This window comes from Sapajus apella, unplaced genomic scaffold (genome assembly GCF_009761245.1).
Source record: "Sapajus apella isolate SASKATOON/1434 unplaced genomic scaffold, GSC_monkey_1.0 scaffold46, whole genome shotgun sequence".
In the NCBI taxonomy this organism is placed as follows: Eukaryota; Metazoa; Chordata; class Mammalia; order Primates; family Cebidae; genus Sapajus; species Sapajus apella.
In genome coordinates, this window is record NW_022436986.1 from 19,005,992 (window position 1) to 19,078,080 (window position 72,089).

Here is a 72,089-nt window from a genome sequence, read left to right on the forward strand (position 1 = left end):
TGGAGGAGCATAGAAACAAGATTTGCTTTGAGGAGGAATGGTGTTTTTTCTTCTTTTTAAAGATATTTACAGCAGGTTTTGCTTCTTAGAAGCAAAACACTTTCTAAATTTCTCCTTGGACTATTCACTATAAAATCACTGTTTAATCTTCCTGGAACATAACCTTCAATCTTAAAGAATGTAAAGCTTTGTGGCCAGGCATGGTGGCTCACACCTGTAATCCCAGCACTTTGGGAGGATGAGGCGGGTGGATCACGAGGTCAGGAGATTGAGACTATCCTGGCCAATATGGTGAAACCCTGTCTCTACTAAAAATACAAAGCATTAGCCTGACATGGTGGCACTCACCTGTCGTGCCAGCTACTTGGGAGGCTGAGGCAGGAGACTCACTTGAACCTGGGAGATGGAGGTTGCAGTGAGCTAAGATCACGCCACTGCACTCCAGCCTGGGTGATAGAGCAAGACTCCTTCTCAAAAAAAAAAAAAAAAAAAAAAAAGAATGTAAAGCTTTGTATTATTTATTTAATGAATCTACAGCATTGCTTCCCAATATTTTTCAGACTATTGGCATTCATAGAAAGTGATATTCACATGATGCACTGTGATGTACTAGAGATTTAGGGGCATCATATGGGACTTATTTTTCATTATATAATTATGATAAATATAAAATTCAAATATTAGAAAATATACTAAAAATTCAATTTGTAGAAAATTTCCAAAGACAATATAAGTTTTTTTTTTTCAAATGAAAAACTTCAGCTTTCTACTATCAGTTTTTGTGCTGGAAATACCCATGTGAAACTTATGATTAAGAGTTTTAAGTAAGAATCTCTTCAAATTCTTGGTAGCTCTCATCAGTAAAACTGCATCAGTAGGTGACCAAGTGGTTTAACCATTTTTCTTTACAACCATTAGAAATTTTCTAAAAGTTAAAATTACAGTTAATATCTCTTACTTTCTTTCATTGACAAATGTAATGTTGAAATTTTTTGGTAAATCCATTTCAAATCCAATGGAACTTCTTTATATTCCATATTTCAAAGCAATAATGAAGTTCTGCAGATGATATTAGCAAATCATCCACACATGGTTAGAAGAGTCATCTGGAGTTGCCTAGGCAACACTAAAAGGACTGCAGCTGCAAATGGCTAGCCTACATTTGAAGATGGATTTGTCTCCCTCCACTACCCTCTGCCCCAGTTGCAAATAAAAGCAGAGAGAATAGTTCACCAACCCTCTCTGTGCACATCATCCAGCTTCAGTGATTAACATTTGACAATCTGTTTTGTTTTTTTTTTTTTTTTTTTTGAGTTGGAGTCTCGCTCTGTGGCTCAGGCTGCAGTGAAGTGGTCTGATCTCAGCTCACTGCAACTTCTATCTCCTGGTTCAAGCGATTTTCCTGTCTCAGCATCCTTAGTAGTGGGGATTCAGGCACATGCCACCATGCCTGGCTAAAATGCTTTTTGCATTTTTAGTAGAGATGGGGTTTCACTATGTTGGCCAGACTCATCTCAAACTCCTGACCTCTAGTGATCTACTTGCCTCAGCCTCCACTGTGCTCAACCAAGACAATCTTAATATGTCTATTCTTGCCCCATGTTTAAAAATATTGACCAGAGTAGTATGAAGCAAGAACCAGACATTATGTCGTTTTATTCAGAAATACTTCAGTATGTAAAAACACCGCATCACTAGTACACCTGACAAAAGTCAACATAATTCCCTTAATTAGGTAATACTCAAATTTCTCTGTTGTTTCAAAAGAAGCATGTTGGTTGAATTATCTGAATCCAAAGTCCATCCATGTCATTTCATTGTTTAAGTCTCTTTTACTTCTTAAAAAAGTTCCCGGTGGCTCAAGCCTGTAATCCCAGCACTTTGGGAGGCCGAGGTGGGTGGATCATGAGGTCAAAAGATTGAGACCATCCTGGTCAACATGGTGAAACCCCGTCTCTACTAAAAAAAAAAAAAAAAAAAGTTCCCACCCTTCTATCCTATTTCTTTCATGGAGAACTGGGGCATTTGTGCAAATGACACTCCGAATTGCTGGGTGTTTCCTGTGCCTCCCACATTTCCTGAAATGGTTAGTTAGATCAAGAGGTTTCATTAGATTCAGGCTCAATTCTTTTTTAGGTGTAAAGCCCTCACAGCTGGTGCGGAGTGGTTTCAGCTGTCTCACATTAGGAGGCTAGCGTCTGTTGGTCCCACTTTGAGGGAAGTCAAGACTAATTAGTAGGTTTACAGGTGACAGTCTGTTCGACCCACTATAAAGTCACCATCAACTTTTCTCCTAATGGTTTTAGTATCCCCTGATGGTTGTTGCCTAGACACATTATTCACCAGGAGTTGCAAATGTCAATTTTTAAATCCTATTATTTCTTCTTCATTTATTTGCTGGGATGTCTCTGTAAATAGAAATTAACCTCATCAAATCTGAAATACAGATTGTACAGAAGGGCAGATCAATATTTAATTTTCCCCTTTATTTGTTGCTTCTCACAGTACTGAGTTGTCCTAGCACCCTCCCCTGGTGATCAGTGGGGTTTAAAAATTTCTTTTAACTATCATTGTAAGCTCATGTTTTGTGCTTAAATCCATTGTAGTCTATGACTTTTCTGTTGTGGACCATGAAGACACTGGTGCTTGAATTGTCTTAAGCCAGAGGGAACCCCCTCAAGTTGGTTTCTGAGCGCTTATCAGCAAGGTCTGAGTGGTCTTTGTGATCTGTCTTGATTTTCAGCACAACAACATGTCCCAGGATTACCTTGGATATGTCCTGCCCCAGAGATCAGCCATTTCATCAAAGATCCCCAGTTTCTTATAGTGAATTTATGTTCTTTTTGCAGTCTCCCCTCTATTATATTTGGATTATTAATAACAGCTATTTAAATTTCCTATACCTCCATTATTTGTTTTTCTGATACGTCATTTTCTGGGTTAAAAATTCCGATCATGTTATTTCTTGATGTGTTATCTACTGATTTAGACAAACTACCTTAAGACTTAGTGGCTTAAAACAATAAACATTCATTATCTCAGCTTCTATGGGCCAGAAATTTGGGAGCAGATTACCTGGTGGTTCTGGTTTGAGATCTCTCATGAGTTGGCACTCAAGGCTGCTGCAGTTATTGGGGTCTTGACTGGGGCTGGATGGTCTTCTTCCAAGGTGGCTCACTCATATGACCAATAAGTTGGTGCTAGCTGTTGGCAGGAAATGTCAGTTCCTTGCCACGTGGACCTCTCATAGGGCTGCTTTGAGTGTGCTGACATTGCAGGTGGCTTCCCCCAGACCAAGTTGTTCAAGAGTAGGGAACATGATGCCTGTAATCCCAGCACTTTGGGAGGCCGAGGCAAGAGGATCATGAGGTCAGGAGATTGAGACTGTCCTCGCCAACATGGTGAAACCCCATCTCTATTAAATTCAAAAATTAGCAGGGTGTGGTGGTGCGTGCCTGTAATTCCAGCTACTTGGGAGGCTGAGGCAGGAGAATTGCTTGAACCCAGGAGGCAGAGGTTGCAGTGAGCAGAGACCATGCCACTGCACTCCAGCCTGGGCAACAGAGCAAGACTCCATCTTAAATAAATAAATAAGTAGGGAATGTAGAAGGGCAGGTGACAGTTAGAGGGGGCCACAACACAGGTGTGACTATCATATTTTTTAAAAGGCAATGCCTTCAATAAATGATTCTGGAATGGTGGTCTGTAAGATAGATAAATTTAAACTGACCAGGCAGAGAGATTTTGATCAGGGAGTATATGATCACATCAATTCAAGTTGTATTATTTCTCTCTTAGGTCAGTTTCCCCAAGGAGCCAAACGCAGGTTCAGTTTGTAAGTTAGCCCTGTGTGGCATTAGAAAAGTTAAATTTTTACATGTGGTTTACATTTGTAATGGAAATTCGTTAATTAAGTTCATAAATAGGGCTAAATATTTGAAGGATTTAATCTGTTCTTTAAATGAAGAACCAGGGAGAGTGTTCTTATTCCACAAAAATCACTGGATTTGTAAAGAAAATAAGAGTTGCAGTTGGAGTTTAAATGATTACAAAAAACTAGATGTTTGTGATTTCCAATGTTAATATTTGGATGTCGGTGGAAACCAGTATTCACAAGCACGAATGCTTCCCTGAGACAAAGAGCCTCAATTGTACCCTTTTAAATTGGGCCCCTAAGTGAGTATCTTGATTCCCTAGTGATGGATAAGGATATCTCAAGCATAGAATTTAAGTTTTAAAATTTTTTGTAGAATAACATTGAGTCTGTTAGTCTTTGTAAATGATAGGGTCATATTTGAAAACATATGTACGCTCAAACATGTTTATGTAAATGTTTCTAAATACATGTCCCAAAATATACTACTATTTAAAGTTTTCCTCTTTTGAGTATCATTATGGACTCATTTTTTAAGACGATTTTAATTAAATTATTTAATTAAATATTTAATTTAAATTTAATTAAATTTTTAATTTAAAATGTCTTTTGACATTCAAATTGTTCCATCTTGGTCAATGTGAGCCCCTTCTACCTGGCCTCTCTATTCTTTCAGGCTACACTTTAGAACCTAAGAATGTATCTTCACTTTCTGATACATAGATGTTCCAGGCTCACAAATTTCACTTGCTCCAAGTCAAAGACACAGCTACTTTTCAAGGATCTATGCTTCCTTCTAGTGCAGGCTGTGTTAGAGACCAGCATCTGGGTCCTCAGGATGTGCCTCATGTACTTCAGAATTTTCTACAGGAGCTAAGGTATCTCAATAACACCCAGTAACCTAGTTTTTAAAATAGTTTTATATTGATGTTGTCAATGTAGTACTAATATAATTTTACATATTACCTGTGTTTAAGTCCTCATTTAAGCCATACTTTTCCATCAAAATTATATGATCCTTACAATCATTTTCTTAACTGAAAATTGTGATTTTGTTGCACATAATTGTTTTTTAATTGTCCACCACCAACAAAAAACTGTGAACAGTTGTACCATCTCTGAGGGCCCTTGGTATGGAAAAGACAAAGTTATAGTTGGAAAAGTTATTTTCATCGGGTTTTTGTTACACACAGTCAAGCCTAATTCTTACTTATTCAATAAGGTTAATGAATACGAAATCAATGTGAACAATTATTTCTGTCCTTATTCACCAGCTGTAGAGTGTATTCGTTTTAAAAAAGATAACCATGTATAATCAAAATGGAAAAGATAAATTATAAGAAATCTAATTAAAGATGTTTCAGATTTGTATGAATATCCTAGAGACTCACTTGTCAGCATGTCCACGTACCATATATGTTTATAAGGTTGTTTATTTAGCATTATTTAATATTAAAAGACTGAAAAGAACTTATATATCAGTCAACCCCAGAGTATCGATAAGTCAAAAAGTGGAGAATTAATTCAATGGAATATCACAGGGACGAGACTGATCCTGTTTTTCTGTAAGGGCTCGATAATAAATATTTTAGACTTAGCTTTGTCACAGCAAGTTAGCACTGCTCCTGTAGCCCCAAAGTGGCCATTGATAGTATGTGAACACATGGATTTGACTGTATCCCAATAAAATTCTTTACAAAAGTAGGCAGTGAGTGGGATTTGGTGCTGCTCGCTGATTTGCCGACCCCTGTTCCAGAGTGGTAAAAAAGAAAGAACTAGATTTCATGTATCGACATAGATGAATGATTCAAATGATTTGAATGGGGAAAAGCTGTTGCAGAAGGAAAAGTAGAATGGCACCATTGACATGAAGCATTAATTCATGCAAAATATGCTATGCATTTTTCAAGGGGTCACGTATACGTAGCAAAAGTCTTAATATATTCATTAGAGAAGGAAAAGGGAAATAGAAAACTGATTTTCAAGCTTATGGTGATTACAATTTAACCTTAGGTACATCAGTATCTTACACAGAGAAACAGAACCATTTTCCCTTGTACACTGGCTCCTAAAACGCTCCGAAATGAATCATCCCTCTAAACCCACAAATCAGAGGCTGCGGCTTCCCCTTCCACGCAGCTGAAGTCACTGGACCCACCTTTAGCCCGAAACAGCCTTGGTTCCAGCTGAGAGCTGGTTGAAGGAGAAAAGTATTTAAGTGGGTGAGCCCTGCCCTCCAGGGACTTCAAAAATGCTTGGTTTTTATACTTTAAGGAACCGAGAGAGTGGACTCCGGGCTTCAAAAGAGAAATCCAGGTGGGTAGCCTCTGTCCCCAGGTCTGGAAGAACAGCCCTGCTCTCTGTCTCTGTATCTACTAACTGTCAGTCATGGTGCTGGATTGAGGGGCATGTTGAAACCAACCTACAGGACAAACGAGGCCCAGAAACCAGTCTTGTTTAGCTCACATTAATTCAGCATCCGGTAAAATCAAGATAGTCTATGTACTTCCGTAGGTTTCTGGCTGCTTTTGGAGAAAATGTGAAGCTTTGGCAGTGCCCACCCCCAACACTTCCTAGTGGTTGGTGACAGGATGTGGCAGTCGCTTGTTTCATCTGATAGAGCTGTGGTGAGGAAGGTGTCTTTCCTCCTGTATTTTATCTTTTCTTTCCTCTGTCTACTTCTCAACTTAAAAATGGAACTAAACACACTTCTAACTGAAGACTCTTCTTTTCCCCTTAAGGTTTCCAGTTACAGCTGTCCTAAGTTGAAGCCAAAGTGTGCCCACTTGTTTTGGACTCTATGTTCACAAGAGCCTCTGTCTGGAATGCATGGCTTTCAACAAAGGATGTGGAAGAGGGATGTCTTTGATCACAAAAGAAAAGACCTGAGTTGGGAATGGATTGAAGGGATTGTAAGAGCTATGTGCTGGTGAGTGTTCCTGGGGACCCTGAGTGACTTCCTTCTGCTACACCCCCTCCCTGAGGTGTAGGGTTATCTTAGCAACCCCAGGTTCATATTCAGAGGGACCAGAGAACAAAGGTGACTTGTATATAGCTATGATGCTAGGCTAGGAAAGAGCCTCATGCACTTAGGCAATGGTGGCAGACTGGAAATGGTAGCAGGGCTTGTGAAGGCCAAGAGAAGCCCTGACAGTCTGCTCGCCATCCCCTGCTATACCCCAGGCTCATAAGAGACCATAAGAAAACTCATCATTGCTTTGGAATGGTGACTCTTCCCATGCGGATAACTGACAGGTGGCAATAGCCCGTTGTTGGAAGATGAATAGAGACTTGGAGACAGGAGCAGGAGATAGGGCTGAGAATTCTTCAGTGATGATGGGAGTGGATGCAGACTAACAGACAACAGCAGGGCTGCACACCTCCAAAGTGAGCATGAATGGGTGATGAGCAGAATAACTAAGCCCCCCCCCCCTTGGAGCTGAAATTATTCTCAGGGAGTAAAGAAAAGCAAGACAAAGGGAAGAAATAAAAAATCCTGAAGCTACTTAGAGACAAGAACAGTCCTAGACAGGAAGTGACAAGACTTGGCTTGAATCAGATTTTCTCTGGAAGTAAAAACTGGAGCTTTAGAGATAAGAGCAGAAAGCTAGTAATGTTCTTTCAAATCTAGTGTGGTATCACTTTAACTCAGTGTACCTGTATTGAGATCTCATGGAGAACTTGTTTTACAGCAATGTTACACCTTAAAATGCCCATCAAGCTCATCTGAGGATAGACTTATACTACCTCCTTGCAAGCTTTCTTGACCTTATGAACTGAACGATCCTGTTGGTGGGGTGGGGGCTGTCCTGTACAATGTAGGATGTTCAGAAGCATCCCTGGCTTCCACCTGCTAGATACCAGTAGCACCCACCTCCCAGTGGGAGCAACCAAAAACATCTTCACACATTGCCATATGTTCCCTTGCAGTATAAGATCTACCCTTCCCCAGTTGAAAGCTTTTATGCTAAGGCTATGTCCTCTCTTGTGTGTAGGGCCCTGGGGCATAAATCAAAATGCGTGGAGGTGATCTTCCAGGCATAGCTAGCAACTCCAGCTGCTTCCAATTCCTTTCCTTTCCAGAGGATTCCAGGGAAGCAGGAGTGTTGGCTGGGCAGAACCCAGATTTGCCCACCAAATGCAGAGGAGAATGGCTGAAGGGAACCAGCCAGTTCAGGTGACCAGCAGCTCTAAAAGACAGTAGGACTAAGGACATCTTGAGTTAGTGTAATATGAAATATGACCGCATGCTGTTAAACAGACACTTGATAAGCTTCACTGACCTTGGGGTATGGCATTTACACGCCTTGACAGTGAGGTTAGTCTTTGGTAGGAGAATTAAAGATGTTCCATGGTGGGTGGGTCTGTCATCTCATGAATGTGATTGAGCCTTAGAGTCACTCAAAACATATAGGTTTTGGGTTTTTTTTCCAGGAAAAATCATCTTGGAGTGACAACTGTACCTGGAATTTAAACCATTACGGTGGAATTTGTTATGGTAACAAAAGCCTATTGTTCTTCCGAACCTTAATCATCTTCAAACTCTACCACAACTTTGATCTTCTGAGAGCTCTTCAAGAAAAATGGATGAAGCTCAGGCTTGAGCCTGGGTCCTGATTAAAAGGTCAGATTATTTATTTATTTTTATGTAACCAAACCACTAAATCCACTTTTGCCAGCCCAAATCCTAGGCCCACAGTGCTGATTTCTTCTCTCACTAAACCAGCAGCTTTTCCTGAAAGACCCCAGACTTCAAAGGCCTCAAATCTGTTTTTGAGGAAATTAACACCTATGAGGACTAGGACTCTGAAGACCGAGGCAAAATCTTCATGTTGGTGGGATGGGAAATAACAGTCCTGTTGGAACAAGGTAGGTTCCTGGGTTCTTGCCATTGGAGGCTAGGAGGGGAAGACCTCCTAGGACAGGAGAACAGATATTCTTGTCTCCATTTGTTGTGTAAATTTGGTCCTACTCCCAGCATTGAGCAAGTCAGAATTAAGCCATCAGAAAATAATTACCTATGCAGGAAGGCAGTCCTGTTAGAACTGCATGACATTTGCTGGTGGTCAAATCGAGTTCTGGATTTTAGGCACCCAGACTGAGGATCTGTGCCCGAAAACACAGCAAGGTTTGGGACGGGGAGCACAAGGAGAAGGAGGGCAGCGTCCCTTAATTGCAGGGACAATTCATCTTACCAGAATTAGATCATCACTGAAAACTAGGTTGTCTTCCTGAATATTCTTGGAAGTCTATCTTGATAAGTGTCAAATCAGACATACTAGCAGCTTCTTTGAATGATCGGGGATCGGGGTTCCCTAAGATTCAAGTCCCTCAGTTGTGCCAGAGCTAACCTGATTAAGGCTGCTCTCCCCTGCCATGATACTTGCATAAGGGAGGCTGGGGGTTGAGGGAAACTGATTCAGACACAAAGCTCATGCTGCCTACCAGGCAGTAAGTCAGTCTTTTGTCTCCGTCCAGGGGTTTCCTGTCTTAGCATATGTAATACTGCGGCAGGCTAACTTGTTGGCTTGAAAGTAGGGTAAAATCTTGACTCTAGATGGTTCTTAAGTTTGATGATGAGAATAGAACAAAACTTGGATTTCTGCAAGAGAAAGGACAAAGATCCTTCACAGGCTGGGTCGGGGGAGATGAGAAGCAAGTCCCTCAGGACCCTGTCTGGTAGGGAACGCTGCTGCCCGATAAGTCTTCACTGTCCTGTTAATGAGCCTAAGCAGTGGGAGGTACGATTGAAGCCAGTAGCCCCAATGGTGCTTTTAGTCATTCACTTTCTTCCTAATGGGGAGAAAGAAGGTCAAGGGAGTCACCAAAGCTGACAGAGGGTGTTGGGTGAACCAAAAGTTAGGTTGAGCCATGAGCAGCTGTTTAGAAACTGACAGTAATGGGCTTAGCTTACTGGTGTAAACTGCAATGCCTTGTTGCAGTCCTTGGGCATTGGAAATGGAACTCGCCTGACTTTTGTCAACTGGAGCCTCTGGCAAAGGGAGTCAGCCTCCCACGTGGAGGTGCCATTGGTGTCTTGGAGTTGTGGCCCTTCTGACGGGGATACCCAGATAGACCCCTTTTGGAAAGAAGCTCTTGGCTTGCTTCTGAGTTCGCACTGAAATGTAATACCTCATCTCTGGAGGCCTTGTGACTTAGCCCTGAAATTATCATTTGGGGATGGGTCAACTTGCACTCAAAGACTAACAAAGTAGAAAGCACCCCAAAAGCCTTGCTTAAAAATAGCCTGACATAGCCAAGAATGAAATGGTCTTTACCCAGTGGCATCTTGGCTTTATGTGGAAAAGTAGCTCTAAGTCCTATGGAGAAACTGCATCCTACCTACTCTGCTACTGGGAGGAAAAGCCACTGGCCCAAGATGTCCTCCTTTGCCCTTGCCTGAGCCTGCCTCAGTGAGAGTCTGGCTAAGTTGAAACCTCAGTGTCCACTGGGCGGAGGCAACTCCTCAGCCTCAGAGCCAGCCCTAAGAGTGAATATGGTTGCCCCACTCAGAGCAGAACTCAAACTCATGGGCTGTTAATGGCCTATCTGTGTGCCAATTCATGTTCTAAGTGGAAGAACATATCAAAAAGGCCTCTCAAACTGGAAACTATTGGGAATACTCCCTCATATACCCATGGCACAGGCTGGCTCTGAAACTAACTAGAATCAAACTGCAGATTGAACTGAACTGTGTTTGGATGCAGAGGCTACTGTTGCACACCAGACTTCTGACTCCTGCCACAAGCTGATGTCATATCACAAAAGGTGCTTCCCTTTCCCTGCCTGCAAGAGTGACTTTATAAGCTCTGCCCCTGCCCTAAGACTGTCTGCTGTTTCTCCATAAATTCCTCCTTAGGTTACTGATGAGCTTATTTTTCCTATGCCAAAAGGGAGGGCCTTGGGGACTCAAACTTGTTAAATCTCAGAGTGTTCTTATCCCTTTCACCTGATCTACAGAAGATTTGGTGTGAACAGGAAAAGCCTGGATAATAACTGAAGTTATAGCTCCTGGAATGGGACATCAATTTATGGAGGTGACAGGGAAGCAACAAGCCATGTTGTCCAGGCTGGTCTTGAACTCCTGGACTCAAGCGAACTGCCCACCTCAACCTCCCAAAGTGCTGGAATTACAGTGTGTGCCTCCACGCCTAGCATTATTAGTATTTCTTTTGAGACTGGGTCTTGCCATGTTGTCCAACCTGGTCTCAAACACCTATCCTCAATTAATCTGCCAATCTCAGCCTCCCAAATAGCGGGATTACAGGCATGAACCATCATACCTAACATATGGTTTTTAAATGCAATTTCAACATACATGTGGTAGGAAATCATGCCCTTGGTATTCAATAACACATTAAAATTTATAGAAAACACATTATCAGGATGTGCAAATAGGGAAAAGCACAAGTTTGCCAATAAATTGGGTTCTTATTCGAAACAATGCTTAGGTATTCCTTGTGCTAGGAACATTAGCTCCATCTTCCGGGCAACGTTCCAACTCTCCTCAGGCTACCCTCTGAAATATTTAACGATTTTAAAACTTGACATTCTAGCAATGGTTGCCGTGACCCTGACACTTTCAAGGCACAGTTTATGAAGTAATATACTTGCACCCAAGATGTTGTTTGGAGCTAATGTTAAGGGACCCACCAGATTGCTATGTTTTGAGGGACAGTACAGAATATAATGCAGCTTGGCAGGATGCATACGGCCCTGCGCAGGGGAAAGTATTTCAAATTAACAACATGGAGAAACACTGTTTCTTTAAAAAAAAAAAAAAAAAAAAAGCCAGGCATGGTGGTGCATGCTCCTAGTTCTAGCTACTCTGGAGACTGAGGTAGAAAGGTGGCTTGAACCCAGGGACTTGAGGCTGTGGTGAGCTATTATCATACTGCTGCACTCCAGCCTAGGCAACAGAGAAACCCCATCCCTTCTGTACCCCAGAAAGTGCCTACACCCCAACCCCCAGAAGCCTACTTTAATCCAGTTCAATGTGTATGGACATGAAATAGCTAACACCTTTTCAAAAGTTTCTTGTACTTCACTTTGTAGCTTAGAGTCACTTTGTAACTTATAGCTAGTACATTAAACAGAAATGTAGATGTTTAAGAGTGAAACAGTAGCTCCTAGACCTAAACATTGTAGCACTTCTAAATTACCAAGGGAAAGAGATCAGCCACTCTAAGGAACAAAGTAAAGGCAGCAAAAGTAAATAGGAAATACAAGTAGCTAAATGGAAGCCACAGGACTTTTGCCTATTACCAAGTGGGTTCTCAGCATGGATTGAATAGCACAACTGTTTTTAGATTAAGGAAAGGCTATGATTAAAAAACAGGTGGGGTGATGTTACTGAACAAATGGGAATTTAAGGAAGGTTGAGGCTATCAAAGCAGGAGCAGGACTAACTGGGATTTTATATACTGCAATCGTGCCAAATTAGAAATATGTCAAACTGTAAAAGCAAAAAACCTCCCAAAAAATAAACGAAACTTGATAAGAACAATCTCAGTGGCACTGTTGACAATGCCTCTTAAAAATAACTGCACTGTCTAGTAAGCAAAACAGTTTTTGAATAAAACAGCTATGCAAAGAACATACTTTCTGTGGAACATATAGGATATATATTTGGCCACTTAAAATTTTTTCCAGGGTCTTTTCTGATCAATAAACCTAGGAATGAAGTAAATATGACTTCTTAGTTTGAATTGACAAATTATGAGATTAAATACCTAGATTCTATAAGAAATCAAGATCAACCATAACAATGAAAAGGGAACATTTTATATCAAAAGTAATGGGACACAATTTAAGCTGAAATTTGAGGGCATGTATTTTCACATTTTTAAGACTGAAAAATAAGCTGGATGCCAATTTCAATAGTTTGGTAAGAATAAAGAGGAAGAGATACTTATAAGTAATATTTATTGAACATATACAAATGCCAGCCCCAGTTTTACATGCAGTAGTTCTTCCAATGACCAAACAAATTAGGCGCTCTCATCCCGTTTTACAGAGAAAACAGAAGCACAAGAGGATCAGGCATTGCTCTAGATCACACAGCCTGACACTGACAAGGCTGTGATTCCCATGTAGGCAGTTTGGCTCCAAGCCCATGACCTTGACCACCATGCTAGACTTTTTCTTTCATGTTGAAGTTTAAAAAGACCTGGGTTTTTGGAAACTGAAGTATATAAATCCTGGTAAAGTTGATTGAGATAGCAAGAGAGTGAAAATATGAGAACAACAAACGCAAGCCAATAACATAATTAGAAGAGATTACAACATATATAAGAACATTGGGTATAACTCTGTGGCAATTTGAAACCTAAAGAATTTTGCTTTCCTAGCAAAACGTAAGTGACCAAGATTGACTTCATGTGCTTGGCAGGATAGGCTGTGTTATATTATAGTAATAACCTTGAAATTTCAGTGGCGTAACACCACAAAGGTTTCTTTCACACATTAAACTGGACAAATAGGAATTTAATTGTCCTACATGTTCCTCACAGTCTAGCTGAGGACCCTGGGCTTTAGAACATTGTTTTCTGGGACCAGGCAGGTGGATTGGCCAGTGTGAGCTGGTGATGTGGCAGAGAGTAAAATGGATAAATTGCATACTGGCTTTCAAAACTCTTGCTGAGGAGTGACATCTATCACTTCTGCCTACATGCTACTAGCCAGAGAAGTTACTCAGTGTCTCACAACTTCAAGGGGATGGCATGGGGAGAGCAATTCTCTGTGGAACCAGAAATAAAACATATGCCACAGAATGTTGTCCCAGTAGAATGTTTCTAATTTTTATTTTGTTTATTTTGAGACAAAGTTTTGCTCTTGTATTTTTAGTAGAGACGGGGGTTTCACCATTTTGGCTAGGCTGGTCTCGAATGCCTGAGCTCAGGTGATCCACCCCCCTCAGCCTCCCAAAGTGCTACGATTACAGGTGTGAGTCACCACATCTGACCTAATTTTTAATACCCACCTCTTTATAGAATATTTGTATCTCAATATTTTTGGATAGTTTGGAAAAAATTGCTTACATTAAAAAACTTAATGCAGTACTTTAAACAATCCATGGGGAAAGTTCGTGTTACAGTCCATGTAAAGGCAGAACTTCAGAATCCTCCACAAAAGTCATGTGTGTCTCTGATGTGCTAAGAAAAGCATCACAGGCTTACTGAATGTGAAGCAACTGTATTCATTTTTGGTGATGAAGAAATAATGTTTTAAGCTTTTTATGTCCTAACATTACAGTTTGCTATTTTCATACAGACACTTAATGTGTTTTACTTAGATTTTAGGAAACTGTTGGGAAGTTTTGGGTTCTCTGTAACACATTACAATTTATCCATTTTAAAATACTAGGTGCAAGCCAGGCATGGTGGCTCAAGTCTGTATTCCCAGCTACTTGGGAAGCTGAGGCAGGAGGATCATTTGAGCTCAGGAATTTGAGGCCAGCCCGGGCTAAAAATAAAAATACCAAATGTTGAAAAACTGGAACTCTTCTACCCTGCTGATGGAGATGTAAAATGGTACAACTCTAGAAAAGTTTGTCAGCTTCTTAAAATGTTAAATACCTACTATATGTCCCAGCCATTCCACTCCCAGAGAAAAACAAGAAAAATGTACATGAACATTCATCTACCTTTATTTGTAATAGTCAAGAAGGGGAAATAATCCAAATGTCCATCAGTGGGTGAATGGATAACCAATTTGTGAGATATCCGTACAATGACATTACTCAGAAATGAAAAGGAAGAATGGACTATTCACACACACGACTTCAGTGAGTCACAGAAGAATTACGCTAAGTGAAAGTAGTCAGACTCCCCCTGCCCAAAGGAAAAGAGTACACACTGATGATGTGTTGATAGAAATCTCTAGCAAATGCAAACCATAGTGACGAAGGGTTTGTGTGGCACTGCGGGAGGGCAAGATCACAAAGGGACAAGAGAAATGAGAGAAACAGATATTCTCAGTGTTGACCATGGTGATAGTTTCAGGGGTCCATCCATATCAAAACTGTTCTGTTGTGAAGCAGCAACTGGCTATGTTTGGAAGGTAGAGCGAATGACATGCCACACTGCATTGACTCGCAGGCCTTGGAGATGCTGTGAGGCCCTGGGCTGTTACCAGGCATGTCCCCTTATTTCCTAAAGGCATTGAGGTCGGCCCCTACTGAAGCTGAGTGCAAGTGAAGGCTCCAAAATAATTCCAAGGTCCAGATTCTGGAGATACCTTGGTGGGCCTTAGGTAACATAATGGGGTGGTCCCCTCACTTGTGACTCATTTGATTATGCCCCATCACTAAGCCTATAGATGATGACCTCACTCTTGACCCTTCCCCCTTCTTGTACCTGGGTCCTCACTGATCTTTGCTTATAGATTGTGTGCCACCCCCTCCCCCAGCTCAAGTCCAGCTGCTCTTCACCAGTTCTTCAGTGTCCTGTCTCTTTACTTCTTGGATCCTGCACCTCAGCACAGCCTAAGGGACACCCCACGACCCTGTGGTGCCCTACAGCCCTACACAAGAGAAATAAGAAATGGGAAAAAGTCAGTTACCAAAGATGATGACCTGACAGTTTCACAGATACATTCTCTGTAATTTGATTCAGAATCTCTAAAATAGCTCATCCCAAAGCCATTTGAATTATTTTCTGATGGAAAGCTCTCATATATTTTATGAATTTAGCATTACCTTAACATAAAAATGTATATGAATTATGCAGAAAATATACCATGGTGAGTCTCAAAATTATGAAACTAGATCTAAAAATTATAATTTAATTATTAGCAAACTGAAGAAATGTATTAAAGAAATAATAGCAAACTCATTAAATAGTGCCTACTGTGTGTCAGGCACTATTCCAAGTGCTTTGCAATATTAACTAATCTTCACAACAATCCATTAATCAGGTATTAATTTTTCCCATTTTACAGATGTGAAAGAAATAGATGGATCTTTATTATACTCCTTTCTTTAGAGCTGAGTTGAAAAAGTACAGTGAAGGTGCATGGAGAGCAGCAACTCAATGGTGGGGGGATATCTCTTCTTGGCTTTAATGAATGTGAAGATGCAGGCATAGCTGTCAGTTTGGGGAAGAGGTCTAGCAATATGCATATCACACAAGATGGCAACTAAGGTGGTTATCCCTTGTTTTTGTTGAGGGATATCTCATATCCTTATCTGCTGTGAGAGTGAGTGAGTTGATTGGGGAACTGATTTGAGGAATGGAAACCAGAAGCATGTAGGTAAAGACTCCCCACATGCTCAGTCCTTTTCTTCTGAAACTTGCAAATCTACTCCTTCATTTCTATCTGTGTATTTAGAGATCTCTGGTACCCTTAACCCCTGCTACCACCCTGACTGGACTCAGAAGACTGAGTCATATTCCAGAAACACCCATTTCCCTTGATCTGGCCACTTATGTGACTACCATTTCAGTATCATCTTGAATCCCAACTTTTATCAAGACCTCCTGGGAGGCAGGACAGGATGAAGAGTGAGGTATGTAGCATTGTGGCCAGGGTTACAGAAGGTGGAGAAGGTGGGTCATGGCCCCTAGTTTTTCTCTCGGAGGTTGATTGCTAGGCCTGCTCTTCTTGTATGTGTGAGGGATAAGTAGGCCTCTGTTCCAAGAGCCCAGGGTTTTATGAAGCCATCTTCTTAAAGTTCTCTCCATCCCACTAGCAGGCAAAATCCAAAAGGGCCCACATTCTTCAGTGTGAACTGAAACACCCTCCTGAAGATATTAGGACAAGAGAAAGGAGAAAGAGAATGAGTTTCTACTCCTGCCTATGCAGGTCTTGGAAGCCCACTTTTTTTTTTTTTTTTTTTTTTTTTTTTTTTTTTTAACGATAGAGTCTCTCTCTGTTGCCCAGGCTGGAGTGCAGTGGCACGGCCATAGCTCACTGCAATCTCTGCCTCCTGGGTTCAAGAGATCCTCCTGCCTCAGCCTCCCAAGTAGTGTGTACTACAGGCACACATCACACTCGGCTAATTTTTGTATTTTTAGTAGAGAAGGGGTTTTACCATGTTGGCCAGGCTGGTCTTGAACTCCTGACCTCAAGTGATCTGCCCATCTCCGCCTCCCAAAGTGCTGGGATTACAGGCGTGAGCCACCATACCTGACCAGAAGCCCACTTATTAAAGCAACACACACCGAGTGCCCGTGTCACACTTGGTATTGTTTCTGGTGCTGATACCACAGTGAACAAATACAACTCATGGCTTTGTTGCACTTTGTTCTAGAGAGAGTGGGTACAGGCAACAAAGAAGTATGAGAGCCAGTCAAGGAGGCTGGGGAAAGAATGCTCCTTTATTCTGTTAGGCTATTCTCTGTGAGGGGACACTCAGGAGCCAGAAGGTTGTGAGGAAGTGCATCATGTAGACATCTGGGGGATGAGTATTTCAGACAAAGGAAACTGCAAGGACAAGAAGTTGTAGAATTGTTCTTGGGTTTTTGAGGAAAACTGTGTGCAGGGCTAATTGAGGTTTAACAGGAACATGGGGAAATCGAAGGTAGCTGGGTTAGGTTGTGGGAATCCTGGCAGCTGGGTAATGGCTCTTGGCGCTGCTGACCAGGTCAGACGTGCAGAGCTAGGCTCTTCAATCAACCCGGCTCTCCACTTCTCTCTTCACTAAGTGGTTAGCCAGTAATTGTCTCTTGTTCTAATAACCAAGAACAGGGCCATCATAAACTTTTTTAAACCAGTGGTACAATATCCCTGAAATACTCATTTTCAGGAACAACAGCTAGTATTATGATGGGCCTGTTTCCAGGGATAGTTTCAATGAAAGTTCTGTCTTGGGATAAAAGAGTGGAATGGCAAGGCCCTCTATGCCAACAATAGAAATTTGGAGTCTTCGTTGTTGTCCTTGAATACCTGAAATAACCTCAGAATGTCCTGATTTGATATTTACTCTGGAAGTTTGACATTTATCTAGTTTTCTTCCATTCAGGCTTAAATTATTCATAATGTTTAAGGGGGAGCAGTAACAGGACTACTTCAAAATAGTTCATTAATCACACAGTTGTCTAATTTAATGCCCATTTTATTAAAGGCATTCTAAGTCGTTCATTTTGACAAATGTGTTACTTAGGGGGAAATGCAGCATAAAACAACTATAGTAAATAACAGTTGGGGTGGCCAGTACTGGCTCATGCCTGTAATCCCAGTACTTTAGGAGGCTGAGGTGGGTGAATCACTTGAACCCAGGAGTTTGAGACCAGTCTGGGCAACATGGTGAAACCCCATCCCTACTAAAATACAAAAATTAGTTGGGTGTGGTGGTGCATGTCTGTAGTCGCAGCTATTGGGGAGACTGTGGTGGGAGGATCACCTGATCTGGGAGGTTGAGGCTGCAGCAAGCCGTGATCGCACCACTGCACTCCAGCCTGGGTGACAGAGCAAGACTCTGTCTCAAAAAAAAAAAAAAAAAAAAAAAAAAGAATAGCAGTTGGGGTAAAGGCTGATAGAAAAGGGATCAGTAAAATTTTTCTCTAAAGGGCTACCTAGTAAATATTTTAGGCTTTGCAGGCCAAGAGGCAAAATCAACAATATTATGTAGGTATTTATATAACGGCCAAACACATTTCCGCTTTTTTTTTTTTTGGGTGAAACTCTAAATATAATATTGCATACAATGATTTTAAAATACAGGTCTTTTAATGATAAGAATGGAATTCTTTTTTGGCATAACAGTTTGCTTAATTGGAGTTGAAAGTTAGTGTTTCTAGTATCACATTAATTGCAAATGTTCTTGGCTCATGGGCTATATGAAAACAGGCCTTGGGCTGGATTTGGCCTATGGGTCATAATTTTCTAACCCTTGGGATAGAAAATATGGTTTCAATGTTTAAGAAGTGCTGGAGATGCTAGCCAAAGTTATAAAGAAAGGAGAGAAAAAAGAGCATGAAACATAAAGATTGGAAGAAATACAGTGACATCATTTGCAGATAATATGACTGTACCTGTAAAACCAACAGAATCCACAAAGTGTTAGAACTAGTTTTATGAGAACTAATAAAAAAGTCTCATTGAGGTCGCTAGAGAGATCATCCTATAAAAATCAATAGCCCTTTTCTGTATCAGCAATAACTAATGGCATTAACCAATGCTAAAAGAAAACAACAAATACCAAAAAAATCCTGAAAATATATAGGAGTTAATAACCAAGAATACATATGATAATCAAGCTAGTTTCATCTGGTTCTGAAACTAACTAGAATCAAACTGCGGATTGAACTGAACTGTGTTTGGATGCAGAGGCCACTGTTGCACACCAGACTTCTGACTCCTGCCACAAGCTGATGTCATATCACAAAAGGTGCTTCCCTTTCCCTGCCTGCAAGAATGACTTTATGAGCTCTGCCCCTGCCCTAAGACTGTCTGCTGTTTCTCCATAAATTCCTCCTTAGGTTACTGATGAGCTTATTTTTCCTATGCCAAAAGGGAGGGCCTTGGGGACTCAAACTTGTTAAAACTTTAAGGACATAGAAGAGGACCTGAATAACTTGATAGACATTTCGTTATCTTGATGAAATGAGTTAAAATTAAAATATTTCTATTCTCTCCCAGCAAATACCTTGCTAATTTAATATATGATAAATGTGGCACTAAAGATCAGTGAGGGAAACATAGATTGTTTAGTAAGTTGGGAAAACTAGATTTGTACCTCCTACCACATATAAAGGTAGACTGCAGACAGATTAAAGACTGAAATGTGAAAGACAAAGTTATAAAGTTAATAGGAGAAAATATAGGAGAATATTTTTATGTAATAGAAGCAGTAAGCAATTTTCCAAAGAAATCTTTAAAAGCATGAAGCGTGAGTCCTTTATTGCCAAAAAAGAGATGAATCTGATTGCATTAAAGTTGAAAGACATCATGAACAAAGTTAACGTGACTGTGGGAGAGGATATTTGCAGTATCTGAAATTAACAAGCTATAGAGTTCCAGGAATTCCTGCATATACACACAAAATAAAAGATAGAAATTTGAGTGGAAAAATAGCATGAGTAAGCAATGTACAGAAGAGGAAACCCCAAAAGCTAACAAGTAAAGGAAGAGATTTTCCAACTCATTAGTATCCAGAGAAATGTTAATTATGTAATGCTGAGATGTCAATTTATACCTATTACACTAGCAAACATGAGAAAGCTGGATAGGGCCAGGTTGGAAGAAATATGGAAATGCAGGAACCCTCGTGCACTGTTGATAGAAGTACAGATGAGTGCAGCCTTCTGGGAGAAAGTCTCAGTACTTAGTCAAATCGTGTATACACATACTGTCTGATGCAGAAATCCACTCTGGGGCATATATTCGCAGAAATCTCATAGAGATCCAGAAGAGGAAATGTATAATTATGTTCACTGCAGCACCATTGGGTTAGTGGGGAGTTAGAGGCGATGTGAGTTTCCATTACTGAAGGTAACATGTGGTGGATGCATTGCAGGAGACCTGGGCAGCAATTAGAAGCTTTAAGTGGGCTAAGGATGATGGCCTCCAGCTCCATCCACGTGGAGGCCTAGCATGGGGTAGGTTATGGAGGACTCCTTAAGGAGACCTACAGTAGGCAGAGAGGTGTCCACACTTCCTGGAACTAGTGAAAACATTAGGTTACAAAGCAAAAGGGAATTAAATTGCTGATCAGCTGACCTTGAGATGGGGAGATGGGGAGATTATCCTGGATTATCTGGATGGGCCCAGTGTAATCACAGAAGTCTTTACAAGTGAAAGAAGGGGGCAGAGAAAAGAACCAGACAGATGGGCGGGTGACGACTAAATCTGACGCTGCTGGATTTGAAAGTGGAGGAAGGGGCCATGGCCTCGCTAGAGGCTGGAAAAGGCAAGGAAACAGATTCTTCCAGAGCCTCCAAAAAGGAATGCAGCTCAGAACTCTATACCCATATATTCTTTCCTTTTCTTTTTTCTTTTCCTTTCCTTCTCTCTCTCTCTCTCTCTCTCTGTCTCTCAGTTTGAAAATTGCAGAAAGCCAGGAAGGAGAAAATAATCAACCATATATCGATCACTCAGAAGCAACAACACTCTGAACATTTGATCTTTTTTTCCTGGTCATTTTATCTATGCATATCTTCTTTTGAAAAATTACCCATAATAAAAATAAGTGCTACAGATTGGATCCCCTCTGACTTGTACTCACTTCCTGGGAGCCTATGGCCAGAAGGTATCCTTTCAATCCACTTTAATTATGTAATACCTTGCAAAGTATAGACCACAGACCAGTAGCACTGGCATCATCTGGGAGCTTGTTAGAAAGTAGAATTTCAAGCTCCACCCAGGCCTACTGAATTAGAGTCTACAGCTTAACGAGATCTCCAGGTGATTTGTATGCATATTATGAGAAGAGTTGCATTATATATATAGGTATCCGTAAATAATGCAGGGTTCTGTGTGTTATTTACAATTTACGTATATGGTATTAAACTGTGCCTCTTAACAACTAGCTTTTTTTTTCACTCACCAATTAGATTCCAAGACCTAACAATGCTAATGGAGATCTAGTACATTCCCTTTTAATTCGGTGAAGAAAATTAGCATTTATGTTGCTGATAATGAAATCTGTTATTAAATCAGCATGATAGTATAGCACTGATTTGTTGCAACCAGGTACAAATGGAGATGGTCAGAGAGACTTACAACTTTCTACTTCAAAAAGAATGCACCAACTTATTTTCTAGGGGCATCAGTCACTGGGAGGAGTTTTTTTCCCAAAGAAAAGCAATTACCGTTATGGCCACAAAACTAACTGTTACATGCTCAGGAAAAAATACCACATTTATAAGTCCAGATATCTCACTGTCAGTGGGAATATCCAAAGCAAATTAAACTAGCAACGATATTTTTACATTAAGAGGGTAGATGTACAGAACATGAAGGGGCATTTACTCTAACTTGGATTGAGATTTATTTTCTCAATATCTTCAAGGAAACCAACCAATAAACCTCTACAGGCTTTGGCCTGACATAAATTGCTCCATATTCTAGAATGCATCAACTGACCTAGATCTTCACTAACAAGTCCATTATTGGCTTTCTCATGACTTTTATCAGCCAAGAATAGCTCAAAGAATATCAGATATGGCGGAGACTTACTAGTTGAGGCAATTGACAGAACTTAAGATTGTGGCCAAAGCTCTGTCTGGAAAAAGGTAGGCATTAGGTATCAAGAATTCAGATATCACAGCCTGGAAAGCTGGTACCTCTAATTACATGTGAGCGAAACATTTGATCTAATGGTTGTTTGCTGTACCTGGGAAGATGGACCATTTGCTGACAAAGGCTACAGAGCTGGGGAAATAGGAACAATTCAGGATATTGGCATATTGGTACTGTATTGGCAACTTCTTGCTGCTTTCAGCCAAACTTATGAGAGAGAGAGGCTTGGAGTTAGCCAAGCTTCACGTAGGGAGGGCATTACTAAAGGAGGCCTTCTCTGCCTGCAGCCTCACTCTAAATTGAGGTTTGCTGCTTCTATACCCCAAAGCAAAGCAGTTGTAAGTAATGGCTGTGAAGCAAAAATCTAGGCTTAATAGGAGTGAAAATATGGGCTTCACCAAGAAAAGTTGTGAGCCTGCTGGCAAAAAAGGGCTTAAGAATTCACCTCAGGTCCATTGTTTTAGATGGTCTCAAAGCAGCCACCATTCAATTAAGAGAAGAAATGGGATAGGCAGAGCATAGAAGCCAATCTAGGAAATACCAGAGTTTCCAGGCTTAAATTTATGTCTAGATAAGATTTGGGCTCGTGGGGGCGGGGAGCGGTATGGTTACCTGTACATGGAAAAGTCAAGAGGCAAATATAGCAGAAGTCTACTAAATTTTTGAGAAATTTGTATTGCCAAAAGAAATTTAGCCTTGGCCTATAGCAAAAGCGTGATGGGGTCTTACCCTGTGTCCAGGCTGCAAGGCAGTGGCATGATCGCAGTTCACTGCAGCTGCAAACTCCTAGGCTCAAGAGATCCTTTCGCCTCAGCCTCTCAAGTAGCTGGGGTGACTACAGGCATGCAACCGCCACCATACCCAGTTAATCTTTTCTTTTGTTGAGACAGGGTCTTGCTATGTTGCCCAGGCTGGAGGGCAGTGGCACAATCACAGTTCATTGTAGCCTCAAACTCCTGGCCTCAAGCAATCCTCCTGCCTCAGCCTTCCAAAGCACTGGGGTTACAGGTATGCGCCACCATGCTTAGCTGCATGTGATGCCTTACTCCTCCAAACAATCTGTACAAGCCTGCACAAGCAGGAAATGGGTAGTGATCATGAAGGATAAGGAACAAGAAAGAACCTTCCAGAGTCAGGGACCACAGCCTCCAGTGGTCGTAAGACCATGCCTCCACCAGCCTCTTTTCCTTTACCACATGCAACTCCGTTTTAACCATGCAAATGAGGATAATGTCCTAGGGGATAGTACAAAGAAAGAACTGGGCTCCTGAATGACTACAAGGAACAGAGTTGCCAGCCAACTTGGATCATTTATGTTAGATTGTTCATAGAAGAGAGAAACTAATTCTATCTTTATTAAATTATACTGGATTTTGATTGAGTCTCTTTTATAGCAGCTAGTTTATCTAGCAGGTTAGATAAGCTAATGAAATGTTTAAAACTGATATATTTATCCTTCCCCACTAAACCTCCTCCTCTAGCAGATTGCAGTAAATGGCAAATTCCAACCTCTTAATTTCTTAGGCCGAAGTCCTTAGAGGCATCCTGTTCTAACCCCTACCAGGTGCACAGTATCAAACCAGGCCTTGCATTTGTGATTTAGTTTGGTGGTTCCCAGAATTGTAGGCTGCAGGTACGTGGAGCGGAAGTGGGCTCTTGTCCTAAAAGTGTTAATATCCTTCAACCAAAGAGCCCCTGGAATGTACATGTAGTTGAACAAATTGGGTTGCAATAGTTGAACGTACCTGTAGTTGAACTATTGCAGCTAGGAAGAACACATATCACTGGGAACCCATATGCGTCTCAGTAAGAGAGTAGTAGAAAAAAAGCTACTACAGGATTTGGAAAAAACTTACTAAGAGAGCTCCAGATTTGGTGCTGCCAGAAACGGGGAAAATTTAATGATTTGATATCTCAAAAAATATTAACGGGGAGGGGAGAGAAGCATGAAGATAAAGCTGTAATTGGTAAAGAAATAGCTGCCAGTCATTTTAGCCAAGAGAGTGGCATATTTGTGGATTGCACAATGATCTTGTTTTTATGGTTGCAGAGTGACTTTGTTTAATGTTGATGTTTTGCAAGATTGTGTATGTCCAACAGAACAATCTGGCTTAGCTGTGAGCAGCAGCCCAGTGTGTGAGCTTGTGATAGCACTGAAGCCCAGCTGTGGGAGTCCAGGACTGCCTTTTTTCTTTCTCAAATGAGTGACGATGCCTTATCACAAGGAGTCAGCCAGTCTCTGAGACTCCATGTGAGGGAGAGGAGTTGTCTCAAATTCATTCTGCTCCTCAGAGGTGTGCACCTTCAGCCTGCACCCCTGTCTGGCCATTGTGACACTTTTTCCCAGCACTACATTGACCCAAGGTGCTTCTGAGCTATTCTAAGAACCTGGAAAATGATGCTGCTCTGGTCTGTTTACCTTCATCATTCCCATCTGTTTTTTCCCTTTTTTTTCTTTAGAAAGGGATCATTCTGCTTTTTGGCTGGGAGCAGTGTCATCCCAGCACTGTAATCCCAGCACTTTGGGAAGCTGAGGCAGATGGATCACCTGAGGTCAGGAGCTGGGACTAGCCTGACCAACATGGCAAAATTCTGTGTCTACTAGAAATACAACAATTAGCCAGGCACAGTGGCGCATGCCTGTAATCCCAGCTTCTTGGGAGACTGAGGCATAAGAATTGCTTGAACCTGGGAGGCAGAGGTTGCAGTGAGCCAAGATCACACCATTGCACCCCAGCCTGTGTGACAGAGCAAGACTCCCTCTGTGACAACAACAACAGCAAAAAGGTGTGTGGAGGGGATTATTCTAGATTTTTCTGTTTCTGATTTATGAACATTTCCTATTTTCCTTTGGGTATTATTTCATGCCTCACTTGCACAAAATATTTGGAGTTGAAGGGGTAGGCTTCAGTGTGAGCTCAAGCTGCTACCTTGACTTGTAAATAGCAGAGGGCCTTGACTTGTAAATAGTCTCCCTTCTGGGCTGTAGTTTCCTAACACGTGGCACTACCCAGCCATCTCTTATCAAAGTGGTCCTCAATTGTTACTGTTATTAATTTTATTTTTTTATAGCTGCCTTTTTTTTTATTTTCATAGGTTATGGGGAACAGGTGGTGTTTGGTTACATGAGCAAGTTCTTTTGCAGTGATTTGTGACATTTTGGTGTACCTATCACTTAAGCAGTATACACTGTACCCTATCTGTAGTCTTTTATCCCTCACTTCCCTCCTGTCCCTTCCCCCTGAGTCCCCAGGGTTCATTGGGTCATTCTTATGCCTTTGCATCCTCATAGCTTAGCTCCCACTTATGAATGAGAACATATAATGTTTGGTTGTGGTATGTGTATAAGATGGAATACTACTCAGCCATAAAAAAGAATGAGCTGATGACATTTGTGGTAACCTGGCTGAGACTGGAGACTGTTATTCTAAGTGAAGTAATTCATGTATTATTATTAATTTTCTAAGTGTTCTCAAGGCTTTGCTAGGTCATGCACTTCTGGGCATCAGCTGTCCTGTCCCTTACATGCCAACAGCAAAAAATGAGAGATTTCAGCATAACTGGTTCTTTCTGTGTAACCTTTTGCCATATTTCAGCAAACCAGACCAAGCATTTGATCCAGGTTAATAATCTGAACCTAATTTAGTCTTCTGATCTTGGAGCAAAGCAAGATATGGGAGCTTCTGCTGCCTAGAAAACCTTCTCTCATTAACCTTTATGCCCATAAGGACTAAGCCACTCTTCCTGAGGACAATCCCCCAGCCACCTTGCTCTGCCCTAATACCCATGGGTAACTTTTACATTTTTAAAATTATACTTTAAGTTCTGGGGTACATGTGCAGAATGTGCAGGTTTGCTACATAGGTATACACATGCCATGGTGGTTTGCTACACCCATCACCCCATCATCTACATTAGGTATTTCTTCCAGTGCTATGCCTCCCCACTCCCCCTACCCCCTACTATTCCTCCCTTAGCCCCCCACTCCCTGACAGGCCCCAGTGTGTGTTTTTTAAATCTGCTGGTGTTGGGAAAGGGTCACTAGTGGTGAAAGATCTTTCATTTCCCTTTACCCAAGCCTGTTAACTTTCAAAAGAAGAAGTGAATAACATTCCCCATTGATGCCTGCTGACAAAACCAGGTACAGGTTGCTGAAGACAGGTATTGCTTGCATTTAATGGAATCTCACTTACTGTGTTCATAGTACATAACTGTGGTGCTTGAAGGAGGTTTTTCAAGAGTGTGAAAGGGCCCTGAATGCATCTTACAGGATGGATGGTACAGAGAAGCTGGGATCTGGAGGCACATTTTGAACCTTGTCAAGCTGGTACCAGCCTCAGCAGCAGCTATCTGTCAGTGTCCCCAGTTGAAAAAGAGAATTCTAGGATGCAGAAATCATGGGGCAAATCTTATATTCTTATATTATTGATAACAGTCTTATCAGATCACTAAGAAATTGGCAAATCAAAGGGCAAGCAGCACTCACGGGGATTTGGGATAACCAACAGGGAATTACTGCAGAGGAAGGAGAATCCTGAAGCTCAGAGAAGATTGAGACACTAGAGGAGGATTATGGGTTCAGGGGCAAGGAAGCCCCTTCATTCGCTCACTGTCAGCCTCACATTCTCAAAGATACAAAGACAAATGACATGACTGCAAGGGTAATTATTTATTTATGGATCATGTGGAGTCAGGTGTTATTCATGTAGAGTTCCCCTGGCTGTGACAAAGTCAGAAATTCAGAGCAAACCTTTAATCCTTGGTGAATTTCTGAGTCTTCTTCTGCAGTTAGGGAAGATCCTAAAGATGCAGGGATGATGTCTTTGTGTGTGACATGATGGAAACCAGGTCACAGAACTTGTCACAAGAGGACGTGGGGTCCAGGAAGGGAAGATATTGGAGTCCAGGTGACAAAGCATTCACACTAATTAAGCAGAGAAGAGAAAGGACACAGGAACTTACTAAACATTCCTTGGATTGCATGAAGGATGAAGGTACATTCTATTATAGAGAAAAATAATGAAGAAATGGATCTGACCCTGTGTTCTAACTTATATTGTATACCAGAATAGGAGGAGGAAGGATGTTGAGTAAATGACTTTTGCTTTTTTACTATTGTAATGCCATCTTAACCATCCCCCAAGTGAATTTATGAAAAAGAGAAAGGAAGCAATAAAGGGTCCTAGGCTTGTTTCTGCCATCTTCAGCATTAGAAGTTTTGAAGAATTTTTTATACGTCGAGGAATAATGGCAAACTCTACAGATATCTCTTATTAAATACTTGCTTTATGCAAGCTGCTAAGACTTTCACATACATTATCTGAATAAAGCCCCACAATAAATCAAAGGCAGTTGAGGAAACTTAGAGTCTATTTTCCAGGTTGGCAGAAAATGGGATGGTCAGACAGTTCCATTCCCAGGTTAGAAGTCAAGGACATACAGAGTACAAAGGAAGAAATGTGGATCATAAGTTGGAGGGTGAGATGGCCTCCTGGGAGATGGTCCACAAACACAGAAACATATTTCAGTTTCATAGAACCTACTACTCTTTTTCCATTTCGAACACGAAGTCTTACTGATTTTTAGCAATTACTGGGCCCTTTTCACAAGCGTTATATCCACAGCAACTCTGTACGCTAGGCATGGTTGTTTCCTCTTTTTTTTTTTTCTTTTTTGGTCTCCCCCCAGCCTCCCCCAACCCCCGCCTTTCACGGACAATCGTGTCTTGCTATGTTACCCAGGCTGGTCTCGAGTTCCTGGGCTCAAGTAATCCTCCCACCTCTGTCTCCCTAAGTGCTGGGATTACAGGTATGAGGCACCGCACCTGGACCATTGTTTCCTTTTTAAGTTTTAGGTTATTTGCTCAAAGCTCATGGGAGGATTGAGTCCTCTATCCAGGTCTTCCAATTTCAAGTTTTCCCCAGAAGCATCCCTACCAAATTATTTTTATGGTGTCTTTGAGTACAAACTCCTAATGCTTCTGGAAGGCACTGGTCCCTGGGCCACCCTCTCTCCAACAGAGTCAGAAATCACCAACCTGGAGGCTTAGGCTGCTCCCCCATCTCGGGCCTGGAGACATCGATCTGTCGAGGGAGAACAGAACAAATTCAGACACCAACACCAGTTTATTTTTCAGAGAGAAACCAGATGATCCTCCAAGTTAGCACAAAGGGGACTGATTTGGGGGTATTACTTCCCCTAGATTGTTTCTTTCTGTAACACAGGAATTTAGGAAGAGAACACCAGAAATCTAAACTTACCAACTTTGGTCAAGTCAAGTATGTTTTCCTTAACAATTCCATGTTCTTCACAGTATTTCACAAACTTCTCCTTGATCTGTGAGCTCACATCTGGTGTTCGGGCTGTGGGAAGAGTGACAGTAACTGCCATGTCTTAGGTATTCATCATAGAGGCAAATGAGGGGACCAGGCTCCAGATAGATGGGAAAATGAATGGCACCCATTGGATGCCCAGTTTGACATCAGTAGGATATCTTTCTAGCATAAAGAAAGATCATAATTCCTTATCACTGAGCCTAGGGATTATTAAAGGTAAGCATGTGTTTTCAGAGAAAGAGAGATGGCCCAGGATAAGTTGGGAAGACCACTTTGTATCTAAGGTTATTGCCTTCCCCCTTTTTCCCATCCCAAGATGGGTGTCAGCATGAAAATACTCTACCATAGAGCTCCATCAGTAGGAATGTTTCCCCATCCCTGAAATTCTTGTCATGAAAAAATATATAATTATCATAGTCCACTTCAAGTATGTTAACTACATTGTGTCCGTGATCTGTGGAGGAAACAGAACACATCTCAGAACTCCTTTGGTCCATAGAAAGCAGTTGAAACCCTTTACCTGTTCTCACCGACAACACAACTTCAAGTACGTATCCTGTTAGGAACAGTGAGGATGTTTAATATCTTCCATTTGCATCTCTCTGGACTTCATGAGGCATATTCTGAGAAAAGGGTAGATTGACCACTAGTGGTCAAAAAATGTAGGCCCAGCAGTAACTGACTTCTTATCATCCCCCCAAGACCTACTCACCTCCAACAGTATCTCTGCCAATGATGTGTCTCTGTGCTCTCTATAAGCCCCAATGGCATTACTTACTTGACGCTACATCCTGAGCAATGTGCTGTGACAATGACCACCAGGTATCCAGAAAGCCAGGCAGAGAACGGGAAGCTGTCCTGCCAATTTACTTTATTTATTGATTGATTGATAATGTCTCGCTTTGTTGCCCAGGCTGGAGTGCAGTGGTGCAACCTTGGCTCACTGCAGCCTCCACCTTCTGGGTGCAAGCAATTGATTCTCCTGCCTCAGCCTCCCAAGTAGCTGGGATCACAGGTGCGTGCCATGACGCCTGGCTAATTTTTGTATTTTTAGTAGAGACAGGGTTTTGCCATGTCGGCCAGGCTGGTGTCAAACTCCTGACCTCAGGTGATCTGCCTGCCTCAGCCTCCCAAAGTGCTGGGATTACAGGTATGAGCTACCGTGCCCAGCCCCAATGTACATTTTTTCCCCTGCCAATTAACTTTTGTTGCAGGAGGTGCATATGACCAAGTCACCTTCCTTAAGCTGATGGTATCATGTGCCAGGCACTGGCTTTTACATGCAGGGTTCTCCCAAATTCAGGTTATTGACTATTTGATGGCCCCCATTTTATTACCAAAATAGTTATTGATCAGAAATTGATCAAGATCCAGAAGATACTGGGGTTTAGTAAATTCCTTGCAGTTGGAAGTATAATTTAGAAAGACTTAAAAAAAAACTTACAGTCAATGCTACATATGGCATTCTTTTCTGTTGGTTCACAAGCCAAATTAATTTCAGTACAGTTTCCATTTTCACTGTAAAACAGAATAAATTGATGCCCAGGAGCTATTGATGAGGCTGGCTCCCTCACCCTCTACTCTGCCAGTAACTTGAGTTTCTGATTCGACTTTTGAACATTTTTTGGTACAATTATCAAAGGCCTTTTATGTGTATTATTTCACATGATTTGATATGCTAAGAATGACTTAAACAACGAATTCTAGCACTATTGCTACTGTTGCTACTTCACATTGTTGCTGTTACTACATCTGCTTGTCTAGATCATTAGCTGAATGTTCACCACATGCCAGATTCTCAAGTTAAGTGCTTTACAAGTGTGACATTTCTTGGTACACACACACCCCAAAACAAACAAACAAACAAAACATGAGGAAGAATTATTCTCATCCCCTTTTACCCAAGGGAAAATGAAGGTGGAAAGAGATTAGTTTTCTTTGTAACACAACTGGTAACTGAAAGATTCAAATTCAGGCTGTTGGTTCCAAATTTAATTTGCTTAACCTATGCTATATTGTCATGCTCCTTATGATTCTGATATCCCTATACCTCCTGCTTCCCCCACTCCAATTAGATTTATTCTTGTTACCAACTCTTGTCTCTGAATCTTCAAAAGCCCCAGATCCATCAAATCCTGGATCAGTGCACGCGTGTGTGTTCGAGACCATACCTGGGCTTCCGTTTTCCTTCCCCAACTAAAAAAGGCCGTACTTACATTTCATGCAACTTAAAAGTCAGAGAAGATTCCCCCTGGTAACCAATGTGTTCCACAAAAACCCTCATATTTCCGTCTTCTTCTATCTCTTCCCTCTGGTCAGAGGCTATGAGAACCGAATACCACTCTCCTGAAATCTGCAATAAATAAGTAAGATGAGTGAGTGAGAAAAGAGGAGTGGGGATACCACATGGACACTTCTTTTCTTGAACTCTGGCCTGTGGGCCGGGGCTCACAATGGTGAAGTGAAGATAGAATTAGAACTCAGATCAGTCGGCACCACACCTAGGGCTCTTTCCACTGCCCCTTCAGGGAGGATGGAGGTCCCTAAGCATTGTCATCCTTTCATATGGTACAGCTGCTCTTAACCCAAGGTCAGAAACCAACCCTTTTATCTGAAATGTTAAGGAACTCCTGCCTACAATAGGACCCACAAGGCTTCAGAATCCCCGAAACTACTCCCCGAAGCCAGAAGTCACTGTGCGCCATAACTCTACCTTTGACAGATCAAAGTTGCTTGTCACAGTGTTATTGTTTCTTCCTCCTGGGCACAGACAAGGGTCAGCCCCAGACACAGCAACAGCAGCTTCATCTTGGCAGGGGATAGCACTGCCTCCTCCACAGTTGTTGGGGGTGAGTCTTTCCCTAGGAGTAGCTCCACTCTCCAGCTCATCTGTCTTTATATCCATTCTGTTCCAATTGTTTTTCCCATGGGGCACTCACTACCTTTTCCTTCCTTCTCCATGAAATGGTCTTTCCTTCCCTGGCGTGCGGCCAAGGATTGTTCCTGCCCTTTTGAAACTTGGCAATCTCATCTCCTTTAGATCTAGTTAGTGACCTTAAATTTCCCAGAACACATTATCAAGAAAAACAGCAGATGCTCTAAAGGGCTGTCATTTGGAACCAGATTTAACCATGGATCCGGCTTAAAATCAGAAAGTCAATTATGTGTGTCAGGAATGGGCATAACTGAGAAACAGGATGTGCCAGCATCTCTGTTCTACAAAATGTGAAATTAGGTGAGTTACTCAATTTCTACAAGGCCCAGAAACAAAGAAACTCTTCTACCAAAGATGAAAGCACCTATCACAAAGCATTAACATATGGTTGAACAAAAAATTTCTTTGAAGTGTGGTGTCCGGTATTCAGTACATTCAAATTCCTTTTCCTTATTCTCTGACCCCAATTTCTGCAGCCTTCCTTCTCCCCACAATGAGTGAACAAGTATTTAGTCACTATGTGTATGTCTTTACCACGGGCCCGTAAGAGAAAAGAAGTGCAAGATATTCCTTCCTTCAAAGAACCCTCAGTGAAGTTGGAAAAGTGTTTCACATAATTCGTAAAAATTTAATCCTACAAGCACATGAAATGACCCGGTTGAGTAACCTAATAAAGTTACTATTTATAATAGTAATGGAGGTCTGCAAGCACTGTCATCTTTTTATATGGTACAAGTGAAAAGGGGCTGGAGTGGGGGCATCATGTCAAAAGTGCCTAAGAACACAGGTTTTGGAGTCATGAAGACCTGGGCTTCATTCCTCTTTGCCATTTTGAAGCCATGAAGACATACTGTGACTTCTCTCTGAGCCTTCTCTCTGTCAGTTTCCTCCTAACAGGGCTAATGATACCTGGTGGATACCCTGCTAGGGATTCAACGGAGTGATGTGCATAAAACCCCCACCATAATCTCTAGCACACATTGAGCTGGTGGGTCAGAGAACGCTTTCCGGATAAGGTAGGGCTTTTAATAGGTGTTGAAAGTCAGGGAGGGTAAGGAGACATGGAGTGTATGTGGGAACAGCATTCCGGGAGGGAGGAATATCATGAGATAAGATGCCACCAGCCAGGGTTGTTATATGGCTCATTTCTGTCTGTATAAATGGTCTTCTTCTGCGCCCCCAAAACCAGAAAGAGGTTGGCATGATGGGAGGAGCTGAGTGCAGGGCAATGAATCTGGGAATGGTGACTTTCTGTCTGTATCCTGCTTAGAAAGTCATCCCAGGCTCTTGTGTGAGCTTTCCTGGTTCATGCTCAACTGACGTTTAGTCACTGGTGTTTTGAGGCCTATGTTACTTCACCATCATAGGTGGCTGTGGGTTTTCCTGGCCCTGAGATGGAAGAACTGAGGTTGACAAGTGGTGACAAAGGCTTGGTACTTTATTTCCTCCATTTGAGTCTCTTCAAGAATTGATGGCCGCCTGTGAGCCATCAGATTTGCAAAATGAACCCCACTCTTCCTGGATCATGATGCTGAGGGGAGAGTCAGCTACCACGGCTGATTCCGCCATTCCAACCCCCCACTGCCACTTGTAACCCTGCATTCTTACAGCACCAGATTGTAACTCTACTTCTGTTTTCATTCCCTGTGAGAAGGTAAACTCCCTTCTGAAAGTTGAGACATCTTTCTTGTTGTACTGATACATAGTATCACTTGTACTGAATACATAGTATCATCTTTGGAGTGTTTGTACGCTAAATCCTACCATAAAAGCACTAGGGAATCTTGATATTAGAGGCAATCTTCTAGAAAATCCTTTTGGAAATAGGAATATTATGTTTGGGTGATGACAACCTAATTTATATTATCAGGCCACAGGAATAGAGGGAGAGCCTAGGACTAAAGTCTGTGATCAGAAGCCTACGTCGGGATGATCTTACTTAGTAAGATCTGAGTTGAATAGTTCACTCCCTGGCTGCTCCATTTCAAATCTACCACATTTTTGGTGGTTGGTTTATGCATGGCCAGGACAGCCTGTAATCACTGAGATAGCAAGGTCAAGGCTGCAAAAATACCCAAGAAGTTGTTTTTCATGCGTGACATAGGTATGTTCTTGCTCAAAAGCAAGAGGCTAGAATTGATAGCTTTCTGCACAATTAATCTATGAAAACTGTAGGGATGTGACCTCCTATCTTCCTTACTTGAATTTTCCCAACCATGAGTCAGCAATGACTGCTCCCAGGATGGGAGTAACAGAGGCTGCTGAAGGCATGGTATATAGATGTGGAGGCATCTTCTTTCCAATGCAGGAAATACAGGGTCAGCACAGCTGTGGTGGAAAAAAAAGGGGGGGGGGGGTGGGTAGACAAAGCAAGATAGATGCATTAAAGTGACTTATGAAAGAAAAAAAAAATACCCAAGAAGTGTGATGTAATCTAGCTAGAGAATTGGTAAAAGAAAACCGAGACAAGCCAAAGCTGAACTAATATTAAAATGTAAAATCAGTCAGAAGGGATGCTTTGCTTTATGACAGGATTCAATTAAATAATACTCTAGTACTGCATTTAAATATTTGTGGTAGGAAGTACAGATTAATAACCTGACAACAGTTTCACAAATTGTAGATGACCAATAAATATTGCATCAAATGAACTGTAGACTTCTGTAGTGGGGAAGATTGGAAGAAGTAGAGAGATAAAGAATGACAACAAAGAAAAAAAAGAATAACCACTGATGTTAGCATCTCTGACAGTATAGAAAGTATAAACACATGAAACAAAGATTTAATTTATAGAAGTTCACTTGACCACCCATCTATAGGGAATACATCTATTGTATAACACAAGATATACAGGGTATGGAATTTAACTGTAGAGTAATTTGTCTGTAGTGCAGCAATTTGCTTTAGGAAATGATGCTATTAATTTTTTTTAAATGATGATTCAACTTATTTCAACTAACATTATCCAGTACCTCTTCTATTAGGCCTATACCAGGCACTTTGAGGGCCAAAGAGAGAAAGCAGATGGGGGCTGTGCCCTCAAACTCCTGGCCACTGTGGGGATGATTTAAAAACAAACTACAAGGTCTAAAGTGAAAAAAATTAGGAAAACGGAGATGGCAATAGTAATGAAGAGGAGTAACAGGAGAAAAACTGACCACCTAATTCTAGGCATGGAGCCAGAAATTTTTTTCCTCCCCAGATGAGCAGGACTTTATCTAAGGAACATAAATTCACAAGATAAGGGTGAAATATAGCAAGCTTTTGCTTTTTTTTTTTTTTTTTTTTTTTGAGAGGTGTCTCACTCCATCACTCAGGCTAGAGTGCAGTGGTGTCATCTCAGCTCACTGCAACCTCTGCCTCCCAGGTTCAAGAGATTCTCCTACCTCAGCCCTAAAAGTAGCTGGAACCACAGGCATGTACCATCACACCCAGCTAATTTTTTGGTCTTTTTTAGCAGAGTCAGGGTTTCACTATGTTGCCACGCTGGTCTCAAACTCCCGAGCTCAAGTGATCTGCCCACCTCGGCCTCCCAAAGTGCTAGGATTACAGGCATGAGCGACCGCACCCAGCCAGCTAGCTTTAATGGACCTCTCATGATCCAGTGGAGAGGGAAACTAGCGGGTCTCTGGGGAGTAAAGGTTCTGTGCTTTCCAGCAGGGAGAAAGGAGTGAGATGAGCTGTCCTGCAAGTCTGCAGTCCCCAAGGAAGTGACTCCTTCCTTTCTGCCAGGGAAGGAAGAATACTTCTGATAAATGAGCCTCGGTCTGTACAGCAATAGCAGATGGACCAAGTGTACATTTGCTACCTGTCACCATCCTAGAGAGGTGGACTTTTATGGGACCAACTGAGTAGGGTTCTAACTCTTGTCAAGATTAACTCCAGGGCTGAATTCTACAACATATATATATGTCACAACATCATGTTGTATACCACAAATACATACAAATTCTTACTTGTCAGTAATTTTTAAAAAAGATTACAATTAAAAAAAAGGTCATTGCAAGGCTGAGCTGCCCAAGCCCCACAAATCCATCAATCTTTTAAGAACATGGCATTGATACCTGAATCCAAATTGCTGTATTGACTGTCAAGTTGCATCAGCTAGTTTTATATTTGGGGCCTTTAGACTTCAACAGACTTAGAAACAATCTGGTAATAAAAGAAAGAAGGTCTTGTTTAAAGTCATATCTGCTCAAGGAGCTCCAAGCACAGAGCAGTGCCAGTCTACTTACCATGACTAATGGTTATAATTGGGATGTATTTTTGCAGCAGTATAGGTTTCATCTGTCCTGGGGCCACATAAACAAAAACAGTATTTCAATGCTGGAAATAAAAGAACTCAGTAAGTTTTGATGAGTGTTCTACAAACATCTTATTTAATTCTCATAATAGCTCTATGTGATAGATATCATTACCCCATTTTACAGTAGTATGAACTAAGAATCAGAAAGATGAAGTAATTTTACCAAGGTCACACAGCCAATAAACAAGAGAGCCCATTTGTGAACAAACTGATTCCAAAGCCCCTACTCTTATTGATTCCACTACACCGGACAGGGCTTGATGTTGAACATGAAGGGCAGATGGTTGAATAGAAGGAACAGGAATAAGTAACGCTGTAGACCCTTAGAGAAATTGGCCTGGTAGTTGCTACCAAAGAAACTGCATGCAGATTTCTTAAAAACATGTTACTGGGAGGGTAACTGCAAGAGTTTGATCAAGTGAAGGCAGAGTAACAACCCTCTCCTGGTCAACAAATATTTGGTGGATGAATAGGAAGTCCTGCTCTCCTATTAAGGAATTAGAAGATGCCGTTGTAGCAAAAAATAAGAACTGTTCCCTTCCATTTATGGTGTCAAGTTAAGCACCTGGCCATCAACCACATTATGCCTCCCCTACCCAACTTCGATTTGTCAGAGGTAGAGTCACAGAACACAGTGACTTCTGACTATGCTTCTACCCAAGGGCATTTTATACATGACCTAAGGGAAGGGTGACAGTCAGCCAGGTCACTGAAAAATGACAGACCCAAGTAATGACCCAGTGTGTGGGTAAGGGGTTTATGGAGTCCACATATGACCAGAATGACAGTCCATTTATAACCCAGTAACTAGCTGACTGGAAATGGACTTAATGACCTTGACCTCACTCATACTTTCGATTAATTGGACAATTCATTCATTGAGAAAGCCAATGGGAACATTCAGGTCCTGTTATATGATACCAAGGCATATTCAGTTCCAAGAATAGCAAGAAACACAACCTTATTTGATTCATGTGCCAGAGTGGAAGTATTCCTTGGTCTAGCATCCAGGATGATTATCCATTCTGCTGATACTGCCTCAAAACTTGCTCTAAAATCTCTACTCCCTTTACCAAGAGAAGATTGCTGGGAGCTACCAACACTCCATCTGTGTCAGCTGCATGCCAACCCCCCCCCCCCCCCCCCCGACCATAACAGATGCTAATACAGACGTAGGAAGGCAAACGGCTTATTGGGGAATAACACTTGTGAAAGGAAAAAAAGAGAAAGCAGGATTAGGGAAGGGGAGTTGCCAGACGATGTAGATCTGACAAAGTCTCTGTCAGCCCAATGGGCATGTGAGAGGAGTTCCGAGTTAGGCAGAAATGGATAGGCCTTTGTACCACAGTTTTGCTCAGTCATTGGCTGGGGCCGCCTGAGAAGACCGGTACCTCAACCCAAGAGTTGAGGCAAATCCGAATGAGTTAATGGTTGAAGGCTGTCAGCAAAGGAGCACACTCCACACAGCTGGGCAATAAGTCCTTTCTTAAAGGACGAAACTAAGCAACACGTCTTTATGTCTAGCACACCAACCTAGTATCGATAATAGGTAGACTTCTTTTCCCTCTTTTGTAGTTTAATGTTTCCATCACAATATGAGGGCTCCTTGCAGATAAGAAAATAAAGAATCTCAGTGATGCCTACCTCCAGATCTACTCAACACCATTCTGCAAGTACTTACTTACATGTGGCCCCAGGTTACCCAGGGCACCATCTTGGTCTCTCTCAATAGTACATCATTTAGGAGGGGATGGGGGTTAGTCCAATGACCCTGACACCCCAGTTTTAGGGATGGGGAGACAGTTTGGCAGTGGGAAGAACAATCCTAAGTCTTGGATCTTGGATGCTTGAGGGTAAGAGTTACAGAGCCCCAAGGTAGAGATTATTCACGTTACAGGTTTGCCACAGGTTGGACTTAATTTTACAAATAAGAAAATTTTGCTTCATACTATCATTGTGAGGATTTGATGCAATTATCTATGTAAAGAGCTTGGGACACTGCCTAGCACATTGTAAGTGTTCAATTAATAGAGGCTAATCATATTATTTCATTGTGACCAAATTATTAATTCAACAGCTATTTCAGGACTATATGTCCAACCACAGAGACACTGTTGATCAAAATAGCTACAATCCTTGCCCTCACTGAGCTTCTACAGTGTTTATTTTTTATTTATTTTTTTGAGATGGAGTCTCACCCAGTTACCAGGCTGGAGAGCAGTGACACGACCTCGGCTCATTGCAACCTTTGCCTCCTGGGTTCAAATGATTCTCCGATCTCAGTCTCCTGAGTAGCTGGGACTACAGGTGGGCACTACCATGTCCAGCTAATTTTTGTATTTTTAGTAGAGACAAGGTTTCACCATGCTGGCCAGGATGGTCTCAATCTCTTGACCTTATGATCCACCTGCCTTGGCCTCCCAAAGTGTTGGCATTACAGGCGTGAGCCACTGCACCCAGCTGTGTTTGTTTTTTTAGAAATCTGCATATTCTGCATCCTATAAGGTCAAAAGCGTGATCTGAGGAAAAAGACTAGCTAAGTATCTCTCTTCTAATTATAGTCTTTACAAAAGCCCCTAATTTCTTTCTTCTTTTGCTCATACGCCATTCCTCCTGGAAAGTCTTTGCTTCTCTGCTTAGCTTCTGGGCTGGGCACTTTTGGGCTGCTTGGTGCCAGGGGGCTGCCTGAAGTCTTTGCTTCTCTACCTGCTCAAATATTACCCTATTACCCTTTCTCCAAAGCCCAGCTCAAGACTCCTTTTTTTTTTTTCTTTTTGAGACATCTGTTGCCCAGGCTACAGTACAGTGGCACAGTCAGCTCACCGCAGCCTTGACCTCCTAGGCTCAAGCGATCCTCACACCTCAGCCTCCCAAGTAGGCATGCACCACTATGCCTATCTAATTTTGTATTTTTTGTAGAGATGAAGCTTCACCATATTGCCCAGGCTGGTCTTGAACCCCTGGGCTAAAGGGATCCACACACCTTGTCCTCCCAGAGTGCTGGGATTACAGGTGTTAGCCACTGCACCTGGCCAAGAATTCCTCTTCCTTGCTTCTCTCAGCAGTCACCTTTTTCATCCTTTGTATGACCTGTTAAGTTAAATTTGGCCTGAGGCTGCCTCCACAATTAGAGTTCCTACATCATAAACTGCAACCTCACTTAATATGCAACTAACTGAAAGCCTAAGTAGGAGGATAATTTTGTAACAAATAGCTTAATTTCAGCCAATCACAGCAGCCAAGCTTGTCAATCACAGGGGACCAACTGATCAGACCAAGTTGAAATCAGGCAAAGACAGAGCTATAACCAATCAAGTTATTTCTACACCTCACTTCCATTTCCTGTCCATAAATGTTGCCTGTGCATCTTCAGGAGTGGAACCCTCTGAGCTTCTAGTTCTGAGGGCTGCTCAACTTATAAATATTTATTTGCTCAGTTAAACTCTTAAATTTGTCTGAAGCTTTTCTTTTAATAGTCTCCATTGCATGTAGAGCTTTGTTCTCACACAACAGCAGCCAACTACTTATTGGCTCATGTTAGTATCAAAATGTAATTCACAAAGGGTTAAGAAACATAACCCTTGTAGACCTATCCTCTATAGGAGCATGTGTCAGAGATTTGATCATTTAACTCATGATTTAAAAAGCAGAAGAATGACAGCTTGTTCAAAGGAGGCTATGAGAAGCTGATATAAATCAGTAAGAGAAAAAAAATCTGGAATAAAATTGCTAAGTTAGATACAGAGTGGTTAATGTCCTAAAGAAAACAAATGTACAACTTCGTGGTTATCTTCTTGATTGCCCAGAAGTTATTTACATATCTACCAAACAAAATGATTTGCACTTCCTCAGTTTTAAAAATTAATTTCTAATTTCAGAGTCTGGCTCTTAAAAAGTAGTAAATAATAAGTTGAACGTAGCTACATTTGCCAGGAGAGCCAGATGAGCCTATGAAGGCTTATCAGATAGTGCTCTAGGCTGGGTGTGGTGGCTCACCTCTGTGATCCCAGCACTTTGGGAGGCTGAGGTGGGCGGATCACTTGAGGTCAGGAGTTCGAGACCAGCCTGGCCAACGTGGTGAAACCCTGTCTCTACTAAAAAAATACAAAAATTAGCTGGGCATGGTGGTACACGCCTGTAATCCCAGCTACTCAGGAGGGTGAGGCAGGAGAATCACTTGGACCCAGGAGAGGGAGGCTGCAGTGAACTGAGATTATGCCACTGTATTCCAGCCTGGATGACAAAGGGAGACTCTGTCTCAAAAAAAAAAAAAAAAAAAAATAGTGTTCTAGTATGTTTAAAAGGACACACAATCTTTTTTTTTAACCTGTTTTCAATTTTTGTATAATTCTTCAAAACTCTAGTTCCTATGGTTGCACATACATTGGAAAGGTAACAGTGAAAAGATAATTAAAGTCTGTGTTCAAATTCTGACTTCACAATTGAACCTCTGTGAGCTTCAGTTTCCTGAAAAGGTGTAGAAAGGGCTAGAAAGCAATCGATTCCCAATAAATATTGGTTCCTTCACAGTTTTCTTCTCTTCTTTTGAAGACAGAGACCATATCTTGTACTCCTTGTATCCCTGAGCTCTGTGTAGTAGATTTTCAATAAATCATCTCTTATTGTTTTGTATATATATCTTACCTGTGATTTAGGTAAATTCCTGTCTCTGGCCTTCAATTTACCTATTGATAAAAATGAAGAGATTGAGATTTTCTTAATTGAGGACAGCACCAGTACTAGGAGAGGTTTTGGAAATGAGGTAGGGGGAGTATTTTCGGTGTTTGCAGTAACTGGAGACAATGACTGACATTTGGTATCCTGGATCCGGACGTGATAAACCCCCTTCAGTGTGTAGGCCAGTCCCCCACAAGGTGGAACATTTTCACCCAGCACATCCATAGCATTCCCACTGAGAAACATTGAGTGATTCTCTCTACAGGCCTTTACAAATTTTACCTTCTGACAACAAATTGATGCTTCTCTGGTGTTTTCTTTAAAGCGTGGCAGACACACACTGCCATCTGCACTACAGTGGCCTACCTCGGTGAAAGAAAAGTATACTTTGCCTCCAAACATTTTAGCAATTCTTCAAATTAATTATATTCCTCAAAGGCAGCCTCATTTTCTTGACTCACTCTTGTCTGAAAAATAGCTCTTGCTTTTGGCTGCTGCCAGCCGCAGTGTTTTCTGCAGAAGGAGATTGCTCCAGGGCCCCCTTATTGGGAACAAACTAGTCTTTGCTGAGTGTCAGGTCTAGTGCAAAAAACCATAGGAAGTTGAAGACAAGGCATCTGCGATCAGGCAGGAAAAACACAAGCATTCTTCTGCCTAGAGCACCAACATGGGTAACCCCACGCAGCTATAAAGAACTACCTGAGACTGGGTAATTTATGAAGAAAATAAGTTTAATTTATTCACAGTTCCACAGGCTGCACAGAAACCATGGCTTGGAACGCCTCAGAAAACTAACAATCACGGAGGAAGGGTGAAGGGGAAGCAAATATGTCTTCACAAGGCAGCAGCAGGGAGGGAGGGTGGGGGGGGAGAGTAAGAGAAAGAGAGAGGAGAGAGAGGACAGAGAAGGGGAAAGTGCTATACACTTTTAAACAACCAGACCTTGTAAGAACTCACTGTCACAACAGCAAGGGAGAAACCCGCCCCCATGATCCAATGACTTCCCACCGGGCCCCACTTCCAACGCTTGGGATCACAATTCAACATGTGATTTGGGTGGGGACACAGAGCCAAACCGTATCAGTCAGCTAGTTGCATTGAGTTCCTTTCGAACAACTTCTCTCTTCTTCATTCTTTTGCTCATGGCCTTGCATCCATATGCCCCTCCACTGGACACTGTCCCTTCAAACAACTGGTTCACATTCTGCCCTCTTTATGGTTTCCTCCTGAGTACTTAACGAATACACTTTTAAACCAAATCTATTTCCCTATCAGCTCCCCCTTTTGCCTTGAAAAGGGAAAAGAAAGTTAGTCTTTTACCCTAAAAAGAAGCAAGTCCTTTATGCCAAGGAACCAAATACTTTTTCTTCTGGGAAAGCAGTCTTCATAAAACCACAAGATTCTTTTTTATTAAAAACTAGCAAAGCAGGGAAATGAAGTAAAGTAGCCACAAGGTGGCAGAATAGGAGAGATTTTATTTTCCTGCCGGAGCACTGATGAGGAAATGTGTGGAGTGGTACTGTCTTAGGAAGTCGCCTGTTGTGATATACTGCTAACTTAGTATATAAAAAAAATTAAGGGAAGAGGGAGGCAGGTTGAATGCTGCTAAAAAGTCAAGTAAAATAAGGACTGAAAATATGATTTAGTATCATATTTAGTATCATATCATGTCCATCTGATTTAGTATCCTGGAGATATCAGGTGGTCTTAGAAAGACCTGTACCTACGGGGAGCAGAGGCAGCAGCCTCGCCAAGATCTCTGCAATTGTCTGCTTGTATCTGTTCCTGCTCATCTACAGATGAGAGGGGAAGAATTCATAACTCCATTTTCTATCAGCTGCTTGGGATACAGTTGAAGCTGGTTGAGGGTAGCAAAGAGGAAGACGAACTGAATTGACACTTGACTGATGGGACCAGAGGCTGCAAGTGGAGCAAGGCACAGGGTTGCTCCCAACAGGTCAGCCAGAAGCTGAGCTGCATCCCACAGCCATCTAATGAGGGTGGAACTTCCTTTCTTCCATTGTGTGTATTGTGAGAAGGTTTCCGTGAGGGCATTACATGGTGGTTTATTTTTGTTATTTATATATAAATATAATTTGCAGTACAAATTACAGGATGGGTACACATTATGGTCCTTTTTAAAAATGGAAAAGTCTATGATTTTGACTTTGAGAAACGTGGCAATGGCTATGGGCTCTAATCTTCGTTTCATTGATTTCCATTCACGAGGGGAAACTGTCTCCTACACAGCTTTCAAAGCAAATGTGTAAGAGTGGAAATGAGTGTGATCACTTCACTTCACTGCTCAAAATCTCCAGTATCTTCCCATCACTCTGGAGATTTGGGATTGATGGACTTCCCACGGATTCTGAGATGCAGGGCAATCTGGAAATGAGTGTCTTAAATTTGGGGATTCTGAGATTTCAGGTGGATACCTTTGGGAGGAAGGTCTGTGAAATGGTTGGATGAGGAATATACTAAAATTTGGTGAAGACCAATGATTGACAGCATCTCTGGAACTGCAGGAGGCCTATGGGGGAGGGTGTTGGTAGGAGCTAAATGAATGGGCAGACTTGTGAGAAGTTAGTAAATTAGAGAACTATAGCTTTTAGTGATTGTGGGGGCCAGGGCCTCAGGTTTGAGGGATATTTTTAGGGAGTCAGTGTTGACAGTCTACAGGGGTCAGCAATTTGCTGTTTGTGGATTGTTTGGGATGTACAGAATTCAGAGGCTGGAGGAAGTTGTGGGATTCAGTGTTTGGAGGGGCCAGTGGTGGTCAGTGAACAGATACTTGTGGGAATTAGTGATTGGGGTTGCCTGTGGGTAATGGTGATTAGGATCTGTGGGGTCTATGCTTGGGATATTTCTTTGTTGGTGGAAGCTATGACAATCAGGAATTTACAGGAGGTACTGTGAAGTTAGTGATGTGAGTTATGTGAGAGTCCACTGTGATTTGGTCTTGGTTGATGGCTATAGAAGTCGATTATTGGAGAATTGCTGGATGTAAGTTTTGATAGCCTGTCAGGATCAATTTGGTGTTCAGTGGAAATCAGTGGTGAAGAAGAGTCTAGGATTCAGTTGAGAGGCTTCTGTGGATGTTGTGATTTAGGGGTGTATGAAAGCCTGCAGTCAGGGTATTTCTCTGGAATTGGGGATCTATGGTTTCAATGATTTCATGTGTGGGAGTGTTAACTGGAGGTATGTGATTTGAGAGTTTTTCAGGCATCAGTGAATGGGAGCCAGCATGGCTCACTAGTGAGGGATCTGTGAAGGGCAGTATCTGGAAGTTGTATGTTTACTGGCCTTTAAAGATAAATTGTATATTGTTGAGTGTGGGGTTGGGGGAACATGTTTCAAATGTTTTGTACTGTATCGTGCTATTTGGAAAAGAATTCAGTATCTCTGCAGTTGTTATCTCTGAATGTTGAGATCATGGGTAATTTGTTTTGGGTGAACATATTTTTCTAAGCATAATTATTAAAGTTTCTTGTGTAATGAATTTTTTTGTAAAGAGAAATTTATTGTACTGTAAAGACAACCTCTGCTGGTCATGATCATTTTTCTTTTTATGTTGGTTTACTTTATTAATTATACAAGATACATATTTTTATGTTCTACTTAAAAATGCAAGCAAACAGATGTGTATACAGCAATCATAACTCCTTTCTTGGACCCCAGTTTGATTTACCTCCACAAATATAACTATCATTAACAATTTGGTCTATATGTCTCAAGATTTTTTTAGTTGTTCACATATATGTACGTACGCATAGTTTTGTTTTATGTGAATTGGACTGTATTGTATGTATTGCTCTATAATTTGTTTTTTGTAAATAACAGAAGGTCTTAAGAGAAATTTCTATATCAGAATGTATAGACTTATTTCACTGTGTAGTATTTGATGGTGTAGCCTTCCATGTGTGGACATGCAGGGCTTTTATAGCAATCTATTGGGTAGGCATACAGTCTTGAGGAAGGAGCAGGCTGCCATCTTCGGAGTTTCGCAAGCTTCAGTGGTGATACCTCCATGTGCAGGAGGGACTGAGGTGATTAGTCTGGAGTGGACCCTGGCAAATAGCAGCAGCCCTATGGAAGAGTGGCCTGACTGCTTAAAAAACAGAAAGCAACAACCGCATCAACAAAAAAGACCCCACAAAAGCCCATTTAAAGGTTGGCAGCCTCAAAGATCAAAGGTGGATAAGCCCACAAAGATGAGAAAGAATCAACACAGAAACACTGAAAACTCAAAAAGCCAGAGTGTCTCTTCTCCTCCAATGGCCACAATGCCTCTCCAGCAAGGATATAGAACTAGGCTGAGGCTGAGAGGGATGAATTGATGGAAGTAGGCTCACCTTCTGCAAAAATTAACTCAACATGGATTAAAGACTTAAATGTAAAATCCAAAACCATAAAAACCCTAGAAGAAAATCTAAGCAATACTCTTCAGGACATAGGCATGAGCAAAGATTTCATGATGAAAATGCCAAAGGCAATAGCAACAAAAGCAAAAATTGACAAATGAGATCTAATTAAACTAAAGAGCTTCTGCACAGCAAAAGAAATTATCAACCTAGAGAATGGAAGAAATTTTTTTCAATCTATCCATCTGACAAAGGTCTAATATCCAGAATCTACAAGGAACTTAAACAAACTTACAAGAAAAAGCAAGCAACCTCATTAAAAATTTGTTAAAGGACATGAACAGACAAGAATGGATTGTGATGGGGCAAGAAAGGAAGAACCAGCAAATGCCTTTGCATATACATTTTGTATGTGTGTATATTTCTGTAATCCAGATTCCTAGAAGGTGAATTTTCTTGTCAAAAGGTAAGCACACTTTACCTTTAAATATATATCCAAACTGATTAAGTATCACCTCCCTGAAGAGCCTTCCATGACCCTGCCATCCAAGTTTGCATATCTGTTCTTTACTTTGAGGCACTCTATTTATTTTCTTCCTAGAACTGATAATAATGTGTAAGATTTTGTGTTAATTACTTTTATATTGTCTATCTTTTTGGTGGAGGCATGGCCTTGTCTTAGTCCCCATTATACTCATGACATAGTAGGCACTAAATGGAGATCTGGGCCACGTGTGGTGGCTCACACCTGTAATCTCAGCACTTTTGAAGGTTGGGTAGGAAAGACTGTTTGAGGCTAGTTGGAGACCAGCCTGGGTGACAGCATGAGACCCTACCTCTACGAAAAATTTAAAAATTAGCCCTGTGTTGTGGTGTGCACCTATAGTCTCAGCTACTCAGGAACTGAAGTGGGAGGACCCCTTGAGCCCAGAAGTTGGAAGCTTCAGTGAGCTCCCTCCACTCCATGATGGCGCCACTGCACTCAAGCCTGGGTAACAGAGTGAGGCCCTATCTCAAAAAAAAAGAGATGTTGAATAGATAATTTCTGGTATAGTTTGTATATTTGTCCACGCACAGGAAAAAAAAAAAAAAAAAAAGGCTGGGCACAGTGGCTCATGCCTGTAATCCCAGCACTGTGGGAGGCCGAGGCAGGAGGATCACCTGAGGTCAGGAGTTCAAGACCAGCCTGGCCAACATGCTGAAATCTCGTCTCTACTAAAAATATAAAAATTAGTTGAGCATAATGGTGCATGTCTGTAATCCCAGCTACTTGGGAGGCTGAGACAGGAGAATCGCTTGAACCCAGGAGGGGGAGGTTGCAGTGAGCCAAGATTGCACCACTTGGCTGTGCCACTGTACTCCAGCCTGGGCAACAGAGCAAGACTTCCTCTGAAAAGAAGGGGGAAGGAAAACAGGTCACACGCTACATCAGAATGACATTTTTAACAGGAACACTGGAAGCTAGAAAATTATAGAGAAATTGCCAGCTGGGTGCAGTGGCTCATGCCTATAATCCCAGGACTTTGGGATGCTGAGGTGGGTGGATTACCTGAGGTCAGCCTGGCCAACATGGCCAACATGGTGAAAACCCATCTCTACTGAAAATACAAAAAAGCCAGGCATGGTGGCGGGTGCCTGTAATCCCAGCTACTTGGGAGGTTGAGGCAGGAGAATCACTTGAACCCAGGAGGCAGAGGTTGCAGTGAGCCAAGATATGCCATTGCACTCCAGCCTGGGCAACCAGAGTGAAACTCTGTCTCAAAAAAAAAAAAAAAAAAAAGAAATTATAGAGAAATTCCTTCAAATCTTTCTGGAAAAATTATTTTAAACCTAGAGTTATTTATTTATTTTGTTTTTCTGTTTTTTATACACTGCCAACATCTGTATTTAACCTAGAGTTCTATATCCAGCCAAACTATCAATCATGTGTAAGAGTGGAACAATTTTACATATGAAAAGTTGAAAAATTTACTTCAGTGTATCCTTTCTTGGGAAGTTGCTGGAGGAATAAATTCATGAAATGAGGATAGAAACTAAGAGAAAGAAAGATCTGGGATCCAGGAAATAGGAGGTGATACAGAAGAGAGAAGTAAAGGGAACTCCTAGGATAACAGGAAAGTCCTGGGGCTGGGCATGGTGGCTCACGCCTGGAATCCCAGCAATTTGGGAGGCCAAGGTGGGCACATTATTTGAGGTCAGGAGTTCGAGATCAGCCTGACCAACACGGTGAAACCCTGTCTCTCCTAAAATTAACAAAAAAAATTAGCCAGATATGGTGGTACACACCTGTAGTCCCAGCTACTTGGGAGGCAGGAGAATCACTTGAACTGGGGAGGCAGAGGTTGCAGTGAGCCGAGATCGCATCACTGCACTCCAGCCTAGGTAACAGGGTGACAGAGGGAGACTCTGCCAAAAAAAAAAAAAAAAGTCCCAAGATGAAATTGGGCACAAGCACAAATAGCTGACTGAAGAAGGTGAAGAGCTTCCTCTCCAGTTGAATGTGTCGCAATGTTGAAAAGAAGGAAATGGTGGGAAAAAGAGGAGGGAAAGAAATTACAAGGAAATAAATACATGAGGATTTTGCCTTATATATTAGTTCTACTGCCTTTGTGTTTTATACATCACCAATATCTGCTTTTATTATTTTGTTTCTTTTGTTTTTATATGAATGTTTTTACTAGTTTTTTGAGTTGAGAATTTAATTCATTTTTAAAATTTTCTCCTATTTTAATGGAAATTCCACGGAGTCTGAATTCTGATTCCCTTCATGCCCCTGCCAGACTAGCAAGAGGTCTTGCTGGCCCCAGGTTCTAGGCATGCAAAAATGAGAGGCAAAAACTGCCAGGCAAATCAGCAGCTGCAGTGAGAGGCAGGGCTCTGGGAAGCTGGAGTTGAAGGTTAGTGGCAGCTAGGTGAGACAGAACACTTGTAAGTGAGGCCATAGTTGGCTTTTGATATGACTTGAAGCCTGGTCTAATAATTTTACCAAACTAAGATGGAGAGGGCAGCGTCCCACTCACTCTTTTCTGTCCCTCTCTCTGTACCCCACTCTCACCAAGCCCAGGCAGCAGGCCGAAGAGGCCAGTCAAGAAACCTCTGCAGGTGCCACAAAGGAAATGAGACCATGAAAAGAAAGTGAAGAGGCCACCATGCCCAACCAAGGGAGAGGAAAGGATAAACAAGACCGTACCAGGGCAAGAGAGCAGATAGCACTGCAGAGGGCACAAGACCCTGGACTCAGCTTTTGGAGAGTGACAGGATGTGTGAGTGTGTGCATATGCCCATGTGTCTGTGCACTCCTCTCTCATTTTATTTTATTTTAGATGGAGTCTCTCTCTGTCTCCCATGATGGAGTGCAGTGGTGTGATCTCAGTTCACTGCAATCTCTGCCTCCTAGGTTCAAGCAATTCTCCTGCCCCAGCTTTCAGAGTAGCTGGGACTATAATTGCATGCCACCACACCCAGCTAATGTTTTCTATGTTTAGTAGAGACGGGGTTTCACCATGTTTGCCAGGATGGTCCCGATCTGACCTCATGATCCACCTGCCTTGGTTTCTCAAAGCGTTGGGATTATAGCATGAGCCACCATGCCAGGCCTCTTCCCTCTTACTAGGAGTATGAGTTGCCTCTGAGGCTAAGCATGGAGCTGTGGGATCATGGGAAGGTGAGATTGGCCTGAAGTCCTCATGGGTGCGATTTATAAAGGCATCCAGGGCTTGCCACAGACTCCTATTGAAGCTGGGAACAGCCAGCTACAACCTGGGTCCCAGAAGAAATCACAAGAAAATTTAAAAATGTTCAGGCCAATTAAATGACAGCAAACACACTACATCAAAATTTGTGGGTGCAGCTAATGCAGTATTTAGAGGAAATGTTATAGTTTTAAATATTTATAATTGAAAAAAAGAAAAGTTTCAAATCAATGACCTAACATCTCACCCTATGACGCCTGGAAAAAAAGAGCAAAGTAAACTAAAAATAAATAGAGGTGGTAGGTGTCCATGAGCATGGCCTCCCTGGCTCCCCTTCTTTCACTCCTTGGTGCCCCTCAGTATCCCTAGTGTCAAAGTGCAGTCTCTGGCACATCCTTTCTTGAGGGAGGAGGCAGCATAGTGCAGGGAGCCTCTTGTTGTGGTTGGGCATTGGGGGACTGGGAGGGAACATGACTGTATGTGCTGGGATAACAGTTCTTTTAAAGCCCAAACTCCGCTACAGTTCTTTTAAAGCCCAAACTCCACAAGTTGATGGCTTTTCCCGTTAGGAATCTTTTCAACCTGGACCATTTTCTTTTTGAGAAAAGGAGTAAGATTGAGGAAACACCAAAATACTCCTTAAAACCCCCCTAGCCTTGCCCTGCTTCATTATTGTTATTATTATTATTTAGTGCTCAATAGGAGAATGCTGAAGGGGAAGTTAGCAGGGCATGCACCCCGGGTTCAGACAGAACTGAAAAAAAAGAAAAAAAAAAAAAAAGGATTTTAGTATTCCAAAACTCCAGAAAATGAAGAAAACAAAGTATATTATATTTCAAGAATCAAAGAGGAATACAGTATATTAATCTCTCTTCTGATAGTGATGATGTTGTTTACCCAGATTGCTCCAATACAGCTCAAGAGAAAAATTCAACAAAAACACAATGATTATTGTCTGTGAACCATCTGAAGATGGAGTCCCAAAACCTTCCTACCATAGCAAGTATTAGAAGGTGTTAAAGATGCCATACTTCCAGACTTGAAGAAATTTTTTCCAAGAAGTGACAATGGTTTTATTAAGGTTATACCCTTTTATGGTAATTGATTGTTGTAGCTGTAATGATTAAAATATCTCCTATATCCAGTGCTATTGTTGGATAGCAGTTTTTCTAGAAATATCTGATATTTAAAGATAAGTACTGAATATTACTTTATGTAATTAAATAAATGTAAATACTAGAGATTAAATGAAGGATATATTAATGTTGAGAGCAGACATAAATTAAATGGAAGACAGATAAATAGGAGATAAAACGAACAAAGCCAAAAGTTTATTTTTTTAAATATCAACAAAATTGATAAACCCCTAGTTAGGCTGATCACACAAAAAACATAGAGGTCACAAATTACCGATATCAGTAGAGAAAGAGGGGTTAACACTAGCTATTCTTACAGATATTTGAAGGATAATAAGAGAATATTATATCAACTGTATGTAAACAAATTTAATTTCTTGGACTAAATGGGAAAATTCCTTTAAAATACAACTTTAAAAATCTCTCAGTGTATTAAACAAAATCTAAATAGCCTTATGCTTATTAAGTAATCTGAATTTGCTACAAAAACCCACCCCACAAAGAAAACTCTACTGATAAATTCTATCAAACACTCAAGGAAAAGATTATGCCAGTCTTACACAAACTATTTCTGACAATAAAGGAATAGTTCTCAATTCATTTTATGAGGCCAGGATAACTCTAATAATAAAACTTGAAATAGTGTTGCAAACAAAATTTAAAGATCAATGTGCTTCAGGAAGATACATGCAAAAATTCTTAATGTAATGTCAAGTCAAATCCAACAGCATGTTAAAGGATAATGCATTATGACCAAGTGTGGGGCTTTAGCCAGGAATACAGGTTGTTTTAACATTTGAAAATCAGTGTAATTCACCATATTGAAATAATAAAGGTGAGCTCTCTAGATTCCACCTCTCTGGGCAGGGTATCCATGAAGGAAAGGCAGCAGCCTCAGTCGGAGGCTTACAGATAAAACTCCCATCTCCTTGGGACAGAGCACCTGGGGGAAGGGGTGGCTGTGGGCACAGCTTCAGCAGATTTAAAAGTCCCTGCCTACTGGCTCTGAAGAGAGCAGCGGATCTCCCAGCACAGTGCTTGAGCTCTGCTAAGGGACAGACTGCCTCCCCAGGCAGGCCCCTGACTCCAGTGCCTCCTTCAGGAGAGACACCTCCCAGAAGAGGTTGACAGGAACTCATACAGGAGAGCTCCAGCTGGTATCTGGTGGGTGCCTCTTTGGGACAAAGCTTCCAGAAGAAGGGGCAGGCAGCAACCTTTGCTGTTCTGCAGCCTCTGCTGATGATACCCAGGTGAACAGGGTCTGGAGTGGACCTCCAGCAAACTCCAACAGAGCCCCTCTGGAGAAGAGGGGCCTGACTGTTGGAAGAAAAACTAACAAACAGAAAGCAATAGCACCAACATCAACAAAAAAGGATGACCACGCCAAAACCCCTTGTGAAGGTCACCAATATCGGAGACCAAACGTAGATAAATCCATGAAGATGAGGGGAAAAAACAGTGCAAAAGGCTGAGAATTCCAAAAACCAGAATTCCTCTTCTCCTCCAAAGGATCACAACTCCTTGCCAGCAAGGGAGCAAAACTGGATGGTGGAGTTTGACAAGCTGACAGAAGTAGGCTTCAATAGGTAGATAATAACAAACTCCTCTGAGCTAAAGGAACATGTTCTAACCCAATGCAAGGAAGTTAAGAACCTTGATATAAGGTTACAGGAACTGCTAACTAGAATAATCAGTTTAGAGAAGAACACAAATGACCTGATGGAGCTGAAAAACACAGCATGAGAACTTCGTAAAGCATACACAAGTATCAATAGCCAAATTGATCAAGTGGAAGAAAAGATATCAGAGATTGAAGATCAATTTAATGAAATAAAGTGTGAAGACAAGATTAGAGGGGAAAAAAAGAATGCAAAGGAATGAACAAAGCATCCGAGAACTATGGGACTATGTGAAAAGACCAAACCTACATTTGATTGGTGTCCCTGAAAGTGATGGGGAGAATGGAACCAAGCTGAAAATGACACTTCAGGATATTATCCAGGAGAACTACCTCAACCTAGCAAGGCAGGCCAACATGCAAATTCAGGAAATACAGAGAACACCACAAAGATACTCCTTGAGAAGAGCAACCCCAAGACACATAATCGTCAGATTCACCAAGGCTGAAATGAAGGAGAAAATGTTAAGGGCAGCCAGAGAGAAAGGGTGGATTACCCACAAAGGGAAGCCTATCAGACTAACGGGAGATCTCTCTGCGGAAACCCTACAATCCTGAAGAGAGTGGGGGCCAATATTCAACATTCTTAAAGAAGGAATTTCCAACCCAGAATTTCATATCCCACCAAACTAAGCTTCTTAAGTGAAGGAAAAATAAAATCCTTTACAGACAAGCAAATGCTAAGGGATTTTGTCACAACCAGGCCTGCCTTACAAGAGCTCCTGAAGGAAGCACTAAATATGGAAAGGAAAAACCAGTAACAGCCACTGCAAAAACATAACAAAATGTAAAGACCATCATCACTATGAAGAAACTGCATCAACTAATGGGCAAAATAATCAGCTAGCATCTAATCACGGGATCAGACTCACATATAACATAACAATATTAACCTTAAATGTAAATGAGCTAAATGCCCAATTAAAAGACACAGGCTAGCAAACAGGATAAAGAGTCCAGATCCAATGTGCTGTATTCGGGAGACCCATCTCGCATGCAAAGACTCACGGGATCAAAATAAAAGGATGGAGGATGATTTACCAGGCAGATTGAGAGCAAAAAAAAGCAGGGGTTGCAATCTTAGTCTCTGATAAAACAGAATTTAAAACAACAAATATCAAAAAGGACAAAGAAGGGCAATGCAACAAGCAGAGTTAACTGTCCTAAATATGTATGTACCCAATACAAGGGCACCCAGATTCATACAACAAGTTCTTAGAAACCTAGAAAGAGACTTAGACTTATCCTTTACCTCCAAAATTACTTAGGAACTTAAATTTCTAAATCATGTTAGGGTGCTACTTTTAGTTGTTGTTCATATCTATTTTTACAGCATTGTACTGAAAAAAAAAATTAGGGAGGGCCTGAATATTTTCCTCTGAGAATTTGTTGCAATTTTCTTTGTAGCCGTATATACAGTTCACTAAAAATATTACATAAATCTTGGAAAATAATGCATAGTGTCTTTGTGGGAGAAAACATTTGTCTATGGCTATTAATGAAATCTGTCAGTTTTATTTTCCAGCCCTCTATAAAAGTGTTTCCGGAACACTGAAATATAACATAAGACTTAACTAAACAAAAAAGGGATTGTGTATACAGTGAACGATTTTCATTATCCTACTAAAATTTATGTGTACTTCAAAAGGCTTTTGATTATAAGCAAACATATATATTTTAATAAATTACCTCTGAAAATAACTTTCTAAATATGTCTTTAAAAAACAAACCTCGGCCGGGCGCGGTGGCTCAAGCCTGTAATCCCAGCACTTTGGGAGGCCGAGGCGGGTGGATCACGAGGTCAAGAGATCAAGACCATCCTGGTCAACATGGTGAAACCCCGTCTCTACTACAAATACAAAAATTCAGCTGGGCATGGTGGCGTGTGCCTGTAATCCCAGCTACTCAGGAGGCTGAGGCAGGAGAATTTGCCTGAACCCAGGAGGCGGAGGTTGCGGTGAGCCGAGATCGCGCCATTGCACTCCAGCCTGGGTAACAAGAGCGAAACTCCGTCTCAAAAAAAAAAAAAAAAAAAAAAAAAAAAACCTCAGTTTTGAATGAACACTTCCATTATCACTTTCTCTTTCAATAACACCTTTTGTAGATTAAAAGAATAGCCTTTCTTCTCAGTACAAATAGTATAATATTAAGTAAATGAGTGTTTTTCCTGAAGTTATTCCTCACATAACAATCCTAGAGTTTCTTGCATGTATTTGCTTATGTTTAGTAAGAGCTGAGCTTAAGCTGAAAGATTTCCCACATTCATTACACTGGTAGAGTTTCGCTCCTGTATTCGTCCTCTGATGTCGAATTAGTGAGTTTCTACAGCAAAACAGTTTCTGACATTTCTTACATAGGGTTTCACACCAGAATGAATCTTTAGATGCTCATTAAGTTGTGTACTTCGACTGAAGGTTTTTCCACATTCTTTACAACCACAAGGCTTCTCTCCGGTATAAGTTCTCTGGTGTTCAGTAAGATGTGCACTCTGATTGAAGGCCTTTCCACATGCATTACACTCATAGGGTTTTTCTCCAGTATGAATTCTTTGATGTTGAATGAAGGCTGGGGTATGGCTTAATGCTTTCCCACATTCATTTCATTGATATGGTTTCTCTCCTGTGTGGGTTCTCTGATGTCGGATTAGTGACATACTGTGACAAAAAACTTTCCGACATTCCTTACACTGGTAGGATTTTTTCCCCAGAATGAATTCCCTGATGTTCAATTAGGTGGCTGCTGTGGCTGAAGGTTTTTCCACATTCAATACATTCATATGGTTTCTTTCCAGTATGAATTCTATGATGTTGAGTGAGGGCAGAGATATGACTGAAGGCCTTCCCACATTCATTACAAGGATAGGGTTTTTCTCCAGTATGGATTCTATCATGATTTCTAAGGGATGACCTATGACTAAAGGCTTTTTCACATTCATTACACTCATAAGGTTTCTCCCCAGTATGGGCTCTTTGATGCTGAATAAGTTTAGTGCTCTAAAAGCTTTCCTACATTCATTGCATTCATAAGGTTTCTCTCCAGTATGTATTCTTTGATATTGGATAAGGTTAGTGTTCCAGGTGAAGGATTTACCACCTATTTTACATTCATAAGGTTTCTCTCCAACATGTGTTTTCTGATGCTGGATCAAGGATTCAATACAAGTGTGGCCTTTCCCACATTCAGTACAGAGGTATGGTTTCACTGTCATACAAATTTTCTTAGATTCCATCAGTACTGGACTATGTTTTCACATTTATTTATTTTTAAATTTTTGTGGGTATGTAAAGATGTTGGCTTTACATTTATTTCCAGAATAAGTAAAGTTTGAGATACATTATTTATCTCAATGTTGGCTTTACATTTATTTCTAGAATAAGCAAATTTGAGATACTAATGCAATATTTCTTATATCTGATAAATTATTTTTCAATCGTGAGTTGCCTTTTGAAAAAATCAACTACAGCAGAATTATGCTTCAGGTTCCTACCATTGATGTCACAGTTATAGTAGTCCTGCCTTATCCACAGTTCCACTTTCCATGATTTCAGTTGTCCATGGGCAATTGTGGTCAAAAATTATTATATGGAAAATTCCAGAAATAAACAATTTATAACTTTTAAATGGTGTGATTTTCTGGGTACTGTGATGAAATCTTGTGTGATCTGCTCTGTCCTGCCTGGGATGTGAATCATCTCTTTGTCCAGTGTATCCACACTATATATACGACCCATCCATTGGTCACAGTAGCTCGTACTAACAACCTGGTTAGGGTTTGGTACATCAGTGATTTCAGATATCTTCTGAGTGGTCTCAGAGTGTACCCCCCATGAATAAGTGGAGACTACTGTCTGAGGTCCTTTTCTTATAAAAACTCTCAGTTGTTTAAAAAGCTTTGATCTTTGATTAAATGTTTCCCTTGTTATATTCATGATCTTCCTTTTGAATTGCTTTTTCTTGTAATCTGGTGATACTGGTGTTTCTGAAACTGGTCTTCAAATTCCAGTTCTTCTAATGTGCACTATTAGGAACCATCATTTGAAAAAAAATTCTAACATCATATGATGGCATTATTTGGTTTTCAGAAATTTTCTTCTTTGGAGTAGATGCTCTGACTTTGGATATAGTATCCAGGATTAAGTAGAAGATATTATCTTTTCCCTCTGAAATACAAAGGCAGAAAACAAGATTCATTCATCAGTTGCAGAAAATAGTAATAAAACAGTACTATGATAAAATGTAAGATTTTTCAATATAGGTACTGATTAATAGGGAAGTTTAAATGTGAAATGAATCCATACATATGTCCGAAGCACAGAGTTTCTCTACTCACAACATTTCTGACAAGCTGTATAGCAAGGACAACATTTTTTTTCTTTCTATAACTCATACTAACACTTCTGTGTGCAAATGTGTGGGGGTTTTTTTCCTATTCTTACCAATTCTCCAACTCTCTGGACAGCGACTGGATGTCCTACAATTTACTTTAATTCCAACACTACCTATCTGGAATAAGCATTATATCCCTCAAGTTAAAGGGCTTAGTCCCACAAGACTCCCTCCACTTCAGATGATAATCACAAACTGGTCCTCCCATACTTTTGAACGACTGGCTATAAGTTGAGGGTTCTTATAACCCCTGCCTCCTCTAGTTCAATAATTTGCTAGAATGGCTCACAGAACGCAGGAAAACACTTTACTTACATTTCCCAGTTTATTATAAAGGATACAACTCAGGATCAGCCATTCAGAAAGAGATGCACAGGGCAAGGTAAGCAGAAGGGAAAGGAGTATAGAGCAGAGCTTCCATGCCATCTCTGGCCATGCTACCCTTTCAGCCCTTGATGTGTTCACCAACATGGAAGCTCATCAAATATCACTGTGCATGAGTTTTTACAGAGCTTGATCTCCATCCCCACATCTTCCTTCCCAGAGGCTGGTGGGTGGAGTTGAAAGTTCCAACCCTCTAGTTGGTTGGTCTTTTTAGTGATCAGACACATTATTGAGGCTATCTAGGGGCCCTACCCTATTTCACCTCATCAACATAAACTCAGGTATGATTTTTACAAAGGTGAATTATGAACAACAAGTGACATTCCTATCACTCAGGAAATTTGGAGGGCTTTCAAAGCTCTGCGACAAGAATTAGAAATAAAGACCAGATCTATTTTGTATGATATTGCAATAGGTGTGATAAAAGAAATGGTAGCATTAAGACAAAGTGCATAATAAAATCAAAGGTAAATATTCAGTAAAATAAATGTTGTGACTAAAAGACAATGAAGCTAATTCAAATGTATGTATGTTTTTGGAAAGCAGAGGCAAAAAACAAGAAAAGTGAAATGGGATCAGATAATAAAAAATTCTCACACTAACAGAGAAATTCAATGTCATCTAGCAGGAGACAGGAAAACTGAAGTTTTCTGTCAGTGCATTAATATGATAAATATATATTAGATGTGATGTTTTAGATAAAGAGCTTATTAATTTCATCTAAAATGTGTAAGAGATGGTCAAACTCAGCAAGAAAGCATATTATGAATGATACAAGCCTGGATTGGGATAATACTAGCAAGAACTCAGTATAAGTGTAGATAAGACAGAAAAAAGAAGAACAAAAAATGCCGAAATAGATTACAGGAAACTTTTGCGAAACAAGATTCATAAAGATACAATGGTTTCTAGCCAAGGAGGCTGTAAGAATAGTGGTACTAATGATAGAAAAAGAAGCAAAGAGAGGCGACTCAGGGTAATTTGGTGATTTTACTTTCACCATATTGAGGTTAAAGTGATTTAAAGTGAAGTATGACATTCTAATGAAGACAGACTCTAAGCAGGGGAATATATGAAGATAGAATGTAAATGAGACACTTAAGTTGAAAAAAGTTATGTAAGAAAGTTAATAACATGGAAGGACTATTTGAAGATGTTAGAATGCACTAATTTTTTGAGATGAAAATAAACAAGTAGAAAATAAACCATAAAGGCACATGCATTCATGTTAGGGAGCAAGTGAAGTTAACAAAAAAAGCATTTAGAAAGAGATTAGAATGGAAAATAATCTGGTGACATCACACAAGCTAAAACAAAATATCAAACATGGTAGAAAGTCTGAACACAGGAAGGACTAAGAATGGGTTGCTATCAAGAAGGAATTCAAGAATCTCTTAAAAATAATTTTATCAGAAGACAAGACTCTAACTCTAAAAGAGAAAAGGAATCAAGGATATTAGCTAACCTCAATACCTCAATATGTGACCTTATTTGGAAACAGGATCGCTGCAGATGTAATTAGTTAAGGTGAGTTCACACTAGAATAGGGTAGGTTCCTAATCCAATGTGGCTGGTGCCCTTTTAAGAAGATGGTCATGGGAAGACCCACAGACATACAGAGAAGAGAAAGCCATGTGATGAAAGGGCAGAGAATGGAGTTATGCAGCTGAAAGCTAAGGGATACCAAAGATTCCCAGTAAACCACCTGAAGCTAGGAAGAGGCAAAGAATGACTTCCCTACAGGTTTCAGAGGTAGGATGCCCTTGCTGACAGCTTGATTTTGTAATTCTAGCCTCAGAACTGTGAGATAATAAATTTATGTTGTTTTAAGTTACTCAATGTGTGGTATGTTGCTAGGGCAGTGATAGACTAATGTATACACCAACTTAACTGACTAAACATTCACTAACAACTAAACGTTTGTGTTCCCCCAAAATTCATATGTTGAAATTTTAGCCCCTAAGGTGATGGTATTAGGTGAGGCCTCTGGGAGGTAATTAGGTTATGAGGATGGCTGCCTCACCAATGGGATTAGTGCCCTTACAAGAGGACACATGAGAGAAATGATCTTTCTCTCTGCCATGTGAGGAAACAATAAGATGGCCATCTGTAAACCAGGAAGAGGGCCTTCAACAAGAACCTGACCATGATGGCACTCTGATTTTGGATTTCCAGACTCCAGAACTGTGAGAAAAAAATGTTTGTTGTTTAAGTCACCCAGTCTATAGTATTCTGTTACAGTAGCCCAAACTGACTAAAACACCTATATAAGACATACTTTTCAAAAAGAAAAAAGATGAGGATTGAGGGTGGGGCACTTGCCTATACTAGAGATCCAAAGATATTCTATAGCTATATTAATTTTAAAACAGGGTGGTACTGGCACAGGGACAGACTGAAAGAATAAGAAAATGAAACTGAGTCTAGAAATAGGCCCATTATTTTGTAGGGATTTAATATATGATAAAGGTAGCATTTCAAATTGTTTGAGGAAGGATAAACATTTAATAAATAATCTTAGGAAAACTGGCTTATCCACTTAGGGAAAAAATAAAAAGCTACTGCCTTATAAAAAATAATTATAAGTGAATTAAAGACTTAAACATAAAACTAGAAATATAAGGCCAGGCGTGGTGGCTCAAGCCTGTAATCCCAGCACTTTGGGAGGCCGAGGCGGGTGGATCACGAGGTCAAGAGATCGAGACCATCCTGGCCAACATGGTGAAACCCCGTCTCTACTAAAAATACAAAAAATTAGCTGGGCATGGTGGTGCGTGCCTGTAATCCCAGCTACTCAGGAGGCTGAGGCAGGAGAATTGCCTGAACCCAGGAGAAGGAGGTTGCGGTGAGCCGAGATCGTGCCATTGCACTCCAGCCTGGGTAAAAGGAGTGAAACCCTGTCTCAAAAAAAAAAAAAAAAAAAAACTAGAAATATAAAAGAACCAGGAAAACTATCAGAAGAATATTTTTATAATCTTGCAATGGGGAAATCCTTAATAAAATATAGAATCTGGAGGCTACATAGAAAAAAACTTACAGATTTGACTATACAAACATAGAAGGCAAACAACAAAATTTTAAAAAGACATATTGGGACTAAATATTTGCAACCAATAAAGCATAAAGGACCATTTTCTGTATTATGTAGAGTTTCTACAAATAGGAAAAATGTTTAATGCAATACAAATCTAGGCAAACAATATGAACAGGAAATTCACAAAAGAAATACAAATGATCAAAATATAAAAAGATTTTCAAGCTCACTTCTAATCACAGAAATACAAATTAAGATATCAATTTTCATTCATCAGATTGGCAAAAATGTTAAAAACAGGCAATATTCAGTACTGTTTAAATACTGGGGAAATGGCTGCTCTCACTCTTAGTGGAAAAAGTTTATTATTTCTATTTATTTATTGGAAAGTCACATTAAAATCACACCAGGCTCATGACAAATTACCTTTGAGTAGAACACATTGTTAATAATGTTATATTACCTGCAAACGTGAACTCACAGCCCCTTGAACTTTTTCTCTCATTACATCATTACATTAATTGTACATCAGTGTTCTACTTCCGATGTCTGTCTGCCTTCCTAAACTATAAGCTTCTTGAGAACAGGACAGTCCTCTTCTGTCCTGACAGTTGCTATTCTGTCTTCAGTGCCACACACATAACCTGGCATTCACTATGCATCTAGCAAACATTACTTGAATGAATGTATGAATAGACTTCTCTTGATTCCCAATTCAGTAGTCTTTGTACCTGAAATAGGAATTCGGCAGGACTAGTTTATAAGACAATGAGTCACATGACACCACTGATGAGACAGGAGAAAGTAAACAACAGGTAACAAGACCCTGCCAGTAAGAGGCATATGGTACAGAAACAGCCTATTTCTCTAAAAGCTCAAGCATGAAAAATTAACCCAAAAAAAGAAAAGAAAGAAACCAGCCTAAACTGGCTAGAATCAAGATGGTAATGAAAGCAACCTTCCCTGCTCATTATACGCTAATTGTAACACATTAGCACGCTAAAACACACCCCCACCAGAGCCATGACAGTTTACAATTGCCATGGCAATGCCCAATGTTACCCTGCATGGTTGGACAGGGAAGCCCCCAGTTCTGGGAGCATCCCCGCTTCCCAGAAAACTCATGAGTACTCTACCTCTTGTTTAGCATATAATCATGAAATAGCCGCAAAATAGCCAGCTAACTATACCTGCTCCCCATGCTACTATACCTATGGGGTGGCCCTGCTCTGCCTGTGGAGTAGCCACCCTTATATTTCACTTTTTAATACACTTGCTTTCACATTATTCTGTTGGCTTGCTCTTGAATTCTTTCCTGCACAAAGCCAAAACCTCACTTGGCCTCCCGGGCTAAGCTTCAGTTTTGGAGTTCACCTTGTGACATATCTGTAACATGCTTCTAGTTAAACCTGCTATCTTAAAGAAGTAGGATTCAAGCCATTACTTTGTTTCCTCTCTCAACAGTCCATGAATCTGTCCAGATTGCCTTACAATATTGCCATATAAACTTCAGAATTTGATAGGATTTGGGATCCCAAAATACCATCTAATCTGTCTCTCTTCCACCAGACCTACCCACAGCGAAGCCATTATTAATTATATTTTTCAAATCAAAATTTATTGAATACCTTCTAACTGCAAAGTAAGGTTAATGCTTCTTGTGGCTAGATTTTATCTTCCTCAGCAAAGACTATGATCATTATAAAACAAACAGACAAACAAAAACTCCATGTACTTAGCAGGGTACCCCTGATAGGGTAAATGTTTTAATGAATGTTTGATGATTAATGCTCTGAAAGCTATTTATTCTTTCATCCAGTTTAGTTCCAGCAGCCTGCCTGTCCAAATTCTAAACTACACTTCTGCTAGTATTGCTGAATCTGTGAGGTTCCTGGGTCACAGTAGCCAGATAGAACTCATGACTAACTCCCCAAAATATGACTGTAGACCCTGTCTTAACAACTTCCTAGTATACCGGTGACCTGACAGCTGTTATTAAAAACCCCTGTGGTTACCATGTTCTCAACTCATAATGATGCCTGCATTCTGCCAGGGAAAATTAGCTGTGAGTATCCTAATCTTTGCCACATTCCACAGGCCATCCAACTGTGAGTTCCTTTGCTCTTTCAAGGCTGACTCTGATGTTGTTAGAACAGTAAAGACAGAAAATAAAAACAACTACCAGATGCTAGAGGTTCTTGCTCTCTAAACCTCACAAATGATGTCACAATGTTAGTGCATTTGAGTTAGAAAGAGGTTCAGGAAACATTAAGGCAAAGTTCTTTAGTTTGCCCAGGACATATTTCAAGCCAACGGTAATAAACTGACTTGCCTAAGGTCACCCAGTTAGCCACTGGCAGAGCTAGGACTACACCCTCTCTCCTATTCTCAAGTTCAGTATTATTTCTCTCCATTTAAAAATGGTCCAAACACTATTTCTGAAAAGAAAATGTAAAGAATGAAAAGGAGAAAAATTTCAAATTATTAGTCAAACTCATAGAGGAAATACTTTTTCTGCATCATTGGGTCAGAATTTTGTACAGAGATTTTCTTAAAAGGGCAATGAACCATTCAAATCACCCTAAGTCTTTCTAAAGACATAAATTCTTCATAAATTAAAATTTTAATGATTATCATAAGAATGTATTAATTTTTAATCATTTTAAGTGTAAACATTTTAAGTGGGAAGCCTCATGGCTACACATGCAAATTACTGCCTACAAGCACATTTTCTTTAATTCACTAATGACACAAGAAAATGGACAAAATTGAAGTGGAATCAAGATACATAAGAATGGCCTAAATTCACATTGAAAACACAGATACCAGGGCTTTGAGAACTAGCTAAGATGCCCTTCCTTAACATTCTAAGTAATAAAATGAAAATGAGACAATGGTTTGGGAGGGGGTGGTGCATAGGGTAACAGGAAGGAATATTTATGAAAAGAAAGGAAATTCTATGGATTTATTTTGATCCAATGGAGTTACAGTTGAACTCTTTTAACAGAAGTGCCTTTTAACTCAAGAATTATAGATGCATTATGTATTTGCAGGTTTTTCTCAGAGCAAATTAGTGTTGATGGATATTAGATTATTTATTATTTAAAAACCCAGCTTTTTATTTGAATTTTTCTATGTTTCTGGAAAATTATGTCTATATATCTAAATAAGCAAAATATATATAAATGACAAAACTATCAGGAATTTTGCCCAATGATTGTCCCAGGCACTGTCCCAGGTAAGTGAGAGAAAGTGGGATCTATGGCACTAGTAGAGGAGTTGGCCATAAATGAGAGTCTAAGCCATTTCTCCATAGTAACAAGAGGAGCCTGTCGTCCCTCCTGTTACTATGGAGTATAATGGGAATACTTCCTGGAAGGTTAGGGGATGTGGTGGTGAGAGTATTTGGAAATTCTTTTCTAGTTTTCTTTTCTCAGTAAAATAGGAGCATAAGAGTGGAGATGGCGGGAGGAATTGGAAATTTGGGGTGGATGAAGTGTCGATTGACTTAAAAAATCAGACAGTGAAGGAAACAGAAAATCCATCTTTCACCTGGATTATTGCTTTAGCTTCCTGGCCAGTAATCATGTCTGACCTTGGTACCCTAGAGTCTATTCTTAACAGAGCATCCAAAAACGGTTCCTTTAAGGCCGGGCACAGTGGCTTACACCTGTAATCCCAGCACTTTGGGAGGCTGAGGTGGGCAGATCACAAGGTCAAGAGATTGCAACCAGCCTGTTCAACATGGTGAAACCCTGCCTCTACTAAAAATACAAAAATTAGTCGGGTGTGGTGGCGCGTGCCTGTAGTCCCAGCTACTTGGGAGGCTGAGGCAAGAGAATCCGTTGAACCTGGAAGGGGGAGGTTGCAGTGAGCTGAGATCACTCTACTCTAGCCTGGTGACAGAATGAGACTCCATCTCAAAAAAAAAAAAAAAAAGTTTTCTTTAAAATAAGTCAAGTTAAATCACTTCTCCATTCAAAATCCTCCTATGAAAATTGGTAAGTTATATGTAAATCTCAATAGAGCTGAATAAACACTAACACCAACCACAATCACCTCCTATGTTTTCTCTTCTCATTCAGCATAAAAGCCAAACTGGCTGTGGCATAAAAGCCCTGTGTGCTGTGTGGTCTGCACACCTTACCTCTCTCATCTCAACTCCTACTGTGCTGCTCTCACTCATCCCTCTCTGGCCACATGGCATTCCTGATGCGCCCACACAGGTTAAGCACATCTGCACCTTGAGGCCTTTGCCTCTGCTGTTGCTTCTGCTGAGGAACTTAACCCCCTCCCCTCCTCAAATATCTACAAGGCTCACATTCTCATTTTCTGTAAGCCTCTATTCAATGTCATCTGCCAGTGAAGCCTTCTCTCACTCCTCTATATTGAATAACAGCTGTCCTATGCCTTTCCTAGCCCCATTACTCTGGTACAGTTTCCTCTATTCATCACTATGAATGATGTTCAGTAGGTTAGGTGAATTAGTGCATTTTGAATTAATATTTAATATTACTGGAATGTAACCCCATGGTAATTTGAGGAACATCCGTATTTACATCATTGTCTGTGTGCCCATCCAAGACTCAGCTCCACATAGGCAGGGACTTTGTATTATTCACTGCTATATCCCAATGCTTAGAACATTACCTGGCAAAACGTAGGCCCTCAATGAATATTTATTCATTGAGTGAGTGAAAGAAAGAAAATCTTCCTTCCGTCTGGACAGAGGTGATATTTCAGGAAAGAAAAAATACAGCAGAGCTGCATTACAGACACGTGTATATTTTACTTGTACAAATTTGCCCAACAGGCTCAAGAATGTATACGACGTCTGAAGATCGAAGGAGTGCCTAGAGCATACACAGTACAGAGCACGAATTAAGGGATAAACAGCTATACATATATAAGCATCTCTTGCTTATAGTCGGAAGACTGTCTAGAGCAGTGCAGAGCATGGTTTAAGGGAAAAACAGTTATATCAGGACAAGAATATGGCCCAGGCGGCAGTGTTCAGTATTGTAAAGATACCTGCTGTATGGCAGACTTGGAACAAGAGCCTCTCCTCCTGAAACAGGAGTTGTAGTACCTTGCATCCAGTTCTTGTGGAAGGCTGCCCTCAGACAGGCGAGCCTCCTAGGGCTTAAAAGTCCTCTGGTATAATCACGCCTGGGTGACTGTATAACTTGTCAGCTCTCTAGCTACTGTGTTGATTCAGATCATCCTCCTATAGAAATCACTGGAAGCTGCCAGAGCTGTGGCTGTGGACCTTGTCAGCTCTGTTGCTGCCCAAAGCATCCTCCTATAGAATTTCTTAGAAGTAGCCTGCCCCAGCCGGGCGCGGTGGCTCACGCCTGTAATCCCAGTACTTTGGGAGGCCGAGGCGGGTGGACCACAAGGTCAAGAGATCGAGACCATCCTGGTCAACATGGTGAAACCGCGTCTCTACTAAAAATACAAAAAAAAAATCAGCTGGGCATGGTGGCGCATGCCTGTAATCCCAGCTACTCGGGAGGCTGAGGCAGGAGAATTGCCTGAACCCAGGACACGGAGGTTGCGGTGAGCCGAGATTGCACCATTGCACTCCAGCCTGGCTAACAAGAGTGAAACTCCGTCTCAAAACAAAAACAAAAAAAAAAAAAAAAAAGTAGCCTGCCCCTAGATAGAGACATTGTACCCTACACCCTCTTCACTGTGCACGGCCTATCTCCTTGCTTCAGTGACCTAACAGGGGGTGGACCCCTTGCTGCATACTGCCCACCTCCTAGCCTAGGTGACCTAATGGGGGTTGGACCCCTTGCTTATCACTCACGTGAATGTCTCGACCCTAGCACTGTCCTTAAAGATGACCTCACTCACTATCCTTCCCCCTGACCTATACCTAATAAATTCAGAGGCGTTTGGATGTTTGGGGCCTCACCTGTCTCCACTTGTTAGTGGCGTCACCACCCCAGCCCAGCTGTCTTTTCTTTTCCAGTCCTCTGTGTCTCGTTTCTACTTCTCGGATCCAGTGCCCCAGCACAGCATAAGGGACACCCCATGACCCTGTAGTGCTATGACCCTACATTGAGCTAAGATTGATATACAAAAATTGTACATAGTTAATATATACAACTTGATGTATTTGAAGATAAGTATATCCCTGTGGAAACATAAAGCCATCATGCCAGCAATCCCATACATTCACCTATCACCTCCAAAAGTTTCCAGCCATTTAGTCTTTCCCCGGCTTTTGTGGTAAGAACACTTAATGTAAGATCTACCCTCTTTGCAAATTTTTAAGTACACAATACACTATTGTCGATCACAGGCTCTTTATGGTACAACAGACTTCCAGATCTTATTTATTTTGCATATATAAATACTGAAACTTTGTATTCTTTGACCAAAACCTGCCCATTTCTCCTACACCCAGCCCCTCTACCATTTTACTTTCTGCTTCTATGTATTTCCCTATTTTCGATTCCACATGTGAGATCATCCAATATTTGTCTTTCTGTGCCTAACTTATTTCAGTTAGCATAATATCCTCCAGTTTCATCCATGGTGTCATAAATGACAGGATTTCATTAATAAGGCTGAATAATATTCTGTTATATGTATATACGACATTTTCTTTATCCACTTGTCCACCAGTAGATATTTAAGTTGTTTCCATTTCTTGGCTTTTGTGAATACTGCTGCAATAAACATGGAAGTGCAGATATCTCTTTGAGATCCAGATTTCCATTCCTTTGGATATATACCCAAAAGTGAGATTGCTGGATCAAAAGTAATTCTATATTTAGAGGAACATTTATATTGATTTCCATAGTGGCTGGACCAATTTACATTCCTACTAATAGTACACAAGGGTTTTTGTTTCTCTATATCATCTGTGATGTATTTATTTTTATAATAGCTATTTTAACAGAAGTATGGTGATATGTCATTGTGGTTTTGATTTGCATTTCCCTGATTACTAGTGATGCTGAGCAACTGTTCATATACCTGTTGGCCATTTGTATGTCTTCTTTTGGAAAATGCCTATGCAGTTACTTCACCCAATTTTAATTGGGTTATTTGTTTTTTGCCATTGATGTGTAGGAATTTCATTGTCAGGCAAATATTAACTTTCTGGATATTAACCTCTTATCTGATATATGGTCTGAAAATATTTTCTCCAATTCTGTTGCTTGCCTTTTAATTTTGTTGTTCCTTGCTGTGCAGGGGGTTTTTAGTTTGATGTAATCCCACTCAGTGTAATCCCACTTTGGTGTCATATCCAATAAATCATTGGCCAGCACAATGTCTAGAATATTTTCCTCTATGTTTTCTTCTAAGAGTTTTATTGCTTCAAGTTTTATGTTTGTCTTTAATCCATTTTGAGTTTATGTTTGCATGTAGTGTAACATATGGGTTCAGTTTCATTCATGTGGCTATCCAATTTTTCCAACACTATTTATTGAAGAGACTATCTTTTCTTCATTGTGGGTTTATTTCTGAGCTCTCTATTCTGTTCCATTAGTCTAGATGTCTGTTTTTATGCTAGTCATATACTGTTTTGATTAATGTAGCTTTGTAATATATTTGTAATATATTTTAAAATTAGAAAATGTTAGTTAGAAATTAGTGTCAGTCTTCTTAGTCTGGATCAAATTTTCTTTGGTTATTTGAGACTTTTGTGATTCCAAATGAATTTTAGGATTCTTTTCTGTAAAAAAATGCCATTGGGATTCTGTTTGCCTTTGTTTTGATTTTGTTTGTCTGTCTCTTTCTGTTTGCCCTTCTGTCTTATGATGCCTTCCATCATGTAATGATCCCTTTTGGTGATTATTTCAGTGGTAGCAGTGGAAAAGAAAAGATGTTAGCAGGAAAAGATCTAAAGCACTAAAAGAAAAATTCACCATGAGTAGTAGAAAGGGGATAACCTTTCCTATTTATTCTCTCAGCTACCTGTCGGCTCTTTAGTACTTCTTGGTGGACTCACTTTATTTTTCTTTTCTGGCTCTTTTGGATATAATAACAAAAGTGTACTTTAGATAGCTTAAGTAAATACAGGGATTTGTGATAAGGGCATGGGTTTATCTCTTATAAGCTAAGGGCAAGATAGTTCAGCCAGTCCTCACCAGGGACTAGAACTAGGACTAGGAAGGAACTAGAAGCCATTGGGAGTTGAAATTTTGCAAATGACCTCTTTAAGACACAGTTCTTGTGTCTCTGCTTCTCTGTGTGTGGATGTTTCATTCTTTGACCTGATGAGCTTTCTGTTTACATAGAGAAAATATGGCTTTACTAGTACCTGCTTTATATAATTTCTAAACTTAAGCACCAAGTGGAGACTAACTGAAGTCAAATTTGTTAGAAGAAAGAATCTTGTTGGACATCTTGGTTTGAGACAGATTTGTCTCCAACTGTGCCCATGGAGAATTGGGGTAATATAGCACAGGTTGCAGGAGCAATATACTATGGCCAGCTTGGGAGTTATCAGAACTGGGCAGCTAGGACTGATGAGAAACCTCAAAAAGTGTCAGCTGCAATTATAAGCTGTTTTAACTCCATCTATTCCCTGTTCACTTCTCCTTGTGTTTATTTCATCTTCTATCCCAGGTTCACACTCATATTTTTAAACAGCCAAACCATTTTAAAATCACTGTTGTCACTTTCCCCTCTTTTTTACTAAAACATTTTCTCCCTCAAGTCCATTCGCCCTAGTTGTTTCCTTCACATTGGGATACCAGGCTTGAATAAAAATTTAACCCTACAACAGGTCATTTCTTTATAAGTTTTATTCCAAAATATAAGAGTACAAAGATTCACAAGAATATCTCACTTAATTCTATTTTAGAAGTCCAGCAAGATGATGACCAGCTTGAAAATAACCATAATAAGTGTGTTTGTGTTCCCTGGAGGCAAGTGTTGAGATGGAGTTTGTCTTACTACTTTTTGTGTTGCTGTTAAAGAATGTCTGAGACTAAGCATATAGAAAGAAAAGAACTTCGTATAAAGAGAAGTTTGTTTAGCTCGTGGTTTTGTGAGTCCTATTCTTTCATTTCAACTACACTTATGTAACCCATTCTGTTATTGTACCAAAGGTCACTGAGGTTCTGTCCATTTCTGCTCAGTCATTTTCCCCTCACTTGTTTGGGTAATTTCTACTGATCTATTTCAAGATAAGTGACTCCCCTGTCATTTCTATTCTGCAGGCAAAATTATTTGGTGAACTTTTGATTTCAGACAGTGGATTTACAGTTCTAGAATTTTCATTTGTATTTCTTTGTAGTTTCTATTTGTTTTGTGGAGCTTTGAAAAATCTACATTATTTGTGAGAATATTTTCTAATTCATTAAGCATAGTTAAAATATCTACCTTAATATTCTCATATGCTCATTCCATCACCTAGGTTGATTGCCTGTTTTCTTGAAATGGGGTTTCACATGTTCTTAATTCTTTGAATATCAAGTAATTTTTTAAAAATTGTATTCTACATAGCATGAATGGTTAAGATGTGGAGATTTTGGACTCTGTTATGCTCCTCTGCAGAGTGCTAATGTTTTTGTTTTATTAAATAATGAACTTAATTGAACTCAAACTTCGAATGCTATCTCTAGGCCAGCAGCACAAATGAAAACTCAATTCTTTTGTCCTTAGTGTAAACTATGCATGCATAGTTCAGGCGTCATACAGAGACTTGGGTAGTTTGTGCACAGAATTTGGGTGGTCCACTCTTTTGAGTTCCTCTTTTCTGAGACTCTTCCCTCAATTTCCAGTGACTGTGGTTGCCCTGAACTTTTTCCTATGGTTTTTCATGTCAAAAAGATTTTTCTATCAAATAATCTCCCTTTGTTATACTAAATTCAGTCTATCTTCAGGCAAACAGCCATAAAAAATGTGACCTAACTCTTTGCCATTTCTTTCTTCCAAGATTCAACTCTTTCACATAATAGGCCTGCTTTTGTTCATTCTTCTGTACCACTGGATCACTCTGTGTGTGTGTGTGTTTTGTCCAGAGTTTATAATTATCTGTGGGAGGGCCAGGCCCAGTAGGAATCTACTTGGCCATATCAGATATGTTATTATTTTTTAAAAAATTGATTCATGAAAACATACAAATAATTTAGAAAAACATAAAACTTATTCTTAAAACCCATGATCCTGGAAGAACCACTGTCCACATAATGATAATATGCATTGTTCAATATATGTATTTGTGTATATATACAATATCTATATTTAAATTAAAATCCTAATGTGCATATAGTTTTGTAACCTGGTTTTTATTTAGTAATTATTTCAGATGCTATAGGTTGGTTGTCACCCAGGTTGGAGTACAGTGGCACTATCTCAACTTACTGCAACCTCTGCCTCCCAGTTTCAAGCAATCATCTTGCCTCAGTGTCCTGAGTAGCTGGGACTACAGGCGCATGCCACCACACCTGGCTAATTTTTTGTATATATATATATATATATGTATTTTTTTTTTGTAGAGACAGGGTTTCACTGTGTTGCCCAGGCTGGGCGTTAACTCCTGAGCTCAGGCAATCTGCCCACCTCAGCCTTCCAAAGTGCTGGGATTATAGGTGTGAGCCACCACACCCTTGTCTCTTTCCTTCCTCTACTATAAAAGTTAACAAGTTAAAGATCTGGCCAGGTATGGTAGCTCGCATCTTTAATCACAGCACTTTGGGAGGCCAAGGTGGGCAGATCTCTTGAGCCCAGGAGGTTGAGACCAGCCTGGGTAAATGTCAAAATCCTGTCTCTTCAAAAAAAATAATAATAATAATAATAAAATTAGCTTGGTGGTATGCACCTGTAGTCCCAGATATTTGAAGGGTAAGGTGGGAGGATCACTTCAGCCCGGGAGGTGGAGATTGCAGTGAGCCAAGATTGAATCCACCTCTGCATACTCCTTTCTGGGTGACAAAGACCTTGTAAAAAAAAAAAAGAAAAGAAAAGAAAAAAGGAAAGAGAAAGAAAGGAAGGAGAGAGAGAGAGAGACAGAGAGAGAGGGAGAGAGAGAGAGAGAGAGATTCAATTTCCTCAAGCCTCTTTTGAAACTAAATGTGGTCATTTCTGGTAAAAAGATGTGAGCACATTCTGCTAGAAGGGGGACTTTGTGGAAAACTTTGATTTTCTTCAATATTAGATTACTCACTTGATACATGGAGATGCATCAGTCAAACAAACACATTCCTGAGAGTAAAAGTAATAACATAGAATCATTCGTATCTTCTTAAATATAGTTTGAAATTTGTGGTGTTTAATGTCATATTACTCAATTTTTGAAGGTATAATTTATTTAATCAATTAACTAGCAATATATATCTAATTTCTCTCTGTTCTGCAATAAATATTATAGTACACCCTGAGTGTGTAACATAGAATAGATTCCTTGATGGACTGCCAAGCATCATAAGACTTTGATATATACTGTCAGATTTACATTTAGTAGTTTGTACAAACTTATACACCTACCAAAAGCAGCATATGATAGTTTTCTACTTCTCTCACAACGTAATTATTTTTTAAAATCTTGATTTAAGAAAAATGTTTCCACTTTTCTCCTCTTCTTTATGTCGGAGGAGTTTAGCATCTTTCTTTCCCCACAATCTTATATTCTAAAAGATATGCCTGGGATGCTCTTCCATCAAATATATATATATGGGTTGCTCTCTTACCCTCTCTGGTTCTTTGCTTTTGTCACCATCTAAGTAAGCTTACTGCCCGCTTCCTATCGCCATATTTAAAATTGTATTCCCCAACACTTCCATCCCCTTACTTGGTTTGCTTTTTTGCCATCCAATGTTCTGTTTAATTTATATTTCCGTTATTTGTTTATTGCCTACATCCTCCTCTAGAATTAAGGTCTATGAGAAGAGGGTTTTGTTTTGTTTGTTTGCTTTCTTTCTGTTTTGTAGACTGCTGTATCTCAGGCACTTAGATGATCATATTACTTGAATAAATAAATGTTTCAAAACTGTTAATAAGAATTTACTCTTATACTCCTTCATTTTCTTAAAGAGGATCTCAAAAACAGTTTAAAAGTAATTTTTTTAAATTTACTTACACAATGATTTAGATCAGTGGTTCTCAAAGGGTGGTCCCCAGACCAGCAGCACAGGCATCCTCTGGAAACTTATTAAAATGCTAATCCTCAAGCCCCACCCACAGGGTTTCTGATCCCATACTTCTGTGATGAGGCCCAAGAATTTGCATTTCTAAAGTCTGTATTTTAACAAATCATTCAGGCAATTTCTATGCACACCGAAGTTTATGTATCATTGATTCAGACTTATCTCTGTGTGTCTATTTTCTTATACTACTTACCTCCAATTATATTTAGACATCCTTTCCTCATTCATCAATGCTAATTTTTAATTCATTTTATTACTGCACAAAATGGCTTTCAGCATTCATTTATACCATTCAGGCAGATCTATATTCCCCACTGTCTCGGGTGTGGCAATACAATGGGTTCCCCAAGTAATGTGGAAATTGAACATAGCCATAACCTGCAACTGTTTCATCCTTCTAAAAAGTGCAGGCTTTGTACAGCTCTAGACAGTGATGACTCATTCTGTGCATAGGGCTAGATTTCTACTTGTTTAGAAATTACTGATAGAAATGGCTTTAATATTGCATTCTCTTCCCATGAGATAAATTACTTGGAAATGAGGGGATACATTCATTTGTCCAGCTTTCAACCCATGCATGTGTATGCATGTGTGCACATGCACTCACATGAACACATATTCCATTCTCAACATATTAACACATTATAATTCTCTCAAATGAGGTCAGGAAGGAACTTAAATAATAACTATTTGCCAAGATGGCATTTAAGCACATATTTGTTTAGGGCCAATTATTATGCTAAACTACTGTCTAGGTGAAATATTTACTCAACAGAATTGAAATAACTAGACAAGTCCTGATTACTTACTGCTCGTATGTTAGTTCTGAGGAATAAATGATATAATGTAGTGATCATGCAGTAAAGATAACATGCCACATTACAATATTTTATATTAATTATGTAAATGAGTATTGTATTAAAATAATGGTACAATGTTTTTGAAAAGCCATTTCTGTACTTATGTCTCTGCTTTTAGTGTAACAACTTAAATTT

General features: G+C 40.4%; 1 protein-coding gene and 2 long non-coding RNA genes across 4 annotated transcripts; 1 reads left to right on the plus strand and 2 right to left on the minus strand.

Moving 5' to 3' along the window:
* The first annotated feature begins 15,465 nt into the window (after positions 1-15,465).
* LOC116524869 lies at positions 15,466-25,302 on the plus strand. Its single transcript, XR_004257511.1, has 3 exons — positions 15,466-15,475; positions 18,273-18,277; positions 25,203-25,302. It is a non-coding gene; the product is annotated as an uncharacterized LOC116524869 (long non-coding RNA).
* Positions 25,303-26,725: 1,423 nt separating this feature from the next.
* On the minus strand, positions 26,726-35,620 carry LOC116524870. 2 transcript variants are annotated; one of them, XR_004257512.1, is made up of 5 exons: positions 35,563-35,620; positions 30,609-30,745; positions 28,736-28,846; positions 28,095-28,140; positions 26,726-26,981 (listed from the first exon to the last, which is right to left on the minus strand). It is a non-coding gene; the product is annotated as an uncharacterized LOC116524870 (long non-coding RNA). The 2 variants fall into 2 exon arrangements; XR_004257513.1 differs by lacking the exon at positions 35,563-35,620 and adding an exon at positions 31,106-31,574.
* A 17,599-nt stretch (positions 35,621-53,219) lies between these two features.
* ZNF883 (zinc finger protein 883) lies at positions 53,220-56,144 on the minus strand. Its single transcript, XM_032240380.1, is given in 4 exon segments — positions 53,220-53,533; positions 53,536-53,875; positions 53,877-54,172; positions 54,175-56,144. Coding segments are annotated over 4 exon segments (1,044 nt in total). The 5' UTR covers positions 54,407-56,144; the 3' UTR covers positions 53,220-53,357.
* Positions 56,145-72,089: the final 15,945 nt, after the last annotated feature.